Here is a 70576-nt window from a genome sequence, read left to right as displayed (position 1 = left end):
ACTCAAGAACAGCTTCTTCCCTACTGCCATCAGACTTTAGAATGGACCTCCCTCGTATTAAGTTGATCTTTTCTCTACACCTTGCTATAACTGTAACATTATATTCTGCAGTCTCTCCTTCCTTCCCTATGTACGGTATGCATTATTTGTACAGCAGGCAAGAAACAACACTTTTCACTGTATACTGATACATGTGACAATAATAAATCAAATCAAATCAAATCATTACACATTTCGCACAATGCCTTGCTGTTGGGACGGTGGTGTCACGCATACTGCCTTCAGGTGAAGAAAAGTCACGTACCTTCACAAGTGCTGAATCAAGCTCCGCTTTGTTGGAGAAGGAGGCACTGATACTTATCTTTAGTGAGAGAAACTTTCGGCAATACCTCCACAGTCATCACTTCAGATTGTTGACAGGCCACAGGCCCTTAACAGCCATTTTTGGGTGACATAAGGAGATTCCTTCGTTGGCAGCAAGCGGACTTCAACGATGGTCTGTAATATTATCTGCACATTCCTACGAGATCAAATACCGTCAGTCAGTGAGCCAGGCCAATGTTGATGCAGTGTCACGTTTGCCTTTGACAGCTGTTCAGATACAACTCAGTCGTGAAAATATCTCCTACTCTGCGCATCCCAGTGACTGCTGCTCAGGCCCAACGACAGAGCAGAAATGATGCTGTGATGGGGGAGGTCCTGGAAAAGGTATTGAAAGGGAGGCTAGTGGGAACGTATCCTGAATTAAAGCCGTATATTTCCAGAAAATTCCGCTTGACAGTACAGGGCGGATGCCTATTGTGGGGCTGAGGGTAATAATTCCTCCAAATTTGAGACATGGATTATTGGAGCAATTACATGAAGGACACTCAGATACAGTTTTAATGAAGGAACTCACGAGGGGCTACTTCCGGTGGCCAGGAAATGATGCCCAGACCAATAAAAGCAGGACTGTGCCAGTCATGTGCACGGTCAGTAACACACTGCCATTGTCCCCACTGAATCCTTGGGAGTGGCCTAAAATGTCTTGGCAACGTCTACACATTGACTTTGGTTCATATGAGGGGCAGCATGTTCATGGTCGTAGTCGACGCACACTCCAAATGGACTGAGGTGGTCCGACTGAAGTTAACAGCTGCGCAACAAACTTAGAAAAGCTCGGGATTTTCACCATATTTGGGGAACCGGAACCAGATAACGGTCACAATTCATGGCTCAGGGGTTTGAGGACTATCCAAAGACGAGTGGCATCCAACACATAAAATCAGCACCTTACCACCCACCCCCGAATGGTTCAGCTGAAAGGGTCGTCCAATCATTGAAGCTGCACTGAAAGCCGCCAAGGTTCAAGGTTCACCTCATTGCTGCTTGAAGAGTTTCTTGGTGACGTATCGCAACACCAAACATGCGACTATTCAGAGTCCCCCAGCTTTACTACTGCTGAAGAAGAAACCGAGACTACGTTTGATCAACATTCACCTCAGGAGACGTCCAAGATAATTGAACGCAATCAGCAGTCACAAATCTTAACAGGAGAAGGTAATTCCAAAAGATGCTTCTTTCGACAAGGAGAGCAGGTTTTGGTGCTCAGCTATACCACCAGCGAGAAGTGGGTTCCTGCAACTGTATTGGCTCAAAGTGGCCCTGCCTCCGATACAATACACGCTGAAGATGAGCGAGTGTGGAGACGGCACGCAGGCCAATGGTTAGCTACAGGCATCAATGTGCCAGTCCCGTGTTTGCCAGAACTACATCAAGAGGAAAACCATCCAGAAAACCACCAGATCATGTGACTGCTACTTTCGGGATAGCACGGTGGCACAGTGGTTAGCACCACTGCCTCACAGCTCCAAAGTCCCGGGTTCAATTCCAGCCTCAGGGGACTGTGTGGAGTTTGCACGTTCTCCCCGTGTGTGCGTGGGTTTGCTCCGGGTGCTCCGGTTTCCTCCCACAGTCCAAAGATGTGCAGGTTAGGTGGATTGGCCATGATAAATTGCCCCTTAGTAACCAAAAAATTAGGTAGGGTTAGGGTGGAGGTGTGGGCTTAAGTCGGATGCTCTTTCAAAGGGCCGGTGCAGACTCGATGGGCCGAATGGCTCCTTCTACACTGTCAATTCTATGATTCTATGGTCACTCAGCAGAAGCCGAGATTGCTGAAGAACCTCAGCTGCTCCTAGTCGTCCTTCTGTAAAAGAGACTGTGTCACCCCCCAGAGACATCCTCTGAAGACCCGGAGTGTACCTCTCAGGTCAGGAACAGCCAAATCCCTGAAGTGCGCAGGCAACCAGTGTGGAATAGACTCCCTCCTGATGGTCTTTCCTGTTAACTGTTTTACTACTGTGTAATGATTCATTGCCTGTCCTTGTGGATATGTTTTGATGACTATGTAAAAATTCTCTGGCTAATAGTTGTTACGGGATTTTAGAAGTAAAGGGGGAGGAATGTTATACATTTGGGGTTGTTGTTGTGTTGCTGCATGGTCGCTTTAAGAGTCTAGTCACGTGGATAATTTGCTATGTCAGTGGTTGCTTTGAAGAGTTAACAGTGCGTCAATAAACCTGCGTTGTTATTTGCATTCAACCCCATGGATTACACCTTCACATTGTTTTGTCCTGAAATTGCAGAACATAACGGATCACATTGTTAATCACTGGATGATAACGCTATATGTGTTGCAATATTTTTGTATTGGGTGGGATTTGGTTAGCGCTCTCATCTCTGGTGGCACGGTAGCACAGTGGTTATCACAGTTGCTTCACAGCTTCAGGGCCCCAGGCTTGGGTGACTGTCTTTGCGGAGTCTGCACTTTCTCCCCGGGTCTGCGTGGGTTTCCTCCGGGTGCTCCGGTTTCCTCCCACAGTCCAAAGATGCGCAGGTGAGGTGGATTGGCCATGCTAAATTACCCCGTAGTGTCCAAAAAGGTTGGGTGAGGTTCCTGGGTTACGGAGATAGTGTGGAGGTGGGGGCTTGGGTAGGTAGGGTGCTCTTTCCAAGGACCAGTGCAGGCTTGATGGGCCGAATGGCCTCCTTGTGCACTGTAAATTCTCTGATTCTCTGATTCAAAAGGTTGCGGATTCAAGAACTGCTCCAAGGTCCTGTGCAGAGAATTGTACTGACGGAGTACTGCACTGTTCAAAGTCTTTTAGATAATACATTAAACACATTAAAGGGGCTGGTTTAGCTCAGTGGGCTAAATAGCTGGCTTGTAATGCAGAATAAGGCCAGCAGTGCAGGTTCAATTCCTGTACCGGTCTCCCCGAACAGGCGCCGGAATGTGGCGACTAGGGGCTTTTCACAGTAACGTCATTGAAGCCTACTTGTGACAATAAGCGATTATTATTATTAAACCAAGGGTCCATCTGTCTCCCAGGTAGATGTAAAGGATCCGCCAGCACCCATTGAGGGATAACAGGAGAGTTCGCCCCAGCGCCCTGCCCAACATTTATCCCTAAACTGACCTTGTTTCAAACAGATTACCTGGTCATTTTTGCACTGCTGTTTGCGGGGTCTTGCAATGCTCAGGTGCAATTTCCTTCACGGTAACAGCAACGATCCTTCAGAAAATACTTCAGTGATCTGAGACATCCTGAGGTCACGAAAGGCGGTGTATAAATGAAGATTCCTTCTTTCTTAACAATATTTAGCTCTGTCATAGTGAAGAACGTTCTGAGCAGAAACTTTCTGTGACTTTCTTCAATGTTCCAACTGTTCTAAAATTGAAATGAATAATTGCAATATGTTTAACAATCACAGCTATTAATATTTCAGACCGCATTCTCACACTGCTTTGCTCATGAGATCCTGTTATTCTTCCCAATTATATATTTCTTGTTCACCTTTAATTGCCCTTGAGAAGGTGGTGGTGAGGTTCCCTGTTAAAATGTGGTGTAGGTACACCCACAGTGCTGTTAGGGAGGGAATTCCAGGATTTTGCCCCAGCGACAGTGAAGGAACGGCCGATAAATTTCGAACTCAGGATGGTGAGTGACTTGGAGGGTGGTGGGGTCCCCAGGTATCTGCTGCTCTTGTCCTTCTAGATAGTAGAGGTTGCAGGTTTGGAAGCTGCTGTCTAAGGAGCCTTGGGGCTTTGCAGCAGTGCATCTTGTAGGTGGTACACCCGGCTGCCGCTGTGCGTAGGTGATGGAGACAATAGATGTTTAAGGTGGTGAATGGGTGTCAATCGAGCGGGCTGCTCTGTCGTGGGTGGTGTTGATCTGCTTGAGTGTTGCCGCAGCTCCAGTCAAAAGGAGGATATTCCATTACGCACCTAAGTTGTGCCTTATAGATGTTGGACAGGCCTCGGGGAGTCAGGAGGTGAGTTACTCGCTGCATAATTTCCGACTGTAAATTCCGGGAGTTGCCGGGTGGAAATGATTATCTTTCCCGTGGCCCTCGAGGATTACGAGCTCTCTTGACTGAGGGGTGGGGGACCTCCGTTTAGCATTGGCCCCATTCAAACATTGTATAAAAGGTCAGCCAGTAAGGCAGAGACCAGATAGAGACCAGGTAGGGATCCACCGGGAAGTGTATATATCGTTATAGTAAATAAATCAAGAGTTCTTTATTTCACTCAGTTTGGACTCCCCATGTCCTTATTAAACCAGCCTCTGATCTGATCTTGTTGCCACAGGATCAATATATTTAGATGCACAGCGAAGTCAATCCATCCCTGAGAGCATCATAGAGTCAACCACAAGATCTGGAGTCACATGTAGGCCAGACCAGATAGGAACGAAAGATTTCCTTCCCTAAAGGACACTAGCGAACCAGATGGATTTTTACAACAATCAACGAAGGTTTCATGGTCACCTTTTGACTAAATTTTTATTGAATTCAAATTTTACCATCTGCCATGGTGGGATTCGAACTCGGGTCCCCAGAGCATGACCCTGGGGCTCTGGATTACTAGTCCAGCGACAATACCACTACACCCCTGCTCCCCTCATGGAGTATTCATTCGGTCTATGGTAAATAGACTACATGAGCGGAATGGTAATAACTTCAACAGTTACTAGTTGGACAGCTGATAACCAATGTTGTGATCACAGAATTATACAGAACTTACAGCAGAGAACGAGGCCATTCAGCCCACAGTATGCGCCGGTATTCTTGCTCCACACAAGCCTCCTCCTTCTCATCTCCCTCTGTCTGCAAATGCTTCTGTCCCTTTCTCATGGGTCTATCCAGATTTCCCTGAAAAGTATCGATACAATTTGCCTCAACTATTCTGAATGTGAGCAAGTCTCACATTCTCACCACTCTCTGAGTGAGGGTTTCTCGCGAGATTTGCAACTCTGGCACCCAGGGTACATTGGCCCTGCCAGGGTGCCCAGATGGCACTGATAGCCTGGCAAGGGCACTGTCAGGGTCGCATTGCCAAGTATTGGATCTGGGGGGCCTTACTATGTGGAGAGGGGGTGTTCCCAGGGGCCTCCCAGAGATCATAGAATCTACAGTGCAGAAGAAGGCCATTCGGCCCATCGAGTCTGCACCAGCCCTTGGAAAGAGCACCCTACCCAAGCCCACACCTCCACCCTATCCCCATAACCCCATAACCTAGTAACCCCACCCAACACTAAGGGCAATTTTGGACACTAAGGGCAATTTAGCATGGCCAATCCACCTAACCTGCACATCTTTGGACTGTGGGAGGAAACCGGAGCACCTGGAGGAAACCCACGCACACACGGGGAGAACGTGCAGACTCCGCACAGACAGTGACCCAAGCCGGGAATCGAACCTGGGACCCTGGAGCTGTGAAGCAATGGTGCTAACCACCATGCTACCGTGCTGCCCAGAGGGGAGGGAGGTTAAAGCACTCGTTACACCCATCGAGTTGCTGCTGGGCAGAAGCATTAGAACCCGCTTGGATCTGATGTTTCTGAATTTTGGTGGGGAGGTTGGAGTTAAAACGGAACGCGTAGTAGAAACATCACGACTCGAGAAATCCTGAGAGAACAGTTGTGGTGGACGTCTTGGGTTATGTAAAGAATTTTGGTGCTGGTCCAAATTGGATCCCTGGAACTGTCATGGCCACAACAGGTGTTGGATGAGGTAGATGTCCAAGAAAAAAGCCTGAGATGAAGAGAATCGCACTCAGAGCCAGTGGTCCGCCCCGAGTGTGCCTGTCAGGGATATTGCTGCGGGAGAATGTAATGCTGCAGCAAGCGATGCCGAGGAAGAGGCAAGTAATGTTCCAGTGGGAACTGGAGAGGTTATCTACACTGACGCACCTTCGCAAGTCGAGAGTCAACCGAATGATCTTCAAACTGAAGTTACTTCCACTGCGGGTGCACCTGCAAGTGAACCATGACCGTCCCAAAGGATCAGGAAATCCCCGGACCGACGTACCTCATACGGGACCATGCTGAGATCCATTTGTTGGATAATATTGTAAATAGTTCCATTGTTACTGAAATGTGCTAATCAGGAATTTGAACGGGGGAGGGGTGTGGCAGCATGCATCATTAATGGGGCGGGTTCTCGGAGGGTCATGTGACCCATCGGGTCAGTCGGGTCAGAGCGCCCGAATCTTGAGGCCGAACACGGGTTTTACTGTTAGTTAGAAGTTTGGAGTTGTGGAGTGTAAATAGTTATTTGATTTAATAAACCTATTATTTGTTAGGGCAGCATGGTAGCACAGTGGTTAGCACAGTCGTTTCACAGCTCCAGGGTCCCAGGTTCGATTCCGGCTTGGGTCACTGTCTGTGCGGAGTCTGCACGTCCTCCCCGTGTCTGCGTGGGTTTCCTCCGGGTGCTCTGGTTTCCTCCCACAGTCCAAAGATGTGCAGGTTAGGTGGATTGACCATGCTAAATTGCCCTTAGTGTCCAAAAGGTTAGGAGAGATTTTTGCGTTACGGGGATAGGGTGGAAGTGAGGGCTTAAGTGGGCCGGTGCAGACTCGATTGGCCAAATGGCCTCCTTCTGCACTGTATATTCTACGTTCTATGAGGACATCTCCTTCTGTTTTTCTTGCTGGCTATTTAAGAGTAGCCAGTGGAATGTTTTCACAGTGCCCTGAATCAATAAGCAATGTCCGGAGAATTTGAAATTCAAGCATTGGTTCTGCAAATTAAAATTCAGGAAAGTGCACCTCAGGAATCCTGGGTCAACCTACAAATGTCTCGATATGTTGAACAGCAAACAGTCTTCATATCTCCAGAATACAAGTTTCGAAGGAAGAATTCTCAGCTGCCGCAAAGATCTTACTGGCAAGATTTTATTGATCTTTCTTTTCACGTTGTGAAACAGATGGCGTTTTTGCTGGTCTCCCTTTTATTGATTTGACTGCCGTCAGTTCTCCAAATGCACAGTTTCCATGTTACAAAAAGGACAAAGAGGAACTGGAGAAGATGCAAATGAAGATTGTGGAGTGACTATGTTTCTCAGGAAAAGGAGGGGCTGAGAGGCGACCTGAGTGAGGTCTTTAAGAATATATATTTTTTTTACTATTCAGGGAATGTGGGGGTCCCTGGCAGATCCAGCATTTATTACCCATCCCGAATTGTCCTTGGCCTGAGTGCATTTCAGAGAGCATTTTTGCATCAACCCACTGTTGCTCTAGAGTCACGTGTAGGCCAGACCAGGTAAGGACGGCAGATTTCCTTCCCTAAAGGACATTGGTGAACCAAATGGCTTTTTATGACAATTGACAATAGTTTCATGATCATCATGAGGCTTTTAATTCCCTATTTTTTTCTTATCGAATACATATTTCACAATCTGCCGTGGTGGGATTTGAACCCAGTTCCCCAGAGTATCACCTGGGGTCTCTGGGTTACCAGACCTGTGGCAATACCATTGTGCCACTGGAAGGGTTTCGTTAGGGTAGACAAGATGAAGATGTTCCCACTATCTGCGGAGGAGTTTAGAGCTAGAGGACATCAATGTGAGATGGTCACTCCAATAGGGAATTCGAGAGAAACTCCTTTCCCACAGAGAGAGGTGAGAATGTGGAGCTCGCTCCCACAATGGGTGGCTGAGGCGAATAGCATGGTTTAATTTATGGGGACATTAGATAAGTACATGGGGCAGATATGCTGACTCATTAGGGGGGCACGATGGCAGAGTGGTTAGCACTGCAGCCTCACAGCACACGGTTGCGATTCCGGCCTTGGGTGACTGTGCGGAGTCTGCACGTTCTCCCCGTGTCTGCGTGGGTTTCCTCCGGGTGCTCCGGTTTCCGCCCACAGTCCAAAGACGTGCAGGTTAGGGGGATTGGCCATGAGCAATGGGCAGGTTTGGGGGGATAGGGCGGGGGAGGGGGGCGGTGGGCCGAGGTTGGCTGCTCTTTTGGAGGTTCGGCACAGACGCAATGGGCCGAATGGCCTCCTTCTGCTCTGTAGGGATTCTGTGGATTAGGATGGAAGAGGTTCATAAATACCAGCAGAAAGCTAATGGCCTCCTGTGCTGCAAGAATCCCTTGGAATTCTCCTCTGAACTTCCCTCTTTAAGCCCCAACATTCCTCTTCCTATTCATTCCAGCTCCTTCTGCATTCTTAATGTATTGGAATCTAGAATCATTGTACCTGTAGAACTGCTCCCCTCCCTCAGTCTCCCCTTCCTCCAATAATCAGAAAGATGTTGTAGACATTTGGAACCATTTTCCTCATTGGGTTTTCACCTCTGGCGATGATTAACTCCCTCACTGGTGTCCACGGTCATCAGGGTGGATTCCACATAGGTTTAGAAAACCAGCCACAAGTCACTAATCAGTTTGAGATTGACCAGCCTAATAAAAAAATAATGAAGTTGAGCAAAGAGAGATAATCTCAAAGAACCATGTTAATGGCGATCACAAAACTTCTTAGCTGAAATATCGCAAAGTCCAAATTTCCCAGGGTAGAGGGGTCAATTACTAGGGGGCATAGGTTTAAGGTGAGAGGGGCAAGGTTTAGAGGAGATGAACGAGGCAAGTTTTTTACGCAGAGGGTAGTGGGTGCCTGGAACTCGCTACCGGAGGAGGTGGTGGAAGCAGGGACGATAGTGACATTTAAGGGGCATCTTGACAAATACATGAATAGGATGGGAATCGAGGGATACGGACCCAGGAAGTGTAGAAGATTTTAGTTTAGACGGGCAGCATGGTCGGCACAGGCTTGGAGGGCCGAAGGGCCTGTTCCTGTGCTGTACTTTTCTTTGTTCTTTGTTCTTTGTTTGTTCAAAGACAACTTACAATTAAAAAACGCCATTCCCAATCTCAGAATGTCCGAAGCGCTCTCCAGCCAATGAAATACTTTTGATGAGGGGGCATTTCATAGAGATTTATAAAATTCTAACAGGACAGGAAGTAGTTGATGCTAAAACTTTGAATATATTCAAGAGGCGGCTGGATACAGCACTTGGGGAGAATGGGATCAAAGGCTATGGGGAGAAAACAGGATTAGGCTATTGAGTTGGATGGTCAGCCATGATGGTGATGAATGGCAGAGCAGGCTCGAAGGGCCAAAAGGCCTCCTCCTGCTCCTATCTTCTATGTATCTATGTATCTATGATGTGTAGCCAATGTTAAAGTGGCAAATGTAGCAACCATTTTGCGCACAGCAAGCTTCCACAAACAACAATGTGATAACGACCAGACAATCAAACTTAATGATGTTGGTTGAGGGATAAATATTGGCCAGAATCCCGGGAGCAAATGGGCCCTTGATTCAATACATGGCATTTGGCCTATGACATCTCCAACAGTGCAGCACTCCCTCAGTACGGCACTGGTAGTGTCAGGCTGAATCAACACAAGACCCTGCTGTGGGACGTGAAAACCAACTTTCTGACAGAGAGGCATGATGGCCAATGGGAAAGATCCCATGGTATTATTTTGAGGAAGAGGAGGTGTGTTTTCGATGTCCTGCTCTAATATTTATTCACTAACAGCTAAAAGCAAACCAGCTGACCAGTTATTTCATTCCTTGCTATTCAAAAATCAGCCGCTATGTCTCACTGGCTGTAAAGTGTTTTGAAACACCCTGAGGTTTGAGAGGTGCTGTGGAAATGTCTTTCATTCACATCAAGTCACTTTCTTTCTAAATCCAGCTGTTAAAAGGGCTCACACACAACTCACACACACACAAACACACAAACTCACACTCAGACACACACACAAACACAGGCACACACACACCAACTTACACACACACATACACACAAACACAACAACTTACACACACACTGGACTGGATTGTCCGATTCTGTGGCTTTGTCCGCAGGATCCGTCTGATATTATCATCAAAAAGTCGGCGCTGTTTTACCCGCGGATACGGCCGCAGAATGGCCGGGTCCGTGGCCTTGCAACGGACCATGCACAGACCCAGCCTTCCAAAAACTGCTGCCCTGTAACTCCCCTCGCCACCCCCTCGCCACCCCCCACAGTCCCCCCAACCACTGTCGAAACCACCCCCCCCCCCCCCGCCGGCGGAACGCCCCCCCCACCCCCGACTGTGTCCGCAGCTGCCACACCAGGTTTACGAACAGTGAGAGGACATGGGTCCCACGCCGTCGGGGACTCGGCACATCGGGGTGGAGCATCAGGGGAGGGCCTCAGGTGATGTCCTGAGCCCGTGCCGACGCCGTGCAAGTACGCCGCTTTCGAGGGGGCAGAGCATCAGTAAAACGGATTCCAGCGTAGAAACGGATTCTTCGGCCAATCGCCGAACGCGATATCGCCGTCGGCAATCGGAGAATCCAGCCCACCAACTCACACTCACACACACAAACTCACACTCATAAACACACTCAGACACACAAACACACACACCAACTCACACACACACAAACTCACACTCACAAACTCACACACACACAAACTCACACTCACAAACTCACGCACACACAAACTCACACACACACACACTCACACTCACAAACTCACACTCATAAACACACTCAGACACACAAATAAACTCAGGCACACACAAGCAAACACAAACTCAGGCACACAAACACACACACCAACTCACACACACACAAACTCACACACACACAAACTCACACACACACACACTCACAAACTCACGCACACACACAAACTCACGCACACACACAAACTCACACACACACACAAACTCACACTCACAAACACACTCAGACACACAAATAAACTCAGGCACACACAAGCAAACACAAACTCAGGCACACAAACACACACACCAACTCACACACACACAAACTCACACTCACAAACTCACACACACACAAACTCACACACACACAAACACACACACAAACTCACGCACACACAAACTCACGCACACACACAAACTCACACACACACAAACTTACATACCTCATCTTACACCCACACAAACTCACACACACAAACTCGCACAGACAGACAATCTCACAACACAAACTCAAAATCACACACACACAAAAGGTCACACTCACAAGCACACTCACACACTCACACATACAGACCACACACACACACTCACACACACACTCACACACACACTCACACACTCACACACACACACACACTCACACACACAAAGCTCAAACACAGTCACACACAAACACACACACACCAACTCACACACAAATTCATACACTCACAAATGCACACTCACAAACACAAACTCACACACAAACTCACATACACAAGATCACACACACAAACTCACATTAACTTACACAAACTCACACAAACAGACACACTCACACTCAGAAATATACAAACGCAAACTCACATACATACTCACACAAAAACACACAAACGCACACTCACACATGCTCACACACAGTCACACACACACACTCACTCACGCACTCACTTATACACACATACACACACACTCATATACACACTCAAATATGCACGAATACAACACACAGATATACATACTCACACAGACACACTCACAGACACACAGAAACACTGACACACTCACACATACACAGACACTGATGCACTCACACACAGACACACGCACACACACATACCCACACTCACACACACTCACTTACACACAAACTCACACAGCCACACACACACACTCACACATATACACTCACTCACACACACATACAAATACGCACAAATGCAACACACACAGTTACACCACACATGCACTCTGCCAGTCACACTCGCAAGTGCACCCACATGCTCTCACAAATACTCACGCGTGGACATTCACCCATACCACACTCAAACATGCACACATATGCACACACGCGGGCACACACACACACACACGCACAAAGACTCTCACATGCACACACACTGGAGAAAAGTGTAATTCGATAATTATTTTGAAATTAGTTTGCAGTTTAGTTATTGGCGTTCGTCAACTTGTGAAAAAACGGCAACTCAATATGATGTGCTGCTGAATTCTGGGACACTGGACCATCACGTGACTTGGTCTTGGCATCGCTCTCACATAAATAACACTTGGTCCCTCAGCCAATGATGTAGGATTTCAAGATTGAACAATTACTGCTGCCGGACTGTCCGCCTCCTCAGCAGAGACCTATTGTCAAAGAAAAACAAGTGTTCAAACAGTCAGCTTTGTGCATTAAATTATTGCAGTAGGGATGTTTCGCATAAGTCACTTTATAAAGCTATTCTGTATTGTTAATTGAATTCTACGAAGCACTGACAGGTACAGCCAAAAAACGATGGCAAAGCAGTCCCCTCAACAAAAACACTTTGATAAATAAGCCCCTGTTTTAATGAAGTTCTCCAGGACATCCTGATACCTAGCGGTCAGTGAGACATTTGGACCGATTAATCCATGTTCCCAGACATCATACTCTGTCTTTTCTCAAATAAAACAGACGTAAAAAACATTCTCACATATTCTACATAATCCTGTATAAATTCTACACAAACCCCTCGATTAGTTTAGAAGGCTATAAGCAGCTTTGCCAATCTACCCTCGGTTTGAAAAATAAAGTACCTCATTGCAGGTCACCCCAGCGAGGAACAGGATCACCATCAAAAACGAAGAGTCGTTGATGAGAGTCGGATTTAATGAGGACCTTGCACCAAGGCGTATCGATCATGGAGGCACAGCAGCATACTTCCCCTTGGGAAATGGTAATGAAAGTAACAGAAACAAACGTTAATGAGAGGGATGGTCCCACGGGTAATTGACGCTTCCGAGGGCCAGCCAGGGGCAATGGGGGATGAAATCAATACATGACCTTATAGAATCATAGAATCACAGACTTACAGTGCAGAAGGAGGCCATTCGGCCAATCGAGGCTGCACCGGCCATTGGAAAGAGCGCCCCACTTAAGACCACGCCGCCACCCTTTCCCCCTAACCCAGTAACCTCACCCAACATTACTTTTGGACACTAAGGGCAATTTATCATGGCCAATCCAACTAACTTGTATATCTATGGTCTGTGGGAAGAAACCGGAGAACCCGGAGGAAACCCACGCACACACGGGGAGGATGTGCAGAATCCGCACAGACAGTGTCCCAAGCCGGGAATCGAACCTGGGACCCTGGCGCTGTGAAGCCCGGCAACCTGCTCCCATCGCCAAAACACAAATCAAGAGCCAGCCCCTGTTTTTGATCAGTGGTAATGTACAACGTATTAAATAAATCCTGAGTTACTTCACCAAACTGTCTCCAGTTGCTTCTACGGTTGAAGTTTCAAATGAGCACAATCAGAATTTAAGGTCAAATAATACCTGAAGCTTACACCACACACACACACACACACAGAAACACAAACACACAAACACATCCACACACAACACACATACATACATACACAAACACGCACACGCTCATAGACAGACTTACACATATACACACAGACACACACATATACATCCAGTTCTGTACACATGGTAGAGATGCAGGTAGCCAGGAGTTGCATCACTGTCATTTGTTGCTGAATTAATTGGCCTGGAGACACATCTGTCATTCAGTAAAACTCAGTGAACAACTGGAGATAGTCCACCACACAATGACAGCCAAAGTGAAGCTCATATCTTAAAATGTTACATCTCGGCCCGGTTGTCTCCGTATCCCTGTGATGGATCAAAGCAAAAGGCCGTTTTTGAAGCTGAAAGTGAATCCTGTAGCAATGGGTTCTGAAATCGAAGACACCAACTCACATTTACAGAGCTCCCTCAAAGCAGCAACACCTCCTCGGCTGCTTCACGAGGGGTGGTTGTCAAACTAGATTGAACCCTGAGCCAGTAAAGGAGCTCTTCGGATAGGTGATCAAAATCTTGGAAAAGAGAGTTTTAAGGAGCGTCGTCAATGAAAAAAGTAAAGAGGGAAATCTGGGAAGAAATTGTTGAGCTTAAGACCAATAGATTTGTATTTGTTTATTGTCAGGCGTACCGAGGTACAGTGAAAAGTATTGTTCTGCGTACAGTCCAGACAGATTCATGAAAAAAACATAGGACAAACATAAATACACAATTTAAACACATAGATACAGGCATCGGGAAAGCATACGGAGTGTAGAGTTACTCAGTAGAGAAGATGTGGGGAGAGATCAGTTCAGTCCATAAGAGGGTCATCTAGGAGTCTGGTAACAGCGGGGAAGAAGCTGTTTTTGAGTGTTGAAAATGAAATGAAATGAAAATCGCTTATTGTCACAAGTAGGCTTCAATGAAGTTACTGTGAAAAGCCCCTAGTCACCACATTCCGGTGCCTGTTCGGGGAGGCTGGTACGGGCTGTTTGTGCGTGCTCTCAGACTTCTGTATCTCCTGCCCGATGGAAGAGGTTGGAAGAGTGAGTAAGCCGGGTGGGAGGGGTCTTTGATTACGCTGCCTGCTTTCCCCAGGCAGCGGGAGGTGTAGATGGGGTCAATGGATGGGAGGCAGGTTTGTGTGATGGACTGGGCTGTGTTCACGACTCTCTGAAGTTTCTTATGGTCTTGGGCAGAGCAGTTGCTATACCAGGCTGTGATGCAGCCAGATGGGATGCTTTCTATGGTGCAACTGTAAACGTTGGTAAGGGTCAATGTGGACATGCCAAATGTCCTTAGTTTCCTGAGGAAGTATAGGCGCTGTTGTGCTTTCTTAGTCGTAGCGTCGATGTGGGTGGACCAGGACAGAATGTTGGTTATGTGCACATCTAGGAATTTGAAGCTGCTAACCATCTCCACCTCGGCCCCATTGATGCTGACAGGGATGTGCACGACACTTCGCTTCCTGAAGTCAATGACCTTAATTTTGGTGACGTTGGTGGAGAGATTGTTTCGTTACACCGCGCTATTAGTTATCTACCCAGTGGTTGAGGAAATAAAGGCAACTTGGACAGATATTCGTTCACAGGATGTGGGCATCGCAGGTTCGACTAGTGTTTATTGTCCATCCCTAGTTGCCCTTCAGAAGGTGGTGGTGAGCTGCCTTCTTGAACCGCTGCAGTCCTTCAGGTGTAGATACACCCACTGTGCTGTTAGGGAGGGAGTTCCAGGATGTTGCCCCAGCGACAGTGAAGGAACGACGATATATTTCCAAGTCAGGGTGGTGAGTGACTTGGAGGGGAGCCTCCAGGTGGTGGGGTTCCCAGGTATCTGCTGCTCTTGTCCTTTTAGATGGTATTGGTCGTGGGTTTGGAAGGTACTGTCTAAGGAACCCTGGTGAGTAACTGCAGCGCATCTTGTAGATGGGACACACGGCTGACTGTGTGTCGGTGGTGGAGGGTTTAAATGTTTGTGGAAGGGAGAGCAATCAAGCGGGGCTGCTTTGTCCTGGATGGTGTTGAGCTTCTTGAGTGTTGTTGGAGCTGCACTCGTCCAGGCAAGTGGAGAGTATTCCATCACACTCCTGACTTGTGCCTTGTAGATGGTGGACAGGCTTTGAGGGGTCAGGAGGTGAGTTGCTCTCGACAAATGTATTGCCTCTGGCCTTCCCTGGTAGCCACAGTATTTACATGGCTAGTCCAGTTCAGTTTCTGATCAATAGTATCCCCCAGGAAGTTGATTGTGGGGATTCAGCGATGGTAATGCCATTGAATGTCAAGGGGCGGTGGTTAGATCCTCTCTTTAGGAGATGGCACTTGTGTGGCTCAAATGTAACTTGCCACATGTCAGCCCAAGCCTGGATATTGTCCAGGTCTTGTTGCATTTTGAAACAGACTGCATCAGTCTATGAGGAGTCGTGAGTGGTGCTGAATACCTGCAAACATCCCCACTTCTGATCTTATGAAGAAACAGTTGAAGATGTTTGGGACGCTAGCCTGAGGCGGTCCTGCAGTGATGTTGTATGATGAATGTAGAAATTTTAAATCTATTGTATTAAAAGTGTCTGGTGAAGTAAGGGCTAAAAGTTAGAGTGTGTCTGACTGCTGCAGTCATGTTTTTAAAAGAATCCTGGGTTGAAAGACGACAAAGCTTTTAGGAGCCTGAGGTGCAATTAACCATCGCAAAGGTTTGGGCTAATGCAATTTTGTTTTGATTAAACGGATTCCCTGGGGTGTTAATTAGATTTCAGCAAGTGAGATGATGCCATTGCTGGGTGGAGCTAAGGTATCAGGCTTTTTGAGAAAGCATTTATCAGTTTCAGTTCTGTTCTTGCTGAAGCTGTGTGCACAGTGGAGCAGTTCTGCTCTCACCGTAAGTTAGTTAAAAGGCAATGAGTTCTCCCAGTGAGCCAGAGAAGACACAGCCAGAGTGAGACAGAACCAAGAGTGAGTTTGGGAATTTGAATCTAGGTGGGAATTCGAAGCTGGGTGGGGAGGAGGTGCTTTTTATTCCTGGTAAGTGACTGGTAAGTAGTGTTTCTATTTTCTTTTCATTGGTATATATATATATTTTTTTCTTCGTTGTTTATTTTATTATTATTTTTATTTTATTTTAATTTTTTTATTTGTTTGGGAAATTGTAATTGTTGAAGTTAACCGAAGGTTTAAGACATGGCAGAAGATCTCAGACCCGTGTCATGCTCCGCGTGTGCGATGTGGGAGCTCAGGGACACGTCCACTGTCCCTGGCTCCTTCACGTGCAAGAAGTGTGTCCAGTTGCAGCTCCTGTTAGACCGCTTGACGGCTCTGGAGCTGCGGATGGACTCACTTTGGAGCATCCGCGATGCTGAGGCCATCGTGGATAGCACGTTTAGCGAGTTGGTCAAAGGTACTGAGGGAGATAGAAAATGGGTGACCAAAAGACAGAGCAAGAGTAGGAAGGCAGTGCAGGTGTCCTCTGCGGTCATCTCCCTGCAAAACAGATATACCGCTTTGGATACTGTTGAGGGAGATGGCTCACCAGGGGAAGGCAGCAGCAGCCAGGTTCATGGCACCGTGGCTGACTCTGCTGCGCAGCTGGGCAGGAAGAAGAATGGCAGGGCTATAGTGATAGGGGACTCAATTGTAAGGGAAATAGACAGGCGGTTCTGCGGATGCAATCGAGACTCCAGGATGGTATGTTGCCTCCCTGGTGCAAGGGTCAAGGATGTCTCGGAGCGGCTGCAGGACATTCTGGGGGAGAGGGTGAACAGCCAGCTGTCGTGGTGCACATAGGCACCAACGATATAGGTAAAAAACGGGGTGAGGTCCTACAAGCTGAATTCAGGGAGTTAGGAGATAAACTAAAAAGTAGGACCTCAAAGGTAGTAATCTCAGGATTGCTACCAGTGCCACGAGCTAGTCAGAGTACGAATGTCAGGATAGATAGGATGAATGCGTGGCTCGAGAGATGGTGCAAGAGGGAGGGATTCAAATTCCTGGGGCATTGGAACCGGTTCTGGGGGAGGTGGGACCAGTACAAACTGGACGGTCTTCACCTGGGCAGGACTGGAACTGATGTCCTAGGGGGGGGGGGGGTGCTAGAGCTGTTGGGGAGAGTTTAAACTAATGTGGCAGGAGGATGGGAACCGATGCAGGAAGTTGGAAGATAATAAAACAGGGACAGAAACAAAAGGCAGTAAGGGGGAAAGTGTAAGGCAGAGAAGCGATAGTCAAAAATCAAAAAGGGAGACAGTACAAGGTACAGTGACTGAGGGGAGCTCAGTGAATAGGACCAGGAATACTAAAAGGAATAAAACGGGAAGTAAAAACATAAATGGCAAGCGACGCGGCAGGTTGTTACATGAAGATATGGGTTCAACGACAAGGAAAATTAGGAGAAAGGTTAAGAGGAAATATAACTTAGGAGAGGTTACTGATCGAGGTGTTAAGATTCAGAACAGAGGTAAAAAAGCCAACATAAGTGTACTTTACCTGAATGCTCGTAGTATTCGGAATAAGGTAAATGAGTTGATGGCGCAAATCATCGTGAATGACTATGATTTAGTGGCCATTACTGAAACATGGTTAAAGGATGGTCACGACTGGGAGTTAAATATCCGAGGGTATCAAACTATTCGGAAGGACAGAGTGGATGGCAAGGGAGGTGGTGTAGCTCTGTTATTTAAGGATGACATCCGGGCAATAGTAAGGGATGACATCGGTGCTCTGGAGGATAAGGTTGAATCCATTTGGGTGGAAATCAGGAATAGTAAGGCGAAAAAGTCACTGATAGGAGTAGTCTATAGGCCACCAAATAGTAACATTATGATGGGGCAGGCAATAAACAAAGAAATAACTGATGCGTGTAGAAATGGTACAGCAGTTATCATGGGGGATTTTAATCTACATGTCGATTGGTTTAACCAGGTCAGTCAAGGCAGCCTTGAGGAGGAGTTTATAGAATGTATCCGCGATAGTTTCCTAGAACAGTATGTAATGGAACCTACGAGGGAACAAGTGGTCCTAGATCTGGTCCTGTGTAATGAGACAGGATTGATTCAAGATCTCATAGTTAGGGATCCTCTCGGAAGGAGCGATCACAATATGGTGGAATTTAACATACAGATGGAGGGTGAGAAGGTAAAATCAAGCACTAGTGTTTTGTGCTTAAACAAAGGAGATTACAATGGGATGAGAGAAGAACTAGCTAAGGTAGACTGGGAGGAAAGACTTAATGGTGAAACAGTTGAGGAACAGTGGAGAACCTTCCAAGCGATTTTTCACAGTGCTCAGCAAAGGTTTATACCAACAAAAAGGAAGGACGGTAGAAAGAGGGAAAATCGACCGTGGATATCTAAGGAAATAAGGGAGAGTATCAAATTGAAGGAAAAAGCATACAAAGTGGCAAAGATAAGTGGGAGACTAGAGGACTGGGAAATCTTTAGGGGGCAACAGAAAGCTACTAAAAAAGCTATAAAGAAGAGTAAGATAGATTATGAGAGTAAACTTGCTCTGAATATAAAAACAGATAGTAAAAGTTTCTACAAATATATGAAACAAAAAAGAGTGGCTCAGGAAAATATTGGTCCTTTAGAGGATGAGACGGGAGATTTAATAATGGGAGATGAGGAAATGGCTGAGGAACTGAACAGCTTTTTTGGGTCGGTCTTCACAATGGAAGACACAAATAACATGCCAGTGACTGATGGAAATGAGGCTATGACAGGTGAGGACCTTGAGAGGATTGTTATCACCAAGGAGGTAGTGATGGGCAGGCTAATGGGGCTAAAGGTAGACAAGTCTCCTGGCCCTGATGGAATGCATCCCAGAGTGCTAAAAGAGATGGCAAGGGAAATTGCAAATGCATTAGTGATAATTCACCAAAATTCACTAGACTCTGGATTGGTCCCGACAGATTGGAAATTAGCAAACGTGACACCACTGTTTAAAAAAGGAGGTAGGCAGAAAGCGGGTAATTATAGGCCAGTGAGCTTAACTTCGGTAGTAGGGAAGATGCTGGAATCTATCATCAAGGAAGAAATAGCGAGGCATCTGGATGGAAATTGTCCCATTGGGCAGACACAGCATGGGTTCATAAAGGGCAGGTCGTGCCTAACTAATTTAGTGGAATTTTTTGAGGACATTACCAGTGCGGTAGATAATGGGGAGCCAATGGATGTGGTATATCTGGATTTCCAGAAAGCCTTTGACAAGGTGCCACACAAAAGGTTGCTGCATAAGATAAATGTGCATGGCATTAAGGGGAAAGTAGTAGCATGGATAGAGGATTGGTTAATTAATAGAAAGCAAAGAGTGGGGATTAATGGGTGCTTCTCTGGTTGACAATCAGTAGCTAGTGGTGTCCCTCAGGGATCAGTGTTGGGCCCACAACTGTTCACAATTTACATAGATGATTTGGAGTTGGGGACCAAGGGCAATGTGTCCAAGTTTGCAGACGACACTAAGATAAGTGGTAAAGCAAAAAGTGCAGAGGATACTGGAAGTCTGCAGAGGGATTTGGATAGGCTAAGTGAATGGGCTAGGGTCTGGCAGATGGAATGCAATGTTGACAAATGTGAGGTTATCTATTTTGGTAGGAATAACAGCAAAAGGGATTATTATTTAAATGATAAAATATTAAAACATGCTGCTGTGCAGAGAGACCTGGGTGTGTTAGTGCATGAGTCGCAAAAAGTTGGTTTACAGGTGCAACAGGTGATTAAGAAGGCAAATGGAATTTTGTCCTTCATTGCTAGAGGGATGGAGTTTAAGAGTAGGGAGGTTATGCTGCAATTGTATAAGGTGTTATTGAGGCCACACCTGGAGTATTGTGTTCAGTTTTGGTCTCCTTACTTGAGAAAGGACGTACTGGCACTGGAGGGTGTGCAGAGGAGATTCACTAGGTTAATCCCAGAGTTGAAGGGGTTGGATTACGAGGAGAGGTTGAGTAGACTGGGACTGTACTCGTTGGAATTTAGAAGGATGAGGGGGGATCTTATAGAAACATATAAAATTATGAAGGAAATAGAGAGGATAGATGCGGGCAGGTTGTTTCCACTGGCGGGTGAAAGCAGAACTAGGGGGCATAGCCTCAAAATAAGGGGAAGTAGATTTAGGACTGAGTGTAGGAGGAACTTCTTCACCCAAAGGGTTGTGAATCTATGAAATTCCTTGCCCAGTGAAGCAGTAGAGGCTCCTTCATTAAATGTTTTTAAGATAAAGTGAGATAGTTTTTTTGAAGAATTAAGGGTTATGGTGTTCGGGCCGGAAAGTGGAGCTGAGTCCACAAAGGATCAGCCATGATCTCATTGAATGGTGGAGCAGGCTCGAGGGGCCAGATGGCCTACTCCTGCTCCTAGTTCTTATGTTCTTATGGTCTTATGTAAAAGAGATTTGAAGTATTTAAAGCAGTGCAGACTTGTCTGATGAGCTGAAACAAGCCAATTGAAACAGCTTTTGAAAACATACAGGCAGAATTTTTTCTGTAAAGCAGTGTCAAAATGTTTCTTTCTCAATATCTCTGTCAAGCAAGCATTCCTCCTTGCCGTTGGTATTTAAGGTGGACTGAGAGTTGAGATGGTTCATTTTCTTATTGTTTACGTGGGAATAAAGATAGCAATTAAGGGTATTGTATTAACTGTATTGAATACTATCATTTAAGGGTTAACTGGAAGCTATTTTTGTGTGTGATGCACAAGATATTTTTATACTGAGTTTGTAATAAAGTTTGCTTCAATACATCACACCCGTTTATCTTTCTGCAATCACTCCTGGAGCCAGATATCCTTTCCTCACAGTCCTACAAAATAAAAATTAAATATTGGGGTTTTGATCGACTATCCTAGTCAGTGTTGGGGGGGGGTGGCCTGGTCTAGGATTGTAATACTTGGGATTGAAATAATCGACTTCCAACAACCAGAACCATCTTCATTAACCTTCCTTCAGCAACATCTTCCGAACCCGAGCTTTTGACCATCCATGAAGCATGTGAGTAAGCGGAGGCACACTGTTATGGTCCGAGCTGATGTTACCACTGGACAGTCAGGTCTCTACGTGGAACCCATCTCAATAGATCCCAACATTTCTTTTTTGTTTCGAGATGTGGATGAATAGAGTCACAGGACTGCGGATGAACTTTTAAAATCAGGATAAAACATTTATTAAACAAGAAAAGATGAACTATAATACACTTCATCGTCACTCCAGCTATACCTTGACCACTATATTCACATCTCAAAGGATTAAACAAGTTACAAATTCTTATGCTCCAACAGTGGTCAGCCACTGCACACTCTGAAACCCAGTGACAGATACCACCTAAAACGTCTGTATTTTTCTCCAACCGCACCCCCCCCCAACATCCCCACCACCCCAACCCTCCAGACGCTTGTCACACGATGACACAATTGGTCTCACTGGACCTCTGCATTGTGAATGTCCCTTTAAGAAAAATGTGTTTTATCAAATGGCTGCAGTGATGTCAGTGTGTGGAGCTGAGCTCTGCTCTGCTTTTTACTTTCGCTTTGAGCTGGAAGCTCTTTTTGACTCTGTGTTTAGTTTTGCTTTCAGTTGGAGAGCTGCATTCAAACCAAGCAGATGTGTGTTGATGTCTCTCTCTGCAATCCAAAGAATATCTCCAGATCACTTGATGATTTCAAAGTAATACCTGTTTCTGGAAGGAATGCAAATCTATTGTCTCTGTTAAAAGGTTTTTTTGACTCATGGATGTTGTTTGGAAAGTTATTAAGGGTTATCTATAGAGTACTGTATCTTTTGGGGGGACTATCAGGGTTGGTAGTTGATAAGATGTTTACTGCGTGTTTCGAAAATGTTAACTGGATTCATAGAATAAACATTGTTTTTGTTTAAAAATACTTTTAGTTCTCTGTTGCATCACACCTGTAAAGTGGGCCCTTGTGCTCCCCATAACCAAAATCTTTTAAAAGTTGTGGGTCAGGTGAACTCCATTTTATACTTTGCTGTTCTCTAAACCCTGGACCGTAATACCTCTGACATTCACTGAAAGGTTTCCAAACTCCACTTTTGAAGAACGCACTTAGAAACTTGTCTCAAACAATGCTGTCCCTCTGACCTTTGCCAAGGATCCACATCTAGAGTTACAAACTCTCCTTTCGATATTCCTCTCCCCTGGGTTTCAACATGCATCCAAGCTTCTGCACAATTTCTCAGGTACCCAGCCATGCCAACAGAACACCACTGCTTCACACGCTGTATCAAGGTGTCACCAACCTTACGATTAATCATCTTTATTGTCACAAGTCACAACTGCAATGAAGTTACTGTGAAAAGCTCCTCGTCGCCACATTCCGGCACCTGCTTGGGTACATTTAGGGAGAATTCAGGATGTCTAATTCACTGAACAGCACATATTTCAGGGCTTGAGGGAGGAAACCCACGCACACACGGGGAGAACGTGCAGACTCCACACAGGCAGTGACCCAAGCCGGGAATCGTACCTGGGACCCTGGAGCTGTGAAGCCATAATGCTAACCACTGTGTTACCATGAGTACCTCAGATGTCTGGCTTCTCACTAGTTGATGTCTCCAGGCATGTGCCACGTAGCCTGTTTTTAACTGGGAGCCTCGCTTTGATCCTGACTTCATTTTTGTTCTTCATTCCTTTCACTTTCTGGAACTCTTCAGAAACTCCAGGGGCGGGATTCTCCGAGCCTCCATGCCAAAATCGCAATTGCTTCACTGCTCCTGTACTCGAATCCTCGCACTATGAAGGCCAGCATGCTGTTTGCTTTTTTTACTGCCTGCTGCACCTGCATGTTTACCTTCAGTGACTGGTGTACGAGGACACCCAGTCACATTGCACATTCCCCTCTCTCAATCTATAGCCATTCAGATAATAATTTGTCTTCCTGTTTTTGCTACCAGAGTGGATAATCTCATATTCTTCCACGTTATACTGCATATGCATGCATTTGCCTCACTCATTCAACTTGTCCAAATCCACTGAAGGATCTCTGCATCTTCCTCACAGCTCACCCTCCCACCCAGCTTTGTGTCATCTCCAAATTTGGGGATATGACATTTTGTTCCCTCATCTAAATCATTGATATATATTGTGAATAGCTGGGGTCCGAGCACCGATCCCTGCAGTACCCCACTACTCACTACCTGCCACTTGAAAAGTGACTCATTTATTCCTGTTCATTGTTTCCTGTCTGCCAACCAGTTTTCTATCTATCTCTACCACCAATCCCATGCGCTTTAATTTTATAAGTTAATCGCTTATATCGGACTTTGTCAGCAAGCCTTCTGTAGGTCCAAATATACCACACCCACTGGCTCCCCCTCATCAACTCTACTAGCTGCATCCTCACAGAATTCCAGGAGATTTGTCAAGCAGGTTTTCCCTTTCCAGAATCCATGCTGATTCTGTCCGGCCTTGCCACTGCTTACCAAGTGTTCTGCCATAAAATATTTTACAATTTTAGAATTTTAGAAGATTCTCCACTCCTGGCATCAGGTCTATAATGCCCTTCTTTCTCTCTACTTTCCCACAGTTTTCTCAATACCATTTAGCCAATTGTTCTGCTCCTTCCTCTCAGCTTAGTTCGACAGGATCTATTTCTGATCTCTTTCTGTGTCCTTTATCTGGGACTGTCTTTTGTGATCTGGTTCTGATCCCGGTCTTCGTTCCTGCCTGGGACCTTCTTCTGGTAACGTCTCCCAGTCCCCTTCTCTGTGTCCCTGTGTCCCCTTCCCTGTGTCCCTGTGTCCCCTTCCCTGTGTCCCCGTGTCCCCTTCCCTGTGTCCCCGTGTCCCCTTCCCTGTGTCACCTTCCCTGTGTCCCTGTGTCCCTGTGACCCTGCATCACCTTCCCTGTGTCCCTGTATCCCCTTCCCTGTGTCCCCGTGTCCCCTTCCCTGTATACCCTTCCCTGTGTCCCCATGTCCCCTTCCCTGTGTCCCCTTCCCTGTGTCCCCGTGTCCCCTTCCCTGTGTCCCCTTCCCTGAGTCCCTGTGTCCCCTTCCCTGTGTCCCCGTGTCCACTTCCCTGTGTCCCCTTCCCTGTGTCCCTGTGTCCCCTTCCCTGTGTCCCTGTGTCCCCTTCCCTGTGTCCCCATGTCCCCGTGTCCCCTTCCCTGTGTCCCCTTCCCTGTGTCCCTGTGTCCCCTTCCCTGTGTCCCCGTGTCCCCATGTCCCCTTCCCTGTGTCCCCGCCCTGTGTCCCTGTGTCCCTGTGTCCCCGTGTGCCCTTCCCTGTGTCCCCTTCCCCGTGTCCCCTTCCCTGTGTCCCCTTTCAGTGTCCCCTTCCCTGTGTCCCCTTCCATGTGTCCCCGTGTCCTGTGTCACCTTCCCTGTGTCCCTGTGTCCCCTTCAATGTGTCCCTGTGTCCCCTTCCCTGTGTCCCTGTGTCCCCTTCCCTGTGTCCCTGTGCCCCTTCCCTGTGTCCCCGTGTCCCCTTCCCTGTGTCCCTGTGTCCCCGTGTCCCCTTCCCTGTGTCCCTGTGTCCCCTTCCCTGTGTCCCCTTCCCTGTGTCCCTGTGTCCACTTCCCTGTGTCCACGTGTCCCCTTCCCTGTGTCCCCTTCCCTGTGTCCACTTCCGTGCATCCCCGTGTCCCTGTGTCCCCGTGTCCTGTGTCACCTTCCCTGTGTCCCCTTCCTTGTGTCCCCGTGTCCCTGTGTCACCTTCCCTGTGTCCCCTTCCCTGTGTCCCTGTGTCCCCTTCCCTGTGTCCCCTTCCCCGTGTCCCCGTGTCCCCTTCCCCGTGTCCCCTTCCATGTGTCACCTTCCCTGTGTCCCTGTGTCCCCGTGTCCCCTTCCCTGTGTCACCTTCCCTGTGTCCCCATGTCCCCTTCCCCGTGTCTTCTTCTCTGTGTCGCCTTCCCTGTGTCCCCTTCCGTGCATCCCCGTGTCCCTGTATCACCTTCCCCGTGTCCCCATCCCTGTGTCCCCTTCCCTGTGTCCCCGTGTCCCCTTCCCTGTGTCCCCTTCCCTGTGTCCCTGTGTCCCCTTCCCTGTGTCCCCGTGTCCCTGTGTCCCTGTATCACCTTCCCCGTGTCCCCATCCCTGTGTCACCTTCCCTGTATCACCTTCCCCGTGTCCCTGTATCACCTTCCCCGTGTCCCCATCCCTGTGTCACCTTCCCTGTGTCCCCTTCCCCGTGTCCCTGTATCACCTTCCCCGTGTCCCCATCCCTGTGTCCCCTTCCCTGTGTCCCCTTCCCTGTGTCCCTGTGTCCCCTTCCCTGTGTCCCCTTCCCTGTGTCCCCGTGTCTCCTTCCCTGTGTCCCTGTGTCCCCTTCCCTGTGTCCCCGTGTCCCTGTGTCACCTTCCCTGTGTCCCCGTGTCCCTGTGTCCCCGTGTCCCCTTCCCTGTGTCACCTTCCCTGTATCCCGTTCCCTGTGTCCCCGTGTCCTGTGTCACCTTCCCTGTGTCCCTGTGTCCCCTTCCCCGTGTCCCCTTCCCTGTGTCCACTTCCCTGTGTCCCCTTCCCTGTGTCCCTGTGTCCCCTTCCCTGTGTCCCCTTCCCTGTGTCCCTGTGTCCCCTTCCGTGCATCCCCGTGTCCCTGTGTCACCTTCCCTGTGTCCCCGTGTCCCCATGTCCCCTTGCCCGTGTCCCCTTCCCTGTGTCCCCTTCCCTGTGTCCCCGTGTCCCTGTGTCACCTTCCCTGTGTCCCCGTGTCCCCTTCCCGGTGTCCCCATGTCCCCTTCCCCGTGTCCCCTTCCCTGTGTCACCTTCCCTGTGTCCCCTTCCCCGTGTCCCCTTCCCCGTGTCCCCTTCTCTGTGTCACCTTCCCTGTGTCCCCATCCCTGTGTCCTCTTCTCTGTGTCACCTTCCCAGTGTCCCCATCCCTGTGTCCTCTTCCCTGTGTCCCCTTCCGTGCATCCCCGTGTCCCTGTATCACCTTCCCAGTGTCCCCATCCCTGTGTCCTCTTCGCTGTATCCCCTTCCCTGTGTCCCCTTCCCTGTGTCCCTGTGTCCCCTTCCCTGTGTCCCCTTCCCTGTGTCCGTGTGTCCCTGTGTCATCTTCCCTGTGTCCCTGTGTCCCCTTCCCTGTGTCCCTGTGTCACCTTCCCTGTGTCCCCGTGCCCCTGTGTCACCTTCCCTGTGACCCCTTCCCTGTGTCCCTGTGTCCCCTTCCCTGTGTCCCCTTCCCTCTGTCCCTGTGTCACCTTCCCTGTGTCCCCGTGCCCCTGTGTCACCTTCCCTATGTCCCCTTCCCTGTGTCCCCTTCCCTGTGTCCCCTTCCCTGTGTCCCTGTGTCCCCTTCCCTGTGTCCCCGTGTCCCCTTCCCTGTGTCCCCTTCCCTGTGTCCCCCCCTGCCCGATATCCATATCCCCCATATCCCCCCCCATATCCCCCATATCCCCCCTCCCCATATCCCCATATCCCCCTCCCCCATATCCCCCCACCCCCATATCCCCATATCCCCCCTCCCCCATATCCCCCATATCCCCCCTCCCCCATATCCCCCATATCGCCCCTCCCCCATATCCCACATATCCCCCTCCCCGTATCCCCCATATCCCCCCTCCCCCATATCCCCCATATCCCCCCTCCCCCATATCCCCATATCCCCCCTCCCCCATATCCCCCCTCCCCCATATCCCCCCTCCCCCATAACCCCCATATCCCCCCTCCCCCATATCCCCCATATCCCCCTCCCCCATATCCCCCCTCCGCCATATCCCACATATCCCCCTCCCCCATATCCCCCCTCCCCCATATCCCCCCTCCCCCATATCCCCCCTCCCCCATATCCCCCCTCCCCCAAATCCCCCCTCCCGCATATCCCCCATATCCCCCCTCCCCATATCCCCCATATCCCCCCTCCGCCATATCCCCCCTCCGCCATATCCCCCATATCCCCCCTCCCCCATATCCGCCTTCCCCATTTCCCCAAGTGAATCCAGCCCTAGCCTTAACCTCTGCAATACACGCGCAACCGATGGCGTGCATTCATATACCTGCCTAACACTGTTGCCTTTTACCCCTGTCACCAGCCCCCCCCACCCCCCACAGGAGAAGCGCGCACACAACAATAGGGAGCATGTGAGGACTGGAGGAGGCCCCGCTGATGAGAGGCCACTGACCGAACACGACCGGGCCCTGGAACTGGCTGGCGGACCTGAGGACCGGGAGATTGCTGATGCAGAGGTCCCCTTCCACGTGTCCACATGTCCCGTTCCCCGTGTCCCCGTGTCCCCTTCCCCGTGTCCCCTTCCCTGTGTCACCTTCCCTGTGTCCCTGTGTCCCCTTCCCTGTGTCCCCTTCCCCGTGTCCCCGTGTCCCCTTCCCCGTGTCCCCTTCCCTGTGTCACCTTCCCTGTGTCCCTGTGTCATCGTGTCCCCTTCCCTGTGTCACCTTCCCTGTGTCCCCATGTCCCCTTCCCCGTGTCTCCTTCTCTGTGTCACCTTCCCTGTGTCCCCTTCCGTGCATCCCCGTGTCCCTGTATCACCTTCCCCGTGTCCCCATCCCTGTGTCCCCTTCCCTGTGTCCCCTTCCCTGTGTCATCTTCCCTGTGTCTTTGTGTCCCCTTCCCTGTGTCCCCTTCCATGTGTCCCCCTGTCCCCTTCCCTGTGTTCCTGTGTCCCCTTCCCTGTGTCCCCGTGTCCCTGTGTCACCTTCCCTGTGTCCCCTTCCCTGTGTCCCCGTGTCCCCTTCCCTGTGCCCCCTTCCCTCTGTCCCTGTGTCCCCTTCCCTGTGTCCCTGTGTCCCCTTCCCTGTGTCCCCTTCCCTGTGTCCCCGTGTCCCCTTCCCTGTGTCCCCTTCCCTGTGTCCCCCCCTGCCCGATATCCATATCCCCATATCCCCCTCCCCCATATCCCCCATATCCCCCCTCCCCCATATCCCCCCTCCCCAATATCCCCCCTCCCCCATATCCCCCATATCCCCCATCCCCCATATCCCCCCTCCCCATATCCCCATATCCCCCCTCCCCCATATCCCCCCTCCCCCATATCCCCCATATCGCCCCTCCCCCATATCCCACATATCCCCCTCCCCCGTATCCCCCATATCCCCTATATCCCCCCTCCCCCATATCCCCCATATCCCCCCTCCCCCATATCCCCCATATCCCCCCTCCCCATATCCCCCCTCCCCCATATCCCCCATATCCCCCCTCCCCCCATACCCCCCATATCCCGCCTCCCCCATACCCCCCATATCCCCCCTCCCCCATATCCCCCCTCCGCCATATCCCACATATCCCCCCTCCCCATATCCCCCCTCCCCCATATCCCGCCTCCCCCATATCCCCCATATCCCCCCTCCCCCATATCCCCCCTCCCCCATATCCCCCATATCCCCCCTCCCCCATATCCCCCCTCCCCCATATCCCCCCTCCCGCATATCCCCCATATCCCCCCTCCCCATATCCCCATATCCCCCTCCGCCATATCCCCCATATCCCCCCTCCCCCATATCCCCCATATCCCCCCTCCACCATATCCCCCATATCCCCCCTCCCCCATATCCCCCTCCCCCATATCCGCCTTCCCCCATTTCCCCAAGTGAATCCAGCCCTAGCCTTAACCTCTGCAATACACGCGCAACCGATGGCGTGCATTCATATACCTGCCTAACACTGTTGCCTTTTACCCCTGCCACCCCCCCCACCCCCCACAGGAGAAGCGCGCACACAACACAAGGGAGCATGTGAGGACTGGAGGAAGCCCCGCTGATGAGAGGCCACTGACCGAACATGACCGGGCCCTGGAACTGGCTGGCGGACCTGAGGACCGGGAGGTTGCTGATGCAGAGGTCGGGAGCCCACCAGCAAGACAGCCCGTCCCCATATCCCCCCTCCCCTATATCCCCCTCCCCCATATCACCTGATCACCGCCTGCGTGTCTAACCATGCATGCTTCATTGTGTATCGCAGGAGCAAACGTCCAGGCACCCATCCCCGCAGATGCAGACCGCCCGCATGATGCCCCTCAGAGACCACGGGGGACGGAGAGACCCGGACCCTCCAGCATGCGACGCCCGCAGGATGCCCCTCGGAGGCCACGGGAGACGGAGAGACCCGGACCCTCCGGCATGCGACGCCCGCATGATGCCCCTCGGAGGCCACGGGGGACGGAGAGACCCGGACCCCTCGGCATGCGACGCCCGCAGGATGCCCCTCGGAGGCCACGGGAGACGGAGAGACCCGGACCCTCCGGCACGCGACGCCCGCAGGATGTCCCTTGGAGACCACTGGAGACGGAGAGACCTGGAGCAACAGGGAGACGACGCCCCCGACTCGTGCGGGTGCGACGACGCAGGCGTGTGCCACCCAGCGACGAGAGGGGCAGCCACAGGCCCCCGTCACAGCCGAGCCAGGACACCACTACCCAGGACACCACTACCCAGGACACCCCTACCCAGGACACCACTACCCAGGACACCCCTACCCGGGACAGCACTACCCAGGAAAACGAAATACCGGACAGTGACACAGATTGGATGGGTGGAGACGAACCGCCACCCCAAATTGCCATGGGCTCAGAGTGGGACGAAGAGCATGACACAACGCCACTGCTGTCACCAACACCCTCCACCATCGCAGAAACACTCACCTCGGTTGGGCACTTTAGTGATGAGGCGTCTGGTACACTCACTGGTGCGCACAACACAGCCGTCCCGGTACAGCAGGTGGAGGTAGGAGCAGCAGAGGGGCCGGGTGGTCGGAGGGCAGCCCAGCCCAAGCGAACATCTGCCGCCCAGATGGATCCCGGGTTCCTGGAGTTACATATATACACCCACACATAGATCCGATGCAACCACCGAACCTGAGACGAGCGAAGAGGGTGACGGCCGGCTTGCGGCGGCTGCAGTCGCAGGTGGAGGAGTCCATCCGCGTCCAGGAGCTGGCAGTGGTGCCGGTCATACGTGCCACCCAGGCCAACACCGCACGGGTGGCGTCCGCGGTGGAGGCAATGGGTGCGACGGTGTCAGACATGGGGAACGGTTTGCGAGGCCTGGGGCTTTCCGTGCAGGCGGCGTCTGTGGCCCAGGACATGGCTGCCCTCTTACAGGAGGCCATGAGCCAGCGCCAGCAGCAGATGGCAGAGGTGCTCAACGCCATAGCCCAGTCTCTGCAAGCCATGGCCCAGTCTCAGCAGGCCATGGCCCAGTCTGTGCAGGCCATCGCTGAGGGCATCGGCGCCAGTGGCCATGTGCGAGCCGGCGTCGCACTGTCACAGACAGGGTTTGCCAACCCCCTGGGCTCCATGGCTGCAAACCTGCAGACCCCTGTCGATACCAGCATGGGCCTCCAGGACTGGCAGCGCCAGATGTCGGGGGGGGGCGTCGGATGGCCAGTCCGTTCGCATCCCCCACCCATGTAGAGGCCTGGGGGCCATCGGGCACCCCGAGGGAGGAGGAGGTGCTGTGGTCCGTCCCAGCTCCCCCTGTAGAGGAGGTCCCGGAACACCACGACACCTCGGACTCCCCCCCTTCCGTCCCAGGTGCATCGGGTGGGCAACGGGCAGGACAGGCTGGCAGCTCGCCATCCCAGTCGCCCGGGCCGCGGCCTGGCCCATCTAGGCCAGGACTCCCCAGGAAACGGCCGCCAAAGGGATCCCTTGTCAGAGGGCAGGAATCACAGGAGTCCACCTCCAGTTCTGCTGTACCGTCTGGGGAACCACGTAGACGTAGTCAAAGGGCCCGTAAGGCCAAACAATTAGACACTGAGTAAGTTGGCACGGGTGCAGGGCACAGATGAGTTTTAGGGGCTAGGGCACGTGCATGAACTCCTTTGGTTATTAAAGTCAATGTTACACCTACCGAAGCTGCCTTTGTGCTCTGTCCAAAGCGTGCAGGGGTGTCATGTACGTTGAGCGCAAGTGTGTGTGTGAGGGGTGGTCTTACCTCAGCCCCAGGTGAGTCTGCCCCCTTCCCCCTGGGCCGCCATCAACATCTCCCCGGGCAGAGGACGGGACCGTGCGCTGCAGTGTCACAGCCGCATGCAGGGATGGTCCGGGTGGATGGTGGTACTGTGGCCATGGGTCAGACATAGTCCAACGATGTGGAGCCAGGAGCTCATCGCAGGGCGGGTTGTCATCATCCTCCATGGCCTGCGATAGACACGCGTCCACCCGCAACTGTGTGAGCCCGGCCGTTGTGCCACAGGTGGATCGGCAATGGGGGGGGTGGTGTGCATGCGGGTGGGGTGGGTGGGGTTGGGGAGGGGGGTGAGGGTGCTGGGTGGGTGGATGGGTGGGGGGTGTGGGTGGTCGGCTGTTGCCATGGTGTGCGGTCTGTGGCCATACTACCCGATTCCCACACCCATCTAGTCAGTGAAGCGGGCGTCTATCAGTCTGTCCCGTGCCCGCTGGGCCAACCGGTAACGGTGGACAGCCACCCGCCCGTGTCTAGCCCGTCTGCCCTGACCATTGCCCCCATCCCCCTCATCTGGGGAGGACTGGGCCTCTTCCTGCTGCTCCTCCACTCCGCCCTCCTCTGCCTGCGGCACATCGCCCCTCTGCTGGGCTATGTTGTGCAGGACGCAGCACACCACAATGATGCGGCCGACCCTATCTGACCAATACTGGAGGGCGCCCCCAGAGAGGACCAAGCACCTGAAACGCATCTTCAGCACGCCAAAGCACCTCTCTATCACTCCCCTTGTCGCTACATGGGCATCATTGTAGCGGTTCTCCGCCTCATTGCGTGGCCTCCGTACAGGCGTCATCAGCCACGATCGCAATGGGTAGCCCCTGTCGCCCAGCAACCAGCCCCTCAGCCGGGAATGGTGTCCCTCGTACATGCCGGGGATGGATGACCGCGACAACACGAATGAGTTGTGTACACTGCCTGGGTGACGGGCGCAGACGTGCAGGATCATCATGCGGTGGTCGCAGACCACCTGTGTGTTCATCAAATAGGTCCCCTTCCTATTGGTGAACACGGCCCTGTTATCTGCAGGTGGCCGCACGGCGACGTGCATCCCATCAATCGCGCCCTGGATCACGGGGAATCCGGCCACGGCAGAGAAGCCCACGGCCCGGGCATCTTGGCTGGCCCGGTCCACAGGGAAGCGGATGTAGCGGTGCGCCATGGCATATAGGGCATCTGTCACTGCCCGGATGCACCGATGCACCGATGTCTGGGATATGCCGGACAGGTCCCCACTCGGTGCCTGGAATGACCCCGTTGCATAAAAGTTCAGGGCCACCGTAACCTTGACGGACACGGGGAGAGGGTGTCCCCCGCCAGTGCCACGCGGTGACAGGTGTGCCAGCAGGTGGCAGATGTGTGCCACGGTTTCCCGCCTCATCTCCTCCTGCATTCCCGGTCCGTGAGGTCCTGGTATGACTGCCGGGGCCGGTACACACGGGGCGCCCTCGGGTGCGTCCGTTGCCGTGGGGCCGCGACGTGCTCCTCCCCCTCCTCGTCCTATCGGTCAGGTGTCCCCCCAGTCTGGGCGGCTGCCGCCTGCCCCTCTGCGGCAGCCTGCGCCGCCTCTCTGGCACTCTCCTCCTCCTGCTCCTCCTCCTCCTCCTCATCCAGGGCAACATAGACATTAGCGGCTGCCGCCACGGCGGCCAACATCGCTGGCTGATCGGAAAACATGACGGCCTGGTTGGGGGGGTGGGGGGGGAACGACGACATGTCATCATTGCCCATACCCCCTCCTCCCCCCAGCCAGGTGGCATGGACCGCATGGGTCCAACTGTTGGAGGCTGGCACCTGGCCAGGTGGACCAACTCACTTGCCCTCGCACCCCCCTCCCCGGCACGGACCCCCGTCCCCCGTCCCCCTCCCCGGCACGGACCCCCCCATCCTCCCTCCCCGGCCTTCCCCGGCACAGACCCCCCCATCCTCCTGCCCGGCACGGACCCCCCCATCCTCCTCCCCGGCACGGACCCCCCCATCCTCCCTCCCCGGCCCTCCCCGGCACGGAACCCCCCATCCTCCCTCCCCGGCACGGACCCCCCCATCCTCCTCCCCGGCGCGGACCCCCCCATCCTCCTCCTCCCCGGCACGGAACCCCCCATCCTCCTCCCCGGCACGGACCCCCCATCCTCCTTCCCAGCACGGACCCCCCCATCCTCCTCCCCGGCACGGACCCCCCCATCCTCTTCCCCGCACGGACCCCCCCATCCTCCTCCCTGGCACGGACCCCCCCATCCTCCTCCCCGGCACAGACCCCCCCCCCCTCCTCCTCCCCGGCACGGACCCCCCCATCCCCCCTCCCCGGTATGGACCCCCCTCCCGGCACTCCCCCGGTGTCCAGCCCAGCCCACTCTAACCACCACCCCCCCCCGCCCCCCCCCCCCGCCGCACACACACACACAAAACCCTAGACACACCTCTCCCCCACACATTCAGACTGCGGCCACGCCATCGCCTGCCCAGCGGCCAACCCCCCAGGCCGTCACCCACCTCCACGCTGGTCGGCGTGAACCTGGAGCACAGGTTGACGCCGATTAAAAGGAGGTTTGATTTACGCTGATGTGAACGGTCATCACGTCGACGGGACTTCGGCCCAACCGGACGGGAGAATATCGGCAGGCCCAAAATCGGCTGCCTTGCGCCCACCCGTGCCATTCTCCGAGGTCCGCGGCGCCATTAACGGCCCGCCGACTTTTCTCCCTTCGGAGACTTCGGCAACCGGCGGGGGCGGAATTCACGGCGGCCAACGGCCATTCTCCGACCCTCTGGGGGGTCGGAGAATGACGCCCCAGATCACCAGTTTTGCGATGTTTGACTTTTCTTCTTTCCTCCTGTACAGGCGTGCGGGCTGCTTTCCGGCTGAAGAAATTAACTGCTCAGATGACCGGCATAAAGATGTGAAAGATACCAGGCGGGATTCTCCGTTCCTGAGACTGGGTGCTCACGCCAGGGCCGGATCCGTGGACTTCCAGGACAGCAAAACAGGCGCCGCACCCGGACCGATTCAGCAACTGTTGATTGATTGATTGACTTTGGTTGATTGATTTGATTTATTGCCACATGTACCGAAATACAGTGAAAAGTGTTTTTCTGCGGCCGAGGGAACGGACACAGTACGTACATTGGAGACAAAAAGAATAATCAACAGAGAACATTGACGAATGGTACATCGACAAACAGTGATTGGTTACAGTGCGGAACACGGGGCCAAACAAAGCAAATACATGAGCAAGAGCAGCATAGGGCAGGGCAGCACGGTGGTGCAGTGGTTAGCACTGCAGTCTCACGGCGCCGAGGTCCCAGGTTCGATCCCGGCTCTGGGTCACTGCCCGTGTGGAGTTTGCACATTCTCCCCGTGTTTGCGTGGGTTTCGCCCCCACAATCCAAAGATGTGCAGGGTAGGTGGATTGAAAACGCTAAATTGCCCCTTAATTGGAAAAATGAATTGGATACTCTAAATTTTTTTTTAAAAGAGCAGCATAGGGCGTTGTGAATAGTGTTCTTACAGGGAACAGATCAGTCCGAGGGGGAGTCGTTGAGGAGTCTTTAGCTGTGGGGAAGAAGCTGTTCCTACATCTGGATATGCGGGTCTTCAGACTTCTGTACCTTCTGCCTGATGGAAGGGTCTGGAAGAAGGCAATGCCTGGGTGGGAGGGGTCTCTGATAATGCTGTCTGCCTTCCTGAGGCAGCGGGAGGTGTATACAGAATCAATGTTGGGGTGGCAAGCTTGTGTGATGCGTTGGGCTGAGTTCACCACACTCTGCAGCTTCTTGCGATCTTGGGCGAGCAGTTGCCATACCAGGCTGTGATGCAGCTGGATAGGATGCTCTCAATACGGGCCAGAGCCACATGGTACAATCGATTCCAATGGGAAACGGTGCCGGATTCCCTGGACTCGCGATTGACACTCAAGAGGCTGACAAGCTGTAGCCGCACACACGTCACTCCCCATGCACACCACCCTCGCCAACAAGATGGCACTGGTTGCTCTGCAGTGCACCCATAGCCCATCCAACCCGAGCCCACAGTGCACCTCCTGGTCACCCCCCGCTACTCCCCTTGACCCTGGCAGAAGCCCCAGACCAGCAGCTGTCAGCAAACCATGGCGATGGTTCCTGCACACCCCCTCTCTCCCTCAGCAGCCACGGCGCCTGTTTCATGATTTTTAAAAGCACAAGTGAACCTCACCACCAGGAATTCACCCGAGTGGAGTTAGAGAATCGCGGAGGCCCCAGACAATACCAGGTCGGGCTCACTAATGATAAGTCACCGACGTTTATTGTACGTGCGTTCTGGAACACATTGACGCCGCTGCCGAGGTGATGGAGAATTGCGATTTGGCGTGAAATTGGTGCATGCCGCGATTTCGGCTTCGGAACCGAATCTCCGCCCAATTACGTTTTTCGATTCCGGTGTCAGCTGACAGAGAATCCCGCTGCCTAACTGTGCATGAGCGACCATTATTTTATCTGTTGGTGTATTCTCAGGAGACCCGAGACCGACTGGGGACTGGATTCTACGAGCTCAGCGGTGAAATCCCGCTCAGCACGAGTGCGGAAAATGGGGTCCGACGCCTTCCCGCCATTCTCCGGGGACAAGAGAGTCGCCGCCATTCGCGCGTGCGGGGTGGACGTGGTGCCGGACGGGGGCCATTGAAAGAGGCCGCCGCGGCGATTCTCCGCCGACAACTGGCCGAGTTCCCGCCTGCGTGGTTCACTCATGGTCCCACCTGGCAGGAGCTCGGAGTGGCGGCTGCGGACTCAGTCCGCAGCCGCCGTGGAGGGAGGCGGGAGGATCCTTCTGGCTGGGCCTCAGGACAGCCAGGCTCACGATCGGGGGCCACCAATCAGTGGTCGCACGCGATCTGGGGGGGGCCTATATTACCGGGCCGGCCCGCTGTGTGGTTCCGGCATTTGGGCGGGACTGTCACCCTGCTTGCCCCCTTCAAAACGGAGAATCCATCTGGACTTTCTCCATGAAAGTCCAGAGTAAGTGAGTCATTGATTCTGTATACACCTCCCGCTGCCTCAGGAAGCCAGACAGCATTATCAGAGACCCCTCCCACCCAGGCATTGCCTTCCTCCAGACACTTCCATCAGGCAGAAGGTACAGAAGTCTGAAGAAGTGTTTGATGGGGACAGTGTTGAAGGAGCTTTACTCTGTATCTAACCCCGTGCTGTACCTGTCCTGGGAGTGTTTGATGGGGACAGTGTAGAGGGAGCTTTACTCTGTATCTAACCCCATGCCGTACCTGTCCTGGGAGTGTTTGATGGGGACAGTGCAGAGGGAGCTTTACTCTGTATCTAACCCCGTGCTGTACCTGTCCTGGGAGTGTTTGATGAGGACAGTGCAGAGGGAGCTTTACTCTGTATCTAACCCCGTGCTGTACCTGTCCTGGGAGTGTTTGATGAGGACAGTGTAGAGGGAGCTTTACTCTGTATCTAACCCCGTGCTGTACCTGTCCTGGGAGTGTTTGATGGGGACAGTGTAGAGGGAGATTTACTCTGTATCTAACCCCGTGCTGTACCTGTCCTGGGAGTGTTTGATGGGGACAGTGCAGAGGGAGCTTTACTCTGTATCTAACCCCGTGCTGTACCTGTCCTGGGAGTGTTTGATGAGGACAGTGCAGAGGGAGCTTTACTCTGTATCTAACCCCGTGCTGTACCTGTCCTGGGAGTGTTTGATGGGGACAGTGTAGAGGGAGATTTACTCTGTATCTAACCCCGTGCTGTACCTGTCCTGGGAGTGTTTGATGGGGACAGTGTGGAGGGAGTTTTACTCTGTATCTAACCCCGTGCTGTACCTGTCCTGGGAGTGTTTGATGGGGACAGTGTAGAGGGAGCTTTACTCTGTATCTAACCCCGTGCTGTACCTGTCCTGGGAGTGTTTGATGGGGACAGTGTAGAGGGAGCTTTACTCTGTATCTAACCCCGTGCTGTACCTGTCCTGGGAGAGTTTGATGGGGACAGTGTAGAGGGAGCTTTACTCTGTGTCTAACCCCATGCTGTACCTGTCCTGGGAGTGTTTGATGGGGACAGTGTAGAGGGAGCTTTACTCTGTATCTAACCCCGTGCTGTACCTGTCCTGGGAGTGTTTGATGGGGACAGTGTAGAGGGAGCTTTACTCTGTATCTAACCCCATGCTGTACCTGTCCTGGGAGTGTTTGATGGGGACAGTGTAGAGGGAGCTTTACTCTGTATCTAACTCCGTGCTGTACCTGTCCTGGGAGTGTTTGGTGGGGACAGTGTAGAGGGAGCTTTACTCTGTATCTAACCCCGTGCTGTACCTGTCCTGGGAGTGTTTGATGGGGACAGTGTAGAGGGAGCTTTACTCTGTATCTAACCCCGTGCTGTCCCTGTCCTGGGAGTGTTTGATGAGGACAGTGTAGAGGGAGCTTTACTCTGTGTCTAACCCCATGCTGTACCTGTCCTGGGAGTGTTTGATGGGGACAGTGTAGAGGGAGCTTTACTCTGTATCTAACCCCGTGCTGTACCTGTCCTGGGAGTGTTTGATGGGGACAGTGTAGAGGGAGCTTTACTCTGTATCTAACCCCATGCTGTACCTGTCCTGGGAGTGTTTGATGGGGACAGTGTAGAGGGAGCTTTACTCTGTATCTAACTCCGTGCTGTACCTGTCCTGGGAGTGTTTGGTGGGGACAGTGTAGAGGGAGCTTTACTCTGTATCTAACCCCGTGCTGTACCTGTCCTGGGAGTGTTTGATGGGGACAGTGTAGAGGGAGCTTTACTCTGTATCTAACCCCGTGCTGTACCTGTCCTGGGAGTGTTTGATGGGGACAGTGTAGAGAGAGATTTACTCTGTATCGAACTCCATGCTGTACCTGTCCTGGGAATGTTAGATGAGGATAGAGCAGGGGGATCTTTACTCTGTATCTAACCCCGTCGTGGGAGTGATTCATAGTAAGTGTAGAGCAGAGTTTACAAACTTTTTTTCTCAGGACCCACTTCACCAACCGCCCGACCTTCACAACACAACATTTTTGCTTACCTTCAATGCAACAGATGAGCTTGCTTGATCCTCACGATTTCACTCCAATCAGGTTCACAGGAGGAGCGGTCAATGCGCACATCAGGTGTGGAGTTCAGCCTGTTCCTTTGTGGGGCTGTCTTCATTTTTTGTGAGGATGGAAATTCGAATCTCGCACATGTAGGTCGTTGTGAAGGGCAATAGCAACAAAATGCTTGTTTTACTCATCACTGGATACTCCTCGGAGTCGATACTCCAGAAAGCCCCATGGACTTGTGGCGTGTTTCTAATGTGCTGTCACAGGTGAGGCGCAGAAGTTCAGTCTCTTCATTTGGAGTCAGCTGTTAGTTAATAATTGACTCTGGGGTCTCAAACTGAAAAGGGTTTTTCACCCAGCTATTTCTTTCAAAATCTGAAACTTCTCTGGAAAATGGAGACAGAAACTATTGATTAGTCCAGCCGGATGTGACTGAATAAGGCTTGCCTGTCCATTTCCCTTACCAACGTTGTTTTCGTTGATGTGTCGTAGCAGTGTGGGGAACATGTAGTAGTTCTGGTATTGTACTTGCACTTTCCAAAGTTCCAATAACTTTTGGAAAGCATCTATTTCTTCACAGTGCCAAAGGCAATCATCATCCTTCCCTTGCAATTTGGGGTTCAGTTCATTTAGAATTGAAAAGATGGCTGCAAAGTAAGACATAGTTAACATCCAACTCTCATCACCAAACAAATCAGCCAGAGTTCTCATGGAGGAAAGTGTGGATTTCATACCTCAGTTCATAAATACTGCCAAGCAGCCAACCCTTTGACAGCCAACGTACCTGTGTGGACCAATAAATGTGTGTGCTCAGCCCTCATAACTGTGACTCAAAAAGCCTCGTATTGAGTGCACTATATTTAATGAAATTCACGGCTTTCACTATTTCTTTCAACACCACTTCAACATCGGATGCAATCCCTTTCTATTCCAATGTCTCATTGGGAAATAAAACAATGATTCCAAACAATGTCCTAACCAGCTGCCTACTTAATCCTTATTATAACTCTGGTGTTTTCCCCAGTCATGTTGGCTCCACCATCACTTGTGATTCTTTTACAATGAACCTAGTTGGCCCGCACTTTCCAACTACATAACTATTCAACAGTTCAAAGATCTGTGCAGCAGCTATACTGGTTGGTCGTGTCAGGCAGCACAGAAAATCCTCGACAAATTCATTGTGCCAAACATGCCTGACGTAAACTAGCAAGGTTGCACAACCTCAAATGTCTGTACTCTCAGCCAGGGAGAGCTGACTGGTGGCGATTTAACCTGAGGGTCACCACACCTCAGGCGAGGGGCAAGGTTGAGAAGGTTCATGAACTAGCTCAGCCGGTGCGAGAGCTGAACCCCCCGCTGCTGGCTTCACTCCGCATCACGAACCAGTCATCCAGCCAACTGAGGTAAACCCCCCAGAAAATAAATCTCTTCAAGCAACAGCTTCCTTTCATTTCATGTTCCATGGTCTCCTTTACAATTAACGTTCCATTTTCAGCCGATTGGGAAAAATAGAATTTGCCCTCTGGCTGTGTTTGGTTACGAGATTCTGAATCCTCTTTACACAGTGGTTGCTATTAATATTCATGGTGCAATCCTGGGGGTTGGAGGATGAGAGACTGGAATGATCACACTGAATAATTAGCTCCCATCTGTGCAATAATTCACTGGATGAATGTCAGGGTTAGAAGGAATGTTTGAAGCTTGCAGCTGCTACTGAAATTAAAAGGTAATTCATGGCTTTCAAGCTATGTTTCTGATTGAGAGGCAGGGTGCGACCGGGCTTCCCAACATCACCTTAAACAGGAATCAGGAATGTGCGCTTGAGAAAGACAAGCTCCTTATCCTTACCCATCCCCACCCCCATCATGGTATGCTTATCAGTGAAGTTTGGGATTGGATCGGTGATCCCAGAGGGAAGTGGCATTAGCTGAGGTCAACTTTGACCAAATTCAACAGGCACTCAAACTAGCTCCTCACCCACCAATCGATTCACAGGGAAAGATAAATCGTAAACTCCCATGTCACCGGGAATGCTTTTCCAAGCGGCACCACGGGCGGGATTCTCCGCCCCTGCGACGCGTGGGCTTCCCGTTGTGGGCAGCACCAAACCGTCGGGAAATCCCGGGCATGGGAGCGTTGCCGGCGCAACGGAGAATCCCGCCAGCAGGGAATCCAGCCCCCCAGATCTTTCCGGGACGGGGAGGCTTTTCTAAGAGCATTTGATCTCACTGAATGATGCGCCTGCAGTTGGTGGTGTTCCCTTGTACAAGGGCATGGTGGTTAGCTCTGCTGCCTCACAGCTCCAGGGACCCGTGTTTGATTTGGGCCTCAGGTGTCTGTGCGGAGTCTGCACTTCCTCCCCGTGTCTGCGTGGGTTTCCTCCGGTTGCTCCGGTTTCCTCCCACAGTCCAAAGATGTGCAGGTTAGGTGGATTGGCCGTGATCAATGCCCGGGGATAGGGAGGGGGAATGAGTTTAGACAGAGCATTCTTTCAGAGGGTCGGTGTAGACTCAATCGTCTCCTTCTGCACTGTAGGGATTCTATCTCCGCCCTCGTCCTTGGAGGTGGTCAAGGTCGTGGGTCGGGAAAGTGCCGTCGAATGAGCTTTGGTGAGTTGCTACAGTGCATCTTATAGGTGGTGCACAAGCCTACCACTGTGCGAGGGGAGGGAGGGAGTGTTTAAGGTAGCAGTGAATGGGTTGCTTTGCCCTGCATGGTGTTGAGCTTCTGGAGTGTTTGTTACAACTGTTTCCCGTGCAGACAAGTGTTTTTCTCCCAGTGACAGCTTTGCACTGCCGACTGACCTCTCCATCTGGGTCCCTCTGCATCCAGATTTTTATTGTTATTACTGTTGAGTTGTAAAATCAGCTGGATTAAACTGAAATAACGCTCCATCCTGAGAGAGAAGGGACCTCAACGCAGCCTGAACTATTTATCACTGTGGGGGCTCTGAGGAATTTAGATATTCACACTGGCGGGTTTATGATCTGGAGTTGGTTTCCTCAGAGATCCAGCTGCATTATCCTATAAATCCTCTTTATTGGTGACCTTTCTAAGAATGACTGAATCCATTAGGATAGGAAGCATACAAGCCCAGTCTCTGGGACCCTCTCAATGTCTCTGCTAATTAAGGGCCTTCAGGCATCACTTTTAAACCACAAATGGATACAATTTTTATTTTACCGCACAGGCACAAGCCAGTGGCAAATTCTTTCTTGAAGTGGCTGCGGAGGTTATCGAGGCGAACCATTGGCGACTGAGACAGATTTGGTGGAGGATGGTTGGTTTTCATCTGGTCCAGTGCCAATCTCGTCTTAACAGGAGCAATCTTACCTCTAGCTGGCAAGGTAAAGGTTTCAAGATTCGCTTCAGAGATGGCGTCTCATTATCTACACGGGCACTGCCAATCCTGTATTAAAAGAGTGTTTCTTTACATAGAATCCCTACATAGAACCCTTTTCAGATGAGATGTTAATAAACCCGTCCGCCCGCCCAGGTGGATGTTAGAAGTCCCAGAAGATGGTTTTGAAGAAAAGCAGGCAACACAGTGGCGCAGTGGTTAGCACTGCTGCTTCACAGGGACCCGGGTTCAATTGCAACCTTGGGTGACTGTGTGGAGTTTGTACATTCTCCCCGTCTCTGCTCCAGTTTCCTCCCGCAGTCCAAAGCTGTGCGGGTTAGGTGGATTGACCATGATCAATTGCCCCTTAGTGTCCAAAGATGTGCAAGTGAGGTGGGGTTACGGGGATAGGTGGGGAGGGGGGGGGGGAGGGGGGGGGGGGGGGAGCCTTGGTAAGGTGCTTTTTCACAGGGTCGGTGCAGACCCGATGGGCCGAATGGCCTCCTTCTGCTCTGTCGAGAGCCTCTGGATTCTCCTTTACTCTGCCCTTGGCAATTATTCAATGAATATGACACAAAAACAAATCGCCCATCGCACCTCTGATTGTGGGAGCTTGCTGTGAGCTAATTGACTGCCTATTTTACAACACTTCAAAATAAATAATTTGCTCTAAGGCCCTTTGGGATGTCTTGTGGTCGTAACGGGTGTCACGTCAGCGAAGGCAATTTTTTTCTTTGGTTCTCGGGTCTGACCCCGGCCTATTTCCGGTGTGTGAGGTGCTCAGAGACATTTAAACATCATTGCCGAAGGTGGGGGGGGGGGTCACAATCGGAGCTAAAATGGTTTTAAAGATTAAACAGGGAGTTGCGTTTGGTCTCCGGGCACACAGTTGATGGACTGCAATAGGGACAAGTACTGTTGAAACATTGCACAGAGTTCCACCCAAAGAGGGAGAGACAGACTGAGGAAACAGCCAACACTGAATCCCTAAACCTCTTCTTCATTTCACTTACAAATTCATTCGAATTATAACTCATTATAATTTGTTTCAACCAATAAAGGTCTCCTACTCCCACATTGTCAAATCTTCAAATATACCAGGGGTTCTCATGTACTACTCCAAACTCTAAGTTGAATCTGGTCTTATCGCAGGGAAGTCCTTGATAAGATGGATTAGATACAGAGTAAAGCTCCCTCTACACTGTCCCCATCAAACACTCCCAGGACAGGTACAGCACGGGGTTAGATACAGAGTAAAGCTCCCTCTACACTGTCCCCATCAAACACTCCCAGGAAATGAAATGAAATGAAAATGAAAGAATGAAATGAAAATCGCTTATTGTCACAAGTAGGCTTCAAATGAAGTTACTGTGAAAAGCCCCTAGTCGCCACATTCCGCCACCTGTTCTGGGAGGCTGTTACGGGAATCGAACCGTGCTGCTGGCCTGCCTTGGTCTGCTCTCAAAGCCAGCGATTTAGCCCTGTGCTAAACAGCTACGGCATGGGGTTAGATACAGAGTAAAGCTCCCTCTACACTGTCCCCATCAAACACTCCCTAGACAGGTACAGCACGGGGTTAGATACAGAGTAAAGCTCCCTCTACACTGTCCCCATCAAACACTCCCAGGACAGGTACAGCACGGGGTTAGATACAGAGTAAAGCTCCCTCTACACTGTCCCCATCAAACACTCCCAGGACAGTTAAGCATGGGGTTAGACATAGAGCAAAGCTCCCTCTACACTGTCCCCATCAAACACTCCCAGGACAGGTAAGCATGGGGTCAGATACAGAGTAAAGCTCTCTCGACACTGTCCACATCAAACACTCCCAGGACAGGTACAGCGTGGGGTTAGATACAGAGTAAAGCTCCCTCTACACTGTCCCCATCAAACACTCCCAGGACAGGTACAGCATGGGGATAGATACAGAGTAAAGCTCTCTCTACACTGTCCCCATCAAACACTCCCGGGACAGGTAAGCATGGGGTTAGATACAGAGAAAAGCTCCCTCTACACTGTCCCCATCAAACACTCCCAGGACAGGTACAGCACGGGGCTAGATACAGAGTAAAGCTCCCTCTACACTGTCCCCATCAAACACTCCCAGGACAGGTACAGCACGGGGGTAGATACAGAGTAAAGCTCCCTCTACACTGTCCCCATCAAACACTCCCAGGACAGGTACAGCACGGGGGTAGATACAGAGTAAAGCTCCCTCAACACTGTCCCCATCAAACACTCCCAGGACAGGTACAGCACGGGGTTAGACACAGATGCCTGGTTTGTTCGTCCCCTTTTCCTCAACAGTATTATTACAACAGTTCAACGTTGAAATTGTACACATTTCCGGAAAGGATGATGTGATTGTGGATGCTGTGTCACAGGTTTAAGGGCTAACTTGTTACCAATGCAAAGGTTGGGAAGGGAACTTCTATATTGGGGGTGGATTGAATGAATATGGGTATGTGATTTACGTCCTGCATTCCTCAGAGTGGAATGTCCGTGCCTGATCTTTCATTCTTGCAGGGAGGGAGGTATGTCAGGGTCCTTCTTGTTTACTCTCTTATTCCCCCTTTCTTTTATTTTGCTGATATAATGTTTGATCCATGGATGATTAATGGACATGTGTCTTTAAGTCAAGCAGCTGAGAGAGTGAGGAATTCAGAAGTTACAGGAGTGAACACTCTGCTAGGCTCTGCTCGTTTGAACAGGAGCTTCAGACATTTTAGCACCAGAGAGAGAAATGGGGTGGGATCGGTTTTATTGATCGGCTGGGGGTAATTAATTGGCCCAAAGGGTCGTACTCTGCCTGATAACAAGTGGTGATTTGATCCTGCCCCAGTGAATGATTTTCAGAGACCCAAGGAGCTCAGTTTGACTCCTGGAAGCACAGGCACAAGGACTCTCTCTCTCTCTCTCTCTCTCCTCCGTATTTTCTCCAGGAAGGCTGTGAGTGCTGTATTTTTGGAACTGCAGAGGATCTGACTGAATGAATCTATAGGGAAGCCATTTCAGGCTGAAAACAAAGACCAGGATCCTCTTTTTCTCTCTCCAGAAAGACTGTGAGTGCTGTATTTCTGTAACTACAGAGGCCTGAATGAATCTACAGTATCGCCTCAGACTGAAAGTAGAGTTTGAAGAGGAGAAAGGTGCTGGAAACAACCATCTGCAGCAATGACTCTTTCCCCCTTTACTTGTGTTTTTTTAACTCTTTCTTCCCCTCTGCATTTGTTTGTCTTGTGTGTGTGTATAGGGTAGGGGGCAAGTTAAAGTGGGGAATTAGGAATTAGATAATAGTTAATCAGATGTGTTCACTTCCAGTTTCATGATAGTTCTGGTTATAAATAAACAGTAATTTTGTTTAAACTTACAAACCTGATGACTGTAATTACTGGGCAGCCAAGAGTATTTTTCGAAGAATTATTGGTCAATTTACTTGTGTTGTGACTCTGGGTCATGTGAGGCTGGAATTGACCCCACACTAGCCCAGGGTGTCTGAACAGTACATTCGCAACAACTTTGTGCAACTACAATCTATCCCTCAATGCCAGCAAAACTAAAGAGCGGGTCATCGACTTCAGGTAGCAAAGTTTCATACACAGCCCTGTCAGCGTCAACAGGGCCAAGGTGGAGATGGTTGACAGCTTCAAATTACCAGTAGTAAAGTGCTAAAGGGGTGATCAACAGTACTATTAACCTGCACTTTCCTTGCGATAACCTGCTCACGGATGCTCAGTTTGGGTTCCGCCAGGGTCACTCAGCTCCTGACCTCATTGCAGCCTTGGTTCAAACATGGACAAAAGAGCTGAATGGCAGAGGTGAGGTGAGAGTGACTGCCCTCGACATCAAGGCAGCATTTTGACCGAGTGCGGCATCAAGGAGCCCAAGCTAAACTGGAGTGAATGGGAATAGGGGGAAAACTCTCTGCTGGTTGGAGTCATACCCGGCACAAAGGAAGATGGTTGTGGTGGTTGGAGGTCAATCATCTCAGCTCCAGGACGTCACTGCAGGAATTCCTCAGGGTAGTGTCCTCGGCCCAACCATCTTCAGCTGCTTCATCAATGACCTTCCTTCCATCATAAGGTCAGAAGTGGGGATGTTTGCGGATGACTGCACAATGTTCAGCACCATTCGCAACTCCCCAGATACTAAAGCAGTCCCTGTCGAAATGCAGTAGGACCTGGACAATATCCAGGCTCGGGGCTGACAAGTGGAAAGGTACATTTGCGCCACACAAGTGCCAGGAAATGATAACCTCCAACAAGAGAGGATCTAGCCATCGCACATGACATTCAATGGCATTACCATCGCTGAATCCCCCACAATCAACATCCTGGGTGTTACCATTGATCAGAAATAGAATGGACTAGCCACATTAATACTGTGGCTACCAAAGCAGGTCAAAGGCAAGGAATCCTGCGGAGAGTAACTCACCTCCTGACTCCCCAAAGCCTGTCCACCAGCTGCAAGGAACAGATCAGGAGTGCGATGGAATACTCTCCACTTGCCTGGATGAGTGCAGCTCCAACAACACTCAAGAAGCTCAACACCATCCAGGAAAAAGCAGTACACTTGATTGGCACCACTTCCACCACTGATAAACAATGGCAGCCGCGTGTACCATCTACAAGTGACTCACCGAAGCTCCTTAGGCAGCACCTTTCAAACCCACGACCTCTACCATCTGGAAGGACAGCAGACACATGGGGACCCTACCGCCTGGAAGTTCTCCTCCAAGTTGATCACCATCCTGACTTGGAAATGTACTGGCCCGTTCCTTCACTGTCGCTGGGGCAACATCCTGGAACTCTCTCCCTTACAGCACAGTGGGTGTACCTACACCACAGGGACGTCAGTGGTTCAAGAAGGTGGCTCAACAGGAACCTTCTCAAATCAATTAGGGATGGGCAATAAATGCTGGCCTATCTAGCAAAGCCCATACCCTATGAATGAATGAAAAAAAGTCTGTAAATTTGGATTGAGTGTGTTTCATAAATATTTGCTCGATTGCAATCTCAGATTTGCAGATACGTTTGAAATGTCCAGTCATTCTGCACTGGAATCATTCGGCACCCCCTGCTGGGGGTCCTGGCATTGCTGTTAGACATTAGAACATTACAGCGCAGTACAGGCCCTTCGGCCCTCGATGTTGCGCCGACCTGTGAAACATAAGAACATAAGAACTAGGAGCAGGAGTAGGCCATCTGGCCCCTCGAGCCTGCTCCACCATTTAATGAGATCATGGCTGATCTTTGTGGACTCAGCTCCACTTTCCGGCCCGAACACCATATCCCCAAATCCCTTTATTCTTTAGAAAGGCATCTATCCAATCTAAAGACAATCTACACTATTCCCTTATCATCCATATGTCTATCCAATAACCATTTGAATGCCCTTAGTGTTGGCGAGTCCACTACTGTTGCAGGCAGGGCATTCCATGCCCTTACTACTCTCTGAGTAAAGAACCTACCTCTGACATCTGTCCTATATCTATCTGCCCTCAATTTAAAGCTATGTCCCCTCGTGCTAGACATCACCATCCGAGGAAAAAGCCTCTCACTGTCCACCCTATCCAATTCTCTGATCATCTTGTATGCCTCAATTAAGTCACATCTTAACCTTCTTCTCTCTAACGAAAACAGCCTCAAGTCCCTCAGCCTTTCCTCATAAGATCTTCCCTCCATAACCAGGCAACATTCTGGTAAATCTCCTCTGCACCCTTTCCAATGCTTCCACATCCTTCCTATAATGCGGCGACCAGAATTGCACGCAATACTCCAAATGCGGCCACACCAGAGTTTTGGAGAGCTGCAACATGACCTCATGGCTCTGAAACTCAATCCCTCTACAAATAAAAGCTAACACACCGTACGCCTTCTTAACAACCCTATCAACCTGGGTGGCAACTTTCAGAGATCTATGTACATGGACACCGAGATCTCTCTGCTCATCCACATTGCCAATAATCTTACCATTAGCCCAGTACTCTGTATTCCTGTTACTCCTTCCAACATGAATCACCTCACACTTTTCTGCATTAAACTCCATTTGCCATTTCTCAGCCCAGCTCTGCAGCTTATCTTTGTCCCGCTGTAACCTGCAACGTCCCTCTGCACTGTCCACAACTCCACCGACTTTAGTTTCATCTGCAAATTTACATCCTTCTGCGCCCTCCTCCAGGCCATTTATAAAAATAACAAACAGCAATGGCCACAAAACAGATCCTTGTGGTACACCACTAGTAACTGGACTCCAGTCTGAATATTTCCCATCAACTACCAACCTCTGTCTTCTTACAGCTAGCCAATTTCTGATCCAAACTGCTAAATCACCCTCAATCCCATGCCTCCGTATTTTCTGCATTGGCCTGCCGTGGGGAACCATATCAAACGCTTTACTGAAATCCATATACACCACATCAACTGCTTTCCCCTCGTCCACCTGTTTGGTCATCTTCTCAAAGAACTCAATAAGGTCTGTGAGGCACGACCTACCCTTCACAAAACCGTGTTGACTATCACTAATCAAATTATTCCTTTCCAGATGATTATAAGTCCTATCTCTTATAATCCTTTCCAAGACTTTGCCCACAACAGAAGTAAGGCTCACTGGTCTATAGTTACCGGGGTTGTCTCTACTCCCCTTCTTGAACATGGGGACAACATTTGCTATCTTCCAGTCTTCTGGCACTATTCCTGTAGACAATGACGACAGAAAGATCAAAGCCAAAGGCTCTGCAGGCTCCTCCCGAGCTTCCCAGAGAATCCTAGGATAAATCCTATCCGGCCCAGGGGACTTATCTATTTTCACACTTTCCAGAATTGCTGACACCTCCTCCTTGTGAACCTCAAACCCATCCAGTCCAGTAGCCGGTTTCTTTGCACCACAACGCAAGCATGTCAGGACGGCTGCTGATGTGCAGTCACCCGCCCATTTACACGTTTTGGCAGGGTTTTGAGTGGGGTGGGCCTAATGGGACCATCACTTGGATTTGTGTCGAATTACAGCCCGGATCCGTTCAAGCCCATTGCCCATCTGACCGCCTGATCTAAGCTGAGGTCAAGCTTGGTCTGCAGAAGGTCAGAGGGGGTTACCGCCTCAGGCAGCCATGACTGTGCGGTTGCAGGTGAGCGCATCCTTCAGTGCCCTGCCTCTGGACATTGTTATCTCTTTGCCTCCTCCTTCTGGGGGGGTTTTAATCACAAGCTGCGGCCAGGTTTTCTTCACTCTCTTGCTGTGGTTAGGTCAGGCCAGCAATCTCTGGATAAAGTTGTGCCACGAGCACTGTCGCCATGTTCTGTATTGCCACCGTGATCAGCGTTCTCTTGCCGTGCTTCCAGGTCTGCACGACATCGCTTCTTTCACAGAGCTTTACAGCACGGACTGAGTCCGTTCGGCCCATCGCCCGCGTGCCAACCATCAAGCACCTAACTATTCTAATCCCAGTTTCCAGCACTTTGACCGTAGCAATGGCATTTACACAGAAACAAACACAGAAAGTAGGGTCAGAAGGAGGCCATTCGGCCCTTCAAACCTGCTTCTTCATTCATTTTTAAAAACATTTTCCAATTAAGGGGCAACGTAGCGTGGCCAGTCCACCTACCCTGCACATCTTTGGGTTGTGGGGGTGAAACCCACGCAGACATGGGGAGAATGTGCAAACTCCACATGGACAGTGACCCGGGAGCGGGATCGAACTCGGGTCCTCGGCACTGTCAGGCAGCAGTGCTAACCACTGCGCCGCCGCTCCGCTCCGTCATTCATTGCGATCATGGCTGCTCATCAAATTCAGTACCATGCTCCCGCCTTCCCCATATCCCTTTAGCTCCAAGAGCTGGTTCTAATTCTTTATTGAAATTACACACCGTTTTGGCCTCAACTACTTTCTGTGGCAGTGAATTCCACAGATTCACCGCTCTCTGGGCGATGAAAATTCTTCTCACTTCAGTCCGTAATGGTTTACCCCTTATCCTCAAACTAGGTGACGACAAGGGAGAGAGCTGACTGATGAGTAGCAGGTAAGCCAGGAAATGTCCTTCACATCGGGAGCGGAGCTGAGCGGGAAAATTCCGGAGTGTGTCTCTCTCTCTGTGTCTGTGCCTCTCTCTGTGTCTGCCTCTCTGTGTGTCTGTGTCTCTCTCTCTCTGTGTGTCTCTGTGTCTGTGTCTCTCTCTGTGTCTGTGTCTCTGTATCTCTGTGTGTCTGTGTCTCTGTCTCTCTCTGTGTCTGTGTCTCTCTGTGTGTCTGTGTCTCTCTCTCTGTGTCTGTGTCTCTCTGTGTCTGTGTCTCATCTCTGTGCCTGTGTCTCTCTCTGTGTGTCTGTGTCTCTCTCTGTGTCTGTGTCTCTCTGTGTCTGTGTCTCTCTCTGTGCGTCTGTGTGTCTCTCTCTCTCTGTCTATGTCTCACTCTGTGTCTGTGTGTGTCTCTCTCTGTGTCTGTGTCTCTCTGTGTGTCTGTGTCTCTCTCTGTGTCTGTGTGTCTCTGTGTCTGTGTGTCTCTGTGTCTGTGTCTCTCTCTCTGTGTCTGTGTGTCTCTGTGTCTGTGTCTCTCTCTCTGTGTCTGTGTCTCTCTCTGTGTGTCTGTGTCTCTCTCTCTATGCCTGTCTCTCTTTCTCTGTCTGTGTCTCTCTCTGTGTCTGTGTGTCTCTCTCTCTGTCTGTGTCTCTCTCTGTGTCTCTGTCTCGTTCTGTGTCTGTGTGCTTCTGTGTCTGTGTCTCTCTCTGTGTCTGTGTCTCTCTCTCTGTGTCTGTCTCTCTCTCTCTCGGTCTGTGTCTCTCTCTGTGTCTGTGTCTCTCTCTCTGTGTCTGTGTCTCTCTCTGTGTCTGTGTCTCTCTCACTCTGTCTGTCTCTCTCTCTCTCTCTGTCTGTGTCTCTCTGTGTGTCTGTGTCTCCCTCTGTGTCTGTGTCTCTCTCTGTGCCTGTGTCTCTCTCAGTGTCTGTCTCTCTCTCACTCTGTCTGTGTCTCTCTCTGTGTCTGTGTGTCTCTCTGTGTCTGTGTGTCTCTCTGTGTGTCTGTGTCTCTCTCTCTCTGTCTGCGTCTCTCTGTGTGTCTGTGTCTCTCTCTCTCTGTCTGTGTCTCTCTCTGTGTCTGTGTCTCTCCCTCTCTGTGTCTGTGTCTCTCTCTGTGCCTGTGTCTCCCTCTGTGTCTGTGTCTCTCTCTGTGCCTGTGTCTCCCTCTGTGCCTGTGTCTCTCTCTGTGCCTGTGTGTCTCTCTCTCTGTGTCTCTCTCTCTGTGTCTGTGTCTCTCTGTGTGTCTGTGTCTCTCTCTCTGTGTCTGTGTCTCCCTCTGTGTCTGTGTCTCTCTCTCTCTGTCTGTGTCTCTCTGTGTGCCTGTGTGTCTCTCTCTCTGTGTCTGTGCCTCTCTGCGTGTCTGTGTCTCTCTCTCTGTGCCTGTGTCTCTCTCTGTCTGTGTCTCTCTCTCTGTGTCTGTGTCTCTCTGTGAGCCTGTGTCTCTCGGTGTGTCTGTGTCTCTCTCTCTGTGTCTGTGTCTCTCTCTGTGTCTGTCTCTCTCTCTCTCTCTCTCTCTGTCTGTGTCTCTGTCTGTCTGTGTCTCTCTCTCTCTGTCTGTGTCTCTCTTTGTGTCTGTGTGTCTGTGTCTCTCTCTGTGTCTGTGTCTCTCTCTGTGTCTGTGTCTCTCTCTCTGTCTCTCAATCTGTGTCCGTGTCTCTCTCTGTGTCTGTGTGTCTCTCTCTGTCTCACTCTCTGTGCCTGTGTCTCTCTGTGTGTCTGTGTCTCTCTGTGTGTCTGTGTGTCTCTCTCTCTGTCTGTGTCTCTCTCTGTCTGTGTCTCTCTCTCTGTGTCTGTGTCTCTCTGTGTGTATGTGTCTCTCTCTCTGTGTCTGTGTCGCTCTCTGTGTCTGTGTCTCTCTCTGTGTGTCTGTGTCTCTCTCTCTCTGCCTGTCTCTCTTTCTCTGTCTGTGTCTCTCTCTGTGTCTGTGTGTCTCTCTCTCTGTCTGTGTCTCTCTCTGTGTATCTGTCTCGTTCTGTGTCTGTGTGCTTCTGTGTCTGTGTCTCTCTCTGTGTCTGTGTCTCTCTCTCTGTGTCTGTCTCTCTCTCTCTCGGTCTGTGTCTCTCTCTGTGTCTGTGTCTCTCTCTCTGTGTCTGTGTCTCTCTCTGTGTCTGTGTCTCTCTCACTCTGTCTGTCTCTCTCTCTCTCTCTGTCTGTGTCTCTCTGTGTGTCTGTGTCTCCCTCTGTGTCTGTGTCTCTCTCTGTGCCTGTGTCTCTCTCTGTGTCTGTGTGTCTCTCTGTGTCTGTGTGTCTCTCTGTGTGTCTGTGTCTCTCTCTCTCTGTCTGCGTCTCTCTGTGTGTCTGTGTCTCTCTCTCTCTGTCTGTGTCTCTCTCTGTGTCTGTGTCTCTCCCTCTCTGTGTCTGTGTCTCTCTCTGTGCCTGTGTCTCTCTCTGTGCCTGTGTCTCCCTCTGTGCCTGTGTGTCTCTCTCTCTGTGTCTCTCTCTCTGTGTCTCTCTGTGTGTCTGTGTCTCTCTCTCTGTGTCTGTGTCTCCCTCTGTGTCTGTGTCTCTCTCTCTCTGTCTGTGTCTCTCTGTGTGCCTGTGTGTCTCTCTCTCTGTGTCTGTGTCTCTCTGCGTGTCTGTGTCTCTCTCTCTGTGCCTGTGTCTCTCTCTGTCTGTGTCTCTCTCTCTGTGTCTGTGTCTCTCTGTGAGCCTGTGTCTCTCGGTGTGTCTGTGTCTCTCTCTCTGTGTCTGTGTCTCTCTCTGTGTCTGTCTCTCTCTCTCTCTCTCTCTCTGTGTCTGTGTCTCTCTCTGTCTGTGTCTCTCTCTCTCTGTCTGTGACTCTCTTTGTGTCTGTGTGTCTGTGTCTCTCTCTGTGTCTGTGTCTCTCTCTGTGTCTGTGTCTCTCTCTCTGTCTCTCAATCTGTGTCCGTGTCTCTCTCTGTGTCTGTGTGTCTCTCTCTGTCTCACTCTCTGTGCCTGTGTCTCTCTGTGTGTCTGTGTCTCTCTGTGTGTCTGTGTGTCTCTCTCTCTGTCTGTGTCTCTCTCTGTCTGTGTCTCTCTCTCTGTGTCTGTGTCTCTCTGTGTGTATGTGTCTCTCTCTCTGTGTCTGTGTCGCTCTATGTGCCTGTGTCTCTCTCTCTGTGTCTGTGTCTCTCTGTGTGTCTGTGTCTCTCTCTCTCAGTGTCTGTGTCTCTCTGTGTCTGTGTCTCTCTATCTCTGCCTGTGTATCTCTCTGTGTCTGTGTCTCTCTCTCTCTGTCTCTCTCTCTGTGTCTGTGTCTCTCTGTGTGTCTGTGTCTCTCTCTCTGTGTCTGTGTCTCTCTCTGTCTGTGCCTTTCTCTCTCTGTCTGTGTCTCTCTCTCTCTGTCTGTGTCTCTCTGTGTCTGTGTCTCATCTCTGTGCCTGTGTCTCTCTCTGTGTGTCTGTGTCTCTCTCTCTGTGTCTGTGTCTCTCTGTGTCTGAGTCTCTCTCTGTGTCTGTGTCTCTCTCTCTCTGTCTGTGTCTCTCTCTGTGTCTGTGTGTCTCTCTCTCTGTGACTGTGTCTCTCTGTGTGTCTGTGTCTCTCTCTGTGTCTGTGTGTCTCTGTGTCTGTGTGTCTCTGTGTCTGTTTCTCTCTCTCAGTGTCTGTGTGTCTCTGTGTCAGTGTCTCACTCTCTGTGTCTGTGTCTCTCTCTCTCTGTCTGTGTCTCTCTCTCTCTGTCTGTCTCTCTCTCTCGGTCTGTGTCTCTCACTGTGTCTGTGTCTCTCTTTCTGTGTCTGTGCCTCTCTCTGTGCCTCTGTCTCGCTCTGTGTCTGTGTCTCTCTGTGAGCCCGTGTCTCGCTCTGTGTCTGTGTCCTCTCTCTCTGTGTTTGTGTCTCGCTCTGTGCCTGTGTGTCTCTCTCTCTCTGTGTCTGTGTCTCTCTGTGTGTCTGTGTCTCTCTCTGTGTCTGTGTGTCTCTGTGTCTGTGTGCCTCTGTGTCTGTGTCTCTCTCTCTGTGTCTGTGTGTCTCTGTGTCTGTGTCTCTCTCTCTCTGTCTGTGTCTCTCTCTGTGTGTCTGTGTCTCTCTCTCTCTGTCTGTCTCTCTCTCTCTGTCTGTGTCTCTCTCTGTGTCTGTGTCTGTCTCTCTCTCTGTCTGTCTCTCTCTCTCTCTCTCTCTCTCTGTCTCTGTGTCTGTGTCTCTCTCTGTGTCTCTCTCTCTGTACCTGTGTCTCTCTCTGTGTCTGTCGCCCTCATTCTCTGTCTGTGTCACTGTCTGTGTCTGTGTGTCTCTCTGTGTCTGTGTCTCTCTCTCTGTCTGCGTCTCTCTGTGTGTTTGTGTGTCTCTCTCTCTGTCTGTGTCTCTCTCTGTGTCTGTGTCTCTCCCTCTCTGTGTCTGTGTTTCTCTCTGTGCCTGTGTCCCCCTCTGTGTCTGTGTCTCTCTCTGTGTCTGTCTCTCTCTCTGTGCCTGTGTCTCTCTCTCTCTCTGTCTCCCTCTCTGTGTCTGTCTCTCTCTCTGTCTGTGTGTCTCTCTCTCTGTCTGTCTCTCTCTCTCTCTGTCTGTGTCTCTCTGTGTGTCTGTGTCTCCCTCTGTGTCTGTGTCTCTCTCTGTGCCTGTGTCTCTCTCTGTGTCTGTCTCTCTCACTCTCTGTCTGTGATTCTCTCTGTGTCTGTGTGTCTCTCTGTGAGCCTGTGTCACTCAGTGTGTCTGTGTCTCTTCTCTGTGTCTGTGTCTCTCTCTGTGTCTGTGTGTCTCTCTCTCTCTCTGTGTCTGTGTCTCTCTCTGTCTGTGTCTCTCTCTGTGTATGTGCCTCTCTGTGTGTCTGTGTCTCTCTCTGTGTCTGTGTCTCTCTCTGTGTCTGTGTCTCTCTCTCTGTCTCTCACTCTGTGTCTGTCTCTCTCTGTGTCTGTGTGTCTCTCTCTGTCTCACTCTCTGTGCCTGTGTCTCTCTGTGTGTCTGTGTCTCTCTGTGTGTCTGTGTGTCTCTCTCTCTGTCTGTGTCTCTCTCTGTCTGTGTCTCTTTCTCTGTGTCTGTGTCTCTCTGTGTGTCTGTGTCTCTCTCTCTGTGTCTGTGTCTCTCTCTGTGCCTGTGTCTCTCTCTCAGTGTTTGTGTCTCTCTGTGTATGTGTCTCTCTCTCTCTGTCTGTGTATCTCTCTGTGTCTGTGTCTCTCTCTCTGTCTCTCTCTCTGTGTCTGTGTCTCTCTGTGTGTCTGTGTCTCTCTCTCTGTGTCTGTGTCCCTCTCTGTCTGTGCCTTTCTCTCTCTGTCTGTGTGTCTCTCTCTCTGTCTGTGTCTCTCTGTGTCTGTGTCTCATCTCTGTGCCTGTGTCTCTCTCTCTGTGTCTGTGTCTCTCTCTCTGTGTCTGTGTGTCTCTGTGTCTGAATCTCACTCTCTGTGTCTGTGTCTCTCTCTCTCTGTCTGTGTCTCTCTCTGTGTCTGTGTGGCTCTCTCTCTGTGTCTGTGTCTCTCTGTGTGTCTGTGTGTCTCTCTGTGTCTGTGTGTCTCTGTGTCTGTGTGTCTCTGTGTCTGTTTCTCTCTCTCTGTGTCTGTGTGTCTCTGTGTCTGTGTCTCTCTCTCTGTGTCTGTGTCTCTCTCCGTGTGTCTGTGTCTCTCTCTCTCTGTCTGTCTCTCTCTCTCGGTCTGTGTCTCTCTCTGTGTCTGTGTCTCTCTTTCTGTGTCTGTGCCTCTCTCTGTGCCTCTGTCTCGCTCTGTGTCTGTGTCTCTCTGTGAGCCTGTGTCTCTCGGTGTGTCTGTGTCTCTCTCTCTGTGTCTGTGTCTCTCGGTGTGTCTGTGTCTCTCTCTGTGTCTGTGTGTCTCTGTTTCTGTGTGCCTCTGTGTCTGTGTCTCTCTCTCTCTGTCAGTGTGTCTCTGTGTCTGTGTCTCTCTCTCTCTGTCTGTCTCTCTCTCTCTGTCTGTGTCTCTCTCTGTGTCTGTGTCTCTCTCTCTGTGTCTGTCTGTCTCTCTGTCTGTCTCTCTCTCTCTCTCTCTCTCTCTGTCTCTGTGTCTGTGTATCTCTCTGTGTCTCTCTCTCTGTGCCTGTGTCTCTCTCTGTGTCTGTCTCTCCCACTCTCTGTCTGTGTCAGTCTGTGTCTGTGTGTCTCTCTGTGTCTGTGTCTCTCTCTCTGTCTGCGTCTCTCTGTGTGTTTGTCTCTCTCTCTCTCTCTGTCTGTGTCTCTCTCTGTGTCTCTGTCTCTCCCTCTCTGTGTCTGTGCCTCTCTCTGTGCCTGTGTCTCCCTGTGTGTCTGTGTCTCTCTCTGTGTCTGTCTCTCTCTCTGTGCCTGTGTGTCTCTCTCTCTCTGTCTCTCTCTCTCTGTCTGTCTCTCTCTCTGTCTGTGTCTCTCTCTCTCTGTCAGTCTCTCTCTCTCTCTGTCTGTGGCTCTCTGTGTGTCTGTGTCTCCCTCTGTGTCTGTGTCTCTCTCTGTGCCTGTGTCTCTCTCTGTGTCTGTCTCTCTCACTCTCTGTCTGTGACTCTCTCTGTGTCTGTGTGTCTCTCTGTGTCTGTGTCTCTCCCTCTCTGTGTCTGTGTCTCTCTCTGTGCCTGTGTCTCCCTCTGTGCCTGTGTGTCTCTCTCTCTGTCTGTGTCTCTCTCTGTGCCTGTATCTCTCTCTCTCTGTGTCTCTCTCTCTGTGTCTGTGTCTCTCTGTGTATCTGTGTCACTCTGTGTGTCTGTGTCTCTCTCTCTGTGTCTGTGTCTGTGTCACTCTCTCTGTGTTTGTGTCTCTCTGTGTGCCTATGTGTCTCTCTGTGTCTGTGTCTCTCCGTGTGTCGGTGTCTCTCTCTCTGTGTCTGTGTCTCTCTGTGTGTCTGTGTGTCTCTCTCTCTGTGTCTGTGTCTCTCTGTGTGTCTGTGTCTCTCTCTCTGTGAGCCTGTGTCTCTCGGTGTGTCTGTGTCTCTTGCTCTGTGTCTGAGTCTCTCTCTGTGTCTGTGTGTCTCTCTTTCTCTCTGTGTCTGTGTCTCTCTCTGTCTGTGTGTCTCTCTCTGTGTCTGTGTCTCTCTCTGTGTCTGTGCCTCTCTCTCTGTCTCTCACTCTGTGTCTGTGTCTCTCTCTCTGTGTCTGTGTCTCTCTCTCTGTCTCACTCTCTGTGCCTGTGTCTCTCTGTGTGTCTGTGTCTCTCTGTGTGTCTGTGTGTCTCTCTCTCTGCCTGTGTCTCTCTCTGTCTGTGTCTCTCTCTCTGTGACTGAGTCTCTCTGTGTGTCTGTGTCTCTCTCTCTCTGTGTCTTCGTCTATCTGTGTCTGTGTGTCTCTCTCTCTTTCTGTATCTCTGTGTTTGTGTCTCTCTGTGTCTGTGTGTGTCTCTCTCTGTCTGTCTCTCTGTGTCGGTCTCTCTTTCTCTCTGTCTGTGTCTCTCTCTGTCTGTGTCTCTGTGTCTGTGTCTCTCTCTGTGCCTGTCTCTCTCTCTCTGTCTGTGCCTCTCTCTGTGTCTATCTCTCTCTCTCTGTCTGTGTGTCTCTCTCTCTCTCTGTGTCTGTGTGTCTCTCTGTGTCTGTGTGTCTCTGTGTCTGTGTGTCTCTGTGTCTGTGTCTCTCTCTCTGTGTCTGTGTGTCTCTGTGTCGGTGTCTCTCTCAGTGTGTCTGTGTGTCTCTCTCTCTGTCTGTCTCTCTCTGTCTGTGTCTCTCTCTGTGTCTGTGTCTCTCTCTCTGTGTCTGTGTCTCTCTCTGTGTCTCTGTCTCGCTCTGTGTCTCTGTGTCTCTGTGTCTGTGTCTCTTTCTGTGTCTGTGTCTCTCTCTCTCTGTCTGTCTCTCTCTCTGTGTCTCTCTCTGTCTGTGTGTCTCTCTATCTGTCTGTGTGTCTCTGTGTCTGTGTCTCTCTCTGTGTCAGTGTCTCTCTCTCGCTGTCTGTCTCTCTCTCTCTGTCTGTGTCTCTCTGTGTGTCTGTGTCTCCCTCTGTGTCTGTGTCTCTCTCTGTGCCTGTGTCTCTCTCTGTGTCTGTCTCTCTCTTTCTCTGTCTGTGTCTCTCTCTGTGTGTCTCTCTGTGTCTGTGTGTCTCTCTGTGTGTCTCTTTGTCTCTCTCTCTGTCTGCGTCTCTCTGTGTGTCTGTGTCTCTCTGTGTGTCTGTGTCTCCCTCTGTGTCTGTGTCTCTCTCTGTGTCTGTCTCTCTCTCTCTCTGTGTATGTGTCTCTCTCTCTCTGTCTGTCTGTCTCTCTCTGTGCCTGTGTCTCTCTCTCTGTGTCTCTCTCTCTGTGTCTGTGTCTCTCTGTGTGTCTGTGTCTCTCTGTGTGTCTGTCTCTCTCTCTCTCTGTCTGTGTCTCTCTCTGTGTCTGTGTGTCTCTCTCTCTGTCTGTGTCTCTCTGTGTGCCTGTGTGTCTCTCTGTGTCTGTGTCTCTCTGTGTGTCTGTTTCTCTCTCTCTGTGTCTGTGTCTCTCTGTGTGTCTGTGTGTCTCTCTCTCTGTGTCTGTGTCTCTCTGTGTGTCTGTGTCTCTCTCTCTGTGTCTGTGTCTCTCTGTTAGTCTGTGTGTCTCTCTCTCTGTGTCTGTGTCTCTCTGTGTGCCTGTGTGTCTCTCTGTGTGTGTGTCGCTGTGTGTGTCTGTGTCTCTCTGTGTGTCTGTGTGTCTCTCTCTCTCTGTCTGTGTCTCTCTGTGTGTCTGTGTCTCTCTCTCTCTCTGTCTGTGTCACTCTCTGTCTGTGTCTCTCTGTGTCTGTGTCTCTCTGTGAGCCTGTGTCTCTCGGTGTGTCTGTGTCTCTCTCTTTGTCTGTGTCTCTCTCTCTTTCACTGTGTCTGTGTCTCTCTCGGTCTGTGTCTCTCTCTCTCTGTCTGTGTCTCTCTGTGTGTCTGTGTGTCTGTGTCTCTCTCTGTGTCTGTGTCTCTCTCTGTGTCTGTGTCTCTCTATCTGTCTCTCACTCTGTGTCTGTGTCTCTCTCTGTGTCTGTGTCTCTCACTCTGTCTCACTGTGTCTGTGTCTCTCTCTGTGTCTGTGTCTCTCTCTGTGTCTGTGTCTCTCTCTCTGTCTCTCACTCTGTGTCTGTGTCTCTCTCTGTGTCTGTGTCTCTCTCTCTGTCTCACTGTGTCTTTGTCTCTCTGTGTGTCTGTGTCTCTCTGTGTGTCTGTGTGTCTCTCTCTCTGTCTGTGTCTCTCTCTGTCTGTGTATCTCTCTCTGTGTCTGTGTCTCTCTGTGTGTCTGTGTCTCTCTCTCTGTGTCTGTGTCTCCCTCTGTGTCTGTGTCTCTCTCTCTCTGTCTGTGTCTCTCTGTGTGCCTGTGTGTCTCTCTCTCTGTGTCTGTGTCTCTCTGCGTGTCTGTGTCTCTCTCTCTGTGCCTGTGTCTCTCTCTGTCTGTGTCTCTCTCTCTGTGTCTGTGTCTCTCTGTGAGCCTGTGTCTCTCGGTGTGTCTGTGTCTCTCTCTCTGTGTCTGTGTCTCTCTCTGTGTCTGTCTCTCTCTCTCTCTCTCTCTGTGTCTGTGTCTCTCTCTGTCTGTGTCTCTCTCTCTCTGTCTGTGTCTCTCTTTGTGTCTGTGTGTCTGTGTCTCTCTCTGTGTCTGTGTCTCTCTCTGTGTCTGTGTCTCTCTCTCTGTCTCTCAATCTGTGTCCGTGTCTCTCTCTGTGTCTGTGTGTCTCTCTCTGTCTCACTCTCTGTGCCTGTGTCTCTCTGTGTGTCTGTGTCTCTCTGTGTGTCTGTGTGTCTCTCTCTCTGTCTGTGTCTCTCTCTGCCTGTGTCTTTCTCTCTGCGTCTGTGTCTCTCTGTGTGTATGTGTCTCTCTCTCTGTGTCTGTGTCGCTCTCTGTGCCTGTGTCTCTCTCTCTGTGTCTGTGTCTCTCTGTGTGTCTGTGTCTCTCTCTCTCAGTGTCTGTGTCTCTCTGTGTCTGTGTCTCTCTATCTCTGCCTGTGTATCTCTCTGTGCCTGTGTCTCTCTCTCTCTGTCTCTCTCTCTGTGTCTGTGTCTCTCTGTGTGTCTGTGTCTCTCTCTCTGTGTCTGTGTCTCTCTCTGTCTGTGCCTTTCTCTCTCTGTCTGTGTCTCTCTCTCTCTGTCTGTGTCTCTCTGTGTCTGTGTCTCATCTCTGTGCCTGTGTCTCTCTCTGTGTGTCTGTGTCTCTCTCTCTGTGTCTGTGTCTCTCTGTGTCTGAGTCTCTCTCTCTGTGTCTGTGTCTCTCTCACTCTGTCTGTGTCTCTCTCTGTGTCTGTGTGTCTCTCTCTCTGTGACTGTGTCTCTCTGTGTGTCTGTGTCTCTCTCTGTGTCTGTGTGTCTCTGTGTCTGTGTGTCTCTGTGTCTGTTTCTCTCTCTCTGTGTCTGTGTGTCTCTGTGTCTGTGTCTCACTCTCTGTGTCTGTGTCTCTCTCTCTCCGTCTGTGTCTCTCTCTCTCTGTCTGTCTCTCTCTCTCGGTCTGTGTCTCTCTCTGTGTCTGTGTCTCTCTTTCTGTGTCTGTGCCTCTCTCTGTGCCTCTGTCTCGCTCTGTGTCTGTGTCTCTCTGTGAGCCCGTGTCTCGCTCTGTGTCTGTGTCTCTCTCTCTGTGTTTGTGCCTCTCTCTGTGCCTGTGTGTCTCTCTCTCTGTGTCTGTGTCTCTCTCTGTGTGTCTGTGTCTCTCTCTCTCTCTCTGTCTCTCTCTCTCTGTCTGTGTCTCTCTCTGTGTCTGTGTCTGTCTCTCTCTCTGTCTGTCTCTCTCTCTCTCTCTCTCTCTCTGTCTCTGTGTCTGTGTCTCTCTCTGTGTCTCTCTCTCTGTGCCTGTGTCTCTCTCTGTGTCTGTCTCCCTCACTCTCTGTCTGTGTCACTGTCTGTGTCTGTGTGTCTCTCTGTGTCTGTGTCTCTCTCTCTGTCTGCGTCTCTCTGTGTGTTTGTGTGTCTTTCTCTCTGTCTGTGTCTCTCTCTGTGTCTGTGTCTCTCCCTCTCTGTGTCTGTGTTTCTCTCTGTGCCTGTGTCCCCCTCTGTGTCTGTGTCTCTCTCTGTGTCTGTCTCTCTCTCTGTGCCTGTGTATCTCTCTCTCTCTGTCTCTCTCTCTGTGTCTGTCTCTCTCTCTGTCTGTGTGTCTCTCTCTCTGTCTGTCTCTCTCTCTCTCTGTCTGTGTCTCTCTGTGTGTCTGTGTCTCCCTCTGTGTCTGTGTCTCTCTCTGTGCCTGTGTCTCTCTCTGTGTCTGTCTCTCTCACTCTCTGTCTGTGATTCTCTCTGTGTTTGTGTGTCTCTCTGTGAGCCTGTGTCTCTCGGTGTGTCTGTGTCTCTTCTCTGTGTCTGTGTCTCTCTCTGTGTCTGTGTCTCTCTCTCTCTCTCTGTGTCTGTGTCTCTCTCTGTCTGTGTCTCTCTCTGTGTATGTGCCTCTCTGTGTGTCTGTGTGTCTGTGTCTCTCTCTGTGTCTGTGTCTCTCTCTGTGTCTGTGTGTCTCTCTCTGTCTCACTCTCTGTGCCTGTGTCTCTCTGTGTGTCTGTGTCTCTCTGTGTGTCTGTGTGTCTCTCTCTCTGTCTGTGTCTCTCTCTGTCTGTGTCTCTCTCTCAGTGTTTGTGTCTCTCTGTGTCTTTGTCTCTCTCTCTGTGTCTGTGTCTCTCTCTGTCTGTGCCTTTCTCTCTCTGTCTGTGTCTCTCTCTCTCTGTCTGTGTCTCTCTGTGTCTGTGTCTCATCTCTGTGCCTGTGTCTCTCCCTGTGTGTCTGTGTCTCTCTCTCTGTGTCTGTGTGTCTGTGTCTGAGTCTCACTCTCTGTGTCTGTGTCTCTCTCTCTCTGTCTGTGTCTCTCTCTGTGTCTGTGTGGCTCTCTCTCTGTGTCTGTGTCTCTCTGTGTGTCTGTGTGTCTCTCTGTGTCCGTGTGTCTCTGTGTCTGTGTCTCTCTCTCTGTGTCTGTGTCTCTCTCCGTGTGTCTGTGTCTCTCTCTCTCTGTCTGTCTCTCTCTCTCGGTCTGTGTCTCTCTCTGTGTCTGTGTCTCTCTTTCTGTGTCTGTGCCTCTCTCTGTGCCTCTGTCTCGCTCTGTGTCTGTGTCTCTCTGTGAGCCTGTGTCTCTCGGTGTGTCTGTGTCTCTCTCTCTGTGTCTGTGTCTCTCTATGTGTCTGTGTGTCTCTGTATCTGTGTGCCTCTGTGTCTGTGTCTCTCTCTCTCTGTCTGTGTGTCTCTGTGTCTGTGTCTCTCTCTCTGTGTCTGTGTCTCTCTCCGTGTGTCTGTGTCTCTCTCTCTCTGTCTGTGTGTCTCTGTGTCTGTGTCTCTCTCTGTGTCTGTGTCTCTCTCCGTGTGTCTGTGTCTCTCTCTCTCTGTCTGTGTGTCTCTGTGTCTGAGTCTCACTCTCTGTGTCTGTGTCTCTCTCTCTCTGTCTGTGTCTCTCTCTGTGTCTGTGTGGCTCTCTCTCTGTGTCTGTGTGTCTCTGTGTCTGTTTCTCTCTCTCTGTGTCTGTGTGTCTCTGTGTCTGTGTCTCTCTCTCTGTGTCTGTGTCTCTCTCCGTGTGTCTGTGTCTCTCTCTCTCTGTCTGTCTCTCTCTCTCGGTCTGTGTCTCTCTCTGTGTCTGTGTCTCTCTTTCTGTGTCTGTGCCTCTCTCTGTGCCTCTGTCTCGCTCTGTGTCTGTGTCTCTCTGTGAGCCTGTGTCTCTCGGTGTGTCTGTGTCTCTCTCTCTGTGTCTGTGTCTCTCTGTGTGTCTGTGTGTCTCTGTTTCTGTGTGCCTCTGTGTCTGTGTCTCTCTCTCTCTGTCTGTGTGTCTCTGTGTCTGTGTGTCTCTCTCTCTGTCTGTCTCTCTCTCTCTGTGTGTGTCTCTCTCTGTGTCTGTGTCTCTCTCTCTCTCTCTCTCTCTCTCTGTCTCTGTGTCTGTGTATCTCTCTGTGTCTCTCTCTCTGTGCCTGTGTCTCTCTCTGTGTCTGTCTCTCTCACTCTCTGTCTGTGTCAGTCTGTGTCTGTGTGTCTCTCTGTGTCTGTGTCTCTCTCTGTCTGCGTCTCTCTGTGTGTTTGTGTCTCTCTCTCTCTCTGTCTGTGTCTCTCTCTGTGTCTCTGTCTCTCCCTCTCTGTGTCTGTGTCTCTCTCTGTGCCTGTGTCTCCCTGTGTGTCTGTGTCTCTCTCTGTGTCTGTCTCTCTCTCTGTGCCTGTGTCTCTACTCTCTCTCTGTCTCTCTCTCTGTGTCTGTCTCTCTCTCTGTCTGTGTCTCTCTCTCTCTGCCTGTCTGTCTCTCTCTCTGTCTGTGGCTCTCTGTGTGTCTGTGTCTCTCTCTGTGCCTGTGTCTCTCTCTGTGTCTGTCTCTCTCACTCTCTGTCTGTGACTCTCTCTGTGTCTGTGTGTCTCTCTGTGTCTGTGTCTCTCCCTCTCTGTGTCTGTGTCTCTCTCTGTGCCTGTGTCTCCCTCTGTGCCTGTGTGTCTCTCTCTCTGTCTGTGTCTCTCTCTGTGCCTGTATCTCTCTCTCTCTGTGTCTCTCTCTCTGTGTCTGTGTCTCTCTGTCACTCTGTGTGTCTGTGTCTCTCTCTCTGTGTCTGTGTCTGTGTCTCTCTCTCTGTGTTTGTGTCTCTCTGTGTGCCTATGTGTCACTCTGTGTCTGTGTCTCTCCGTGTGTCGGTGTCTCTCTCTCTGTGTCTGTGTCTCTCTGTGTGTCTGTGTGTCTCTCTCTCTGTGTCTGTGTCTCTCTGTGTGTCTGTGTCTCTCTCTCAGTGAGCCTGTGTCTCTCGGTGTGTCTGTGTCTCTTGCTCTGTGTCTGAGTCTCTCTCTGTGTCTGTGTGTCTCTCTCTCTCTCTGTGTCTGTGCCTCTCTCTGTCTGTGTCTCTCTCTCTGTGTCTGTGTCTCTCTCTGTGTCTGTGTCTCTCTCTGTGTCTGTGCCTCTCTCTCTGTCTCTCACTCTGTGTCTGTGTCTCTCTCTGTGTCTGTGTCTCTCTCTCTGTCTCACTCTCTGTGCCTGTGTCTCTCTGTGTGTCTGTGTCTCTCTGTGTGTCTGTGTGTCTCTCTCTCTGTCTGTGTCTCTCTCTGTCTGTGTCTCTCTCTCTCTGTCTGTGTCTCTCTGTGTGTCTGTGTCTCTCTCTCTCTGTGTCTCTCTGTGTCTGTGTCTCTCTCTCTGTGTCTGTGTCTCTCTCTGTGTCTGTGTCTCTCTCTCTGTCTCTCTCTCTGTGTCTGTGTCTCTCTGTGTGTCTGTGTCTTTCTCTCTGTGTCTGCGTCTCTTTCTGTCTGTGTGTCTCTCCCTCTGTCTGTGTCTCTCTCTCTCTGTCTGTGTGTGTCTCTCTCTGTCTGTGTCTCTCTGTGTGTCTCTCTCTGTGTCTGTGTCTCTCTCTCTGGTGTCTGTGTCTCTCTGTGTCTGTGTCTCTCTCTCTGTGTCTGTGTCTCTCTGTGTGTCTCTCTCTGTGTCTATGTCTCTCTCTCTGGTGTCTGTGTCTCTCTGTGTCTCTCTCTCTCTGTCTGGGTCTATCTGTGTCTGTGTGTCTCTCTCTCTTTCTGTATCTCTGTGTTTGTGTCTCTCTGTGTCTGTGTGTCTCTCTCTCTGTCTGTCTCTCTGTGTCGGTCTCTCTTTCTCTCTGTCAGTGTCTCTCTCTGTCTGTGTCTCTCTCTGTGTGTCTGTGTCTCTCTCTGTGTCTGTGTCTCTCTCTGTCTGTGTCTCCCTCTCTCTGTCTGTGTCTCTCTGTGTGTCTGTGTCTCCCTCTGTGTCTGTGTCTCTCTCTGTGCCTGTCTCTCTCTCTCTGTGTCCGTGCCTCTCTCTGTGCCTCCTCTCGCTCTGTGTCTGTGTCTCTCTGTGAGCCTGTGTCTCTCGGTGTGTCTGTGTCTCTCTCTCTGTGTCTGTGTCTCTCTCTGTGTCTGTGAGTCTCTCTCTCTGTGTCTGTGTCTCTCTGTGTGTCTGTGTCTCTCTCTGTGTCTGTGTGTCTCTGTGTCTGTGTGCCTCTGTGTCTGTGTCCCTCTCTGTGGGTCTGTGTGTCTCTGTGTCTGTGTGTCTCTCTCGGTGTCTGTGTGTCTCTCTCTCTCTCTCTCTGTCTGTGTCTCTCTCTGTGTCTGTGTCTCTCTCTCTGTGTCTGTCTCTCTCTCTGTCTCTCTCTCTCTCTCTCTCTCTCTGTGTCTCTGTGTCTGTGTCTCTCTCTGTGTCTCTCTCTCTGTGCCTGTTTCGCTCTCTGTGTCTGTCTCTCTCAATCTCTGTCTGTGTCACTGTCTATGTCTGTGTGTCTCTCTGTGTCTGTGTCTCTCTCTCTGTCTGCTTCTCTCTGTGTGTTTGTGTGTCTCTCTCTCTGTCTGTGTCTCTCTCTGTGTCTGTGTCTCTCCCTCTCTGTGTCTGTGTCTCTCTCTGTGTCTGTCTCTCTCTCTGTGCCTGTGTCTCTCTCTCTCTGTGTCTCTCTCTCTGTCTGTGTCTCTCTCTCTCTGTCTGTGTCTCTCTCTCTCTGTCTGTCTCTCTCTCTCTCTGTCTGTGGCTCTCTGTGTGTCTGTGTCTCCCTCTGTGTCTGTGTCTCTCTCTGTGCCTGTGTCTCTCTCTGTGTCTGTCTCTCTCACTCTCTGTCTGTGTGTCTCTGTGTCTGTGTCTCTCTCTCTGTGTCTGTGTGTCTCTCTGTGTGTCTGTGTCTCTCTCTCTCTGTCTGTCTCTCTCTCTCGGTCTGTGTCTCTGTCTGTGTCTCTCTCTATGTCTGTGCCTCTCTTTCTGTGTCTGTGCCTCTCTCTGTGCCTCCGCTCGCTCTGTGTCTGTGTCTCTCTGTGAGCCTGTGTCTCTGTTGTGTCTGTGTCTCTCTCTCTGTGTCTGTGTCTCTCTCTGTGTCTGTGTGTCTCTCTCTCTGTGTCTGTGTCTCTCTGTGTGTCTGTGTCTCTCTCTGTGTCTGTGTGTCTCTGTGTCTGTGTGCCTCTGTGTCCGTGTCCCTCTCTGTGTGTCTGTGTGTCTGTGTGTCTCTGTGTCTGTGTGTCTCTCTCTGTGTCTGTGTCTCTCTCTCTCTGTCTGTCTCTCTCTCTCTGTCTGTGTCTCTCTCTGTGTCTGTGTCTCTCTCTCTGTGCCTGTCTCTCTCTCTGTCTGTCTCTCTCTCTCTCTCTCTCTCTCTGTCTCTGTGTCTGTGTCTCTCTCTGTGTCTCTCTCTCTGTGCCTGTTTCGCTCTCTGTGTCTGTCTCTCTCACTCTCTGTCTGTGTCACTGTCTGTGTCTGTGTGTCTCTCTGTGTCTGTGTCTCTCTCTCTGTCTGCGTCTCTCTGTGTGTTTGTGTGTCTCTCTCTCTGTCTGTGTCTCTCTCTGTGTCTGTGTCTCTCCCTCTCTGTGTCTGTGTCTCTCTCTGTGCCTGTGTCTCTCTCTCTCTGTCTGTCTCTCTCTCTCTCTGTCTGTGGCTCTCTCTGTGTCTGTGCCTCTCTCTGTGCCTGTGTCTCTCTCTCTCTGTCTGTCTCTCTCTCTCTCTGTCTGTGGCTCACTGTGTGTCTGTGTCTCCCTCTGTGTCTGTGTCTCTCTCTGTGCCTGTGTCTCTCTCTGTGTCTGTCTCTCTCACTCTCTGTCTGTGACTCTCTCTGTGTCTGTGTGTCTCTCTGTGTCTGTGTGTCTCTCTGTGTGTCTGAGTCTCTCTCTCTCTGTCTGCGTCTCTCTGTGTGTTTGTGTCTCTCTCTCTCTGTCTGTGTCTCTCTCTGTGTCTGTGTCTCTCCCTCTCTGTGTCTGTGTCTCTCTCTGTGCCTGTGTCTCCCTCTGTGCCTGTGTCTCTCTCTCTGTGTCTGTGTCTCTCTCTGTGCCTGTGTCTCTCTCTCTCTCTGTCTCTCTCTCTGTGTCTGTGTCTCTCTGTGTATCTGTGTCTCTCTCTGTGTCTGTGTCTCTCTCTCTGTGTCTGTGTCTCTCTCTCTGTGTCTGTGTCTCTCTGTGTGCCTGTGTGTCTCTCTGTGTCTGTGTCTCTCTGTGTGTCTGTGTGTCTCTCTCTCTGTGTCTGTGTCTCTCTGTGTGTCTGTGTCTCTCTCTCTGTGTCTGTGTCTCTCTCTGTGTCTGTGTCTCTCTCTCTCTCTCTGTCTGTGTCTCTCTCTGTCTGTGTCTCTCTCTCTCTCTGTCTGTGTCTCTCTGTGTGTCCGTGTGTCTGTGTCTCTCTCTGTGTCTGTGTCTCTCTCTGTCTCTCACTCTGTGTCTGTGTCTCTCTCTGTGTCTGTGTCTCTCTCTCTGTCTCACTCTCTGTTCCTGTGTCTCTCCATGTGTCTGTGTCTCTCTGTGTGTCTGTGTGTGTCTCTCTCTCTGTGTCTCTCTCTGTGTCTCTCTCTCTGTGTCTCTCTGTGTGTCTGTGTCTCTCTCTCTCTGAGTCTGTGTCTCTCTGTGTCTGTGTCTCTCTCTCTGTGTCTGTGTCTCTCTCTGTGTCTGTGTTCTCTCTCTGTCTCTCTCTCTGTGTCTGTGTCTCTCTGTGTGTCTGTGTCTTTCTCTCTGTGGCTGTGTCTCTTTCTGTCTGTGTCTCTCTCTCTCTGTCTGTGTCTCTCTCTCTCTGTCTGTGTCTCTCTCTCTCTGTCTGTGTGTCTCTCTGTCCGTGTCTCTCTCTCGGTCTGTGTCTGTGTCTGTGTCTCTCTCTCTCTGGTGTCTGTGTCTCACTGTGTCTGTGTCTCTCTCTCTGTGTCTGTGTCTCTCTGTGTGTCTCTCTCTGTGTCTATGTCTCTCTCTCTGGTGTCTGTGTCTCTCTCTCTCTGTCTGGGTCTATCTGTGTCTGTGTGTCTCTCTCTCTTTCTGTATCTCTGTGTTTGTGTCTCTCTGTGTCTGTGTGTCTCTCTCTCTGTCTGTCTCTCTGTGTCTGTCTCTCTTTCTCTCTGTCTGTGCCTCTCTGTGTCTGTGTCTCTGTGTCTCTCTCTCTGTGTCTGTGTCTCTCTCTGTGTCTGTGTCTCTCTGTGTCTGTGTCTCTCTCTCTCTGTCTGTGTATCTCTGTGTGTCTGTGTCTCCCTCTGTGTCTGTGTCTCTCTCTGTGCCTGTCTCTCTCTCTGTGTCTGTGTCTCTCCCTGTGCCTATCTCTCTCTCTCTGTCTGTTTGATTCTCTCTTTGTCTGTGTGTCTCTGTGTCTGTGTCTCTCTCTCTGTGTCTGTGTGTCTCTGTGTCTGTGTCTCTCTCTGTCTCTGTGTCTCTCTCTCTGTGTCTGTCTCTATCTCTGTGTCTGTGTCTCTCTCTGTCTGTGTGTCTCTCTCTCTGTCTGTGTGTCTCTGTGTCTGTGTCTCTCTCTGTGTCTGTGTCTCTCTCTCTCTGTCTGTCTCTCTCTCTCTGTCTGTGTCTCTCTGTCTGTCTGTGTCTCCCTCTGTGTCTGTGTCTCTCTCTGTGCCTGTGTCTCTCTCTGTGTCTGTCTCTCTCTTTCTCTGTCTGTGTCTATCTCTGTGTCTGTGTGTCTCTCTGTGTCTGTGTGTCTCTCTGTGTGTCTGTTTGTCTCTCTCTCTGTCTGCGTCTCTCTGTGTGTTTGTGTCTCTCTCTCTGTCTGTGTCTCACTCGGTGTCTGTGTCTCTCTCTCTCTCTGTCTGTGTCTGTGTCTCCCTCTGTGTCTGTGTCTCTCTCTGTGTCTGTCTCTCACTCTCTCTGTGCCTGTGTCTCTCTCTCTGTGTCTGTCTCTCTCTCTCTGTGCCTGTGTCTCTCTCTCTCTCTGTCTCTCTCTCTGTGTCTGTGTCTCTCTGTGTGTCTGTGTCTCTCTGTGTATCTGTCTCTCTCTCTCTGTGTCTGTGACTCTCTCTGTGTCTGTGTCTCTCTCTCTCTGTCTGTGTCTCTCTGTGTGCCTGTGTGTCTCTCTGTGTCTGTGTCTCTCTGTGTGTCAGTGTGTCTCTCTCTCTGTGTCTGTGTCTCTCTGTGTGTCTGTGTCTCTCTCTCTCTGTCTGTGTCTCTCTGTGTGTCTGTGTGTCTCTCTCTCTGTGTCTGTGTCTCTCTGTGTGCCTGTGTGTCTCTCTGTGTCTGTGTCTCTCTGTGTGTCTGTGTCTCTCTCTGTCTGTGTCTCTCTGTGTCTGTGTCTCTCTGTGAGCCTTTGTCTCTCGGTGTGTCTGTGTCTCTCTCTGAGTCTGTGTCTCTCTCTGTGTCTGTGTCTCTCTCTCTTTCTCTGTGTCTGTGTCTCTCTCGGTCTGTGTCTCTCTATCTCTGTCTGTGTCTCTCTGTGTGTCTGTGTGTCTGTGTCTCTCTCTGTGTCTGTGTATCTCTCTGTGTCTGTTTCTCTCTCTGTCTCTCACTCTGTGTCTGTGTCTCTCTCTGTGTCTGTGTCTCTCTCTCTGTCTCACTGTGTCTGTGTCTCTCTCTGTGTCTGTGTCTCTCTCTGTGTCTGTGTCTCTCTCTCTGTCTCTCACTCTGTGTCTGTGTCTCTCTCTGTGTCTGTGTCTCTCTCTCTGTCTCACTGTGTCTGTGTCTCTCTGTGTGTCTGTGTCTCTCTGTGTGTCTGTGTGTCTCTCTCTCTGTCTGTGTCTCTCTCTGTCTGTGTCTCTCTCTCTGTGTCTGTGTCTCTCTGTGTGTCTGTGTCTCTCTCTCTGTGCCTGTGTCTCTCTCTGTGCCTGTGTCTCTCTCTCTCTGTCTGTGTCTCTCTGTTTATCTGTCTCTCTCTCTCTGTCTGTGTCTCTCTCTGTCTGTGTCTCTCTCTCTCTCTGTCTGTGTCTCTCTCTGTCTGTGCCTCTCTCTCTCTCTGTCTGTGTCTCGCTCTCTCTGTCTGTGTCTCTCTCTCTGTGTCGGTATCTCTCTGTGTGTCTCTCTCTGTGTCTGTGTCTCTCTCTCTGGTGTTTGTGTCTCTCTGTGTCTGTCTCTCTCTCTCTGTGTCTGTGTCTCTCTGTGTGTCTCTCTCTGTGTCTGTGTCTCTCTCTCTGTGTCTGTGTCTCTCTCTGTGTCTGTGTCTCTCTCTGTCTGTGTCTCCCTCTCTCTGTCTGTGTCTCTCTGTGTGTCTGTGTCTCCCTCTGTGTCTGTGTCTCTCTCTGTGCCTGTCTCTCTCTCTGTGTCTGTGCCTCTCTCTGTGTCTATCTCTCTCTCTCTGTCTGTGTGTCTCTCTCTCTGTCTGTGTCTGTGTGTCTCTCTGTGTCTGTGTGTCTCTCTGTCTGTGTGTCTCTGTGTCTGTGTCTCTCTCTCTGTGTCTGTGTGTCTCGGTGTCTGTGTCTCTCTCTCTGTGTCGGTGTCTCTCTCAGTGTGTCTGTGTGTCTCTCTCTCTGTCTGACTCTCTCTGTCTGTGTCTCTCTCTGTGTCTGTGTCTCTCTCCCTGTGTCTGTGTCTCTCTCTCTGTCTCGCTCTGTGTCTCTATGTCTGTGTCTCTTTCTGTGTCTGTGTCTCTCTCTCTCTGTCTGTCTCTCTCTCTGTGTCTCTCTCTGTCTGTGTGTCTCTCTCTCTGTCTGTGTGTCTCTGTGTCTGTGTCTCTCTCTGTGTCAGTGTCTCTCTCTCGCTGTCTGTCTCTCTCTCTCTCTGTCTGTGTCTCTCTGTGTCTCCCTCTGTGTCTGTGTCTCTCTCTGTGCCTGTGTCCCTCTCTGTGTCTGTCTCTCTCTTTCTCTGTCTGTGTCTCTCTCTGTGTCTGTGTGTCTCTCTGTGTCTGTGTGTCTCTCTGTGTGTCTGTTTGTCTCTCTCTCTGTCTGCGTCTCTCTGTGTGTCTGCGTCTCTCTGTGTGTCTGTGTCTCTCTCTGTGTCTGTGTCTCACTCGGTGTCTGTGTCTCTCTCTCTCTGTCTGTGTCTCTCTGTGTGTCTGTGTCTCCCTCTGTGTCTGTGTCTCTCTCTGTGTCTGTCTCTCTCTCTCTGTGTATGTGTCTCTCTCTCTGTGTCTGTCTCTCTCTCTCTGTGCCTGTGTCTCTCTCTGTGTCTCTCTCTCTGTGTCTGTGTCTCTCTGTGTGTCTGTCTCTCTCTCTGTCTGTCTGTGTCTCTCTCTGTGTCTGTGTCTCTCTCTCTCTGTCTGTGTCTCTCTGTGTGTCTGTGTGTCTCTCTGTGTCTGTGTCTCTCTGTGTGTCAGTGTCTCTCTCTCTGTGTCTGTGTCTCTCTGTGTGTCTGTGTGTCTCTCTTTCTGTGTCTGTGTCTCTCTGTGTGTCTGTGCCTCTCTCTCTGTGTCTGTGTCTCTCTGTTAGT

This window comes from Scyliorhinus torazame, chromosome 8 (assembly GCF_047496885.1).
Source record: "Scyliorhinus torazame isolate Kashiwa2021f chromosome 8, sScyTor2.1, whole genome shotgun sequence".
NCBI classification, from domain to species: Eukaryota; Metazoa; Chordata; class Chondrichthyes; order Carcharhiniformes; family Scyliorhinidae; genus Scyliorhinus; species Scyliorhinus torazame.
This window is presented reverse-complemented; position numbering follows the sequence as displayed.